The 72,089-nt window shown below is 44.3% G+C and overlaps 2 protein-coding genes and 1 pseudogene across 2 annotated transcripts; all 3 read left to right on the top strand.

The window, feature by feature from the left end:
* Positions 1 to 36,131: 36,131 nt before the first annotated feature.
* On the top strand, positions 36,132 to 40,741 carry LOC123158838 (putative disease resistance protein RGA3; annotated as a pseudogene).
* A 13,293-nt stretch (positions 40,742 to 54,034) lies between these two features.
* LOC123158837 (disease resistance protein RPP13-like) lies at positions 54,035 to 66,392 on the top strand. The gene is made up of 3 exons (XM_044576668.1): positions 54,035 to 55,163; positions 66,106 to 66,110; positions 66,248 to 66,392. The coding sequence occupies exons 1-3, from the start codon at positions 54,066 to 54,068 to the stop codon at positions 66,390 to 66,392; spliced, it is 1,248 nt and encodes a 415-aa protein (XP_044432603.1). The 5' UTR covers positions 54,035 to 54,065.
* LOC123161682 (uncharacterized) lies at positions 56,087 to 71,450 on the top strand. The gene is made up of 4 exons (XM_044579497.1): positions 56,087 to 56,600; positions 56,704 to 57,381; positions 57,602 to 58,207; positions 68,085 to 71,450. Exon 4 carries the CDS (start codon positions 69,066 to 69,068, stop codon positions 71,379 to 71,381), a length of 2,316 nt encoding a protein of 771 aa, XP_044435432.1. The 5' UTR covers positions 56,087 to 56,600; positions 56,704 to 57,381; positions 57,602 to 58,207; positions 68,085 to 69,065; the 3' UTR covers positions 71,382 to 71,450.
* Positions 71,451 to 72,089: the final 639 nt, after the last annotated feature.

Here is a 72,089-nt window from a genome sequence, read left to right as displayed (position 1 = left end):
AAGGAACACATGCACATAGTCTTATTTGAACTTGTAAAGGTATGCACGCTTCTTTTATGCAAAATTAAGACTTACTTGATTAATTTTAATAAATTTTTAAGACCATACTGATCAATTTCTATTGTGCTAATTGTAAATTATTTAGTACATTCGCATGTCATATTTGTTGTAAAAGAAATTTTAAGGTGGACCACCCAGTATCAAAATCCTAGATCCGCCACTGTGTCAAGCATCCTACGATTGTTCGAATCGGACGAATATTGTTTAGAGGCTCAGCCATTCACCGTCTTTTGCACGTACAACACGAACGCGTTAGTGGCTCTCGCTAGTAACCAATAAACATAGGCGAAAGCTTCTCATCCGTTGTTATATCACTAGTACATCGACCTGCTATACGAACGTCTGGTTATAGAGCATCTGAATGCTGGCCTGCCCCTGGGGCCCAGTATAAGGTGTATGGAGTCCTAGGGCAGGCTCTGTAGGTTAGGTATGTTACGCTATCCTTAGTACATGTCCCCATCAACCAGCATGTCACTGGTACCCGGCGAGATCCAATCAGGAGACTCTTGAACTGATGGCGTGTAGACGTGTGGCATAAGTGGCAGAGGAGCTGGACATTCAGCGACTTCACGTGGAAACGGATTGCATGGCTGTAGCTTATCCACTGAATGATCAACACAAGAATTTATCTAAAATGTGGTCTCGATGGGTCTCGAATGATGTTTCTAAAATGTGGCTGCATGTGCCAGCAGATAGTATTCGTCCTCTCCCTAGGGCGACTCGGGCGGCCAGAAACCTAGCCGCCGCCGCCGCAAACTCCCACCTCCCCTTCCTCCGCCGCCGCCGGAAGACGCCGCTGGGCTAAGCCCGGGGGCCAACGGCGGTGGCGGGGGATCTCCTCTCCCGCGCGTCTCCGGGGTAGGCAGACCCCAAGGCGTGTCGTGGCGCGGCGGATGGCGGCAGGCGGCGGGAGGCCGGCCTGTCCTCGGACAGCGACGGCTTGGCGCGACCGAGGCCAGAGCTGTGGGCGCTGTGGATGGCCCTTCGGGCGGCGGCGGCGGCTGCGGTCGACGGCGGCCGGCTTGGCTGCGGTGGCGTGCATGCTGCCTTCAGATCGGCGACGGCGGCGTGGAGGGCCTGGTGGTCTCGTCGGCGGCACCTCCGATCAGATCTGTTCTGACTGGTGTAGCCGGCGGTGGTGGTCATCTCTTCCATGAGAGGTGGTCGGCCGGAGGCTGGGTGTTCGGATCATGGGATCCGTCATCTGGCACCAGCGGCGAGTCGGGGAGATGTAGTTGCCGGTGAAAACCGAGCCGGCGGCGGCGATGGCGGCGTTCCACGTGGTTACCTTGATGAAGGCATCGTCATGTGACTACCGTCGACCCACTCGTATTGCTCCAGGGGAAACCCTAGGATCTGGTGTTCCAGACCGGACGATGACAGCACTGCGGTGTCGTTTCTCTCTTGAGAGCGTCGTTTTGTGGAGCAGCGTTGGAAGTCAGAGGTAGGAGGTGAAGCGGCTTCGTCTTGCACGGAGCTTCGGTGGAGATGTCAAGTCATGCCTGACCGACAGGTGCTACGCTTGGTCATGCCTGGTCGGCAGGTACTACGCACGACAGATCCTCCAAGGGCTTCAAGCCGTGTCGGCTGGTGGTACATGGCAGCATGGCGCTGAGGAGTATCAGTGGCGACCGCGACGTGTCGGCTGATGGTACGTGGCAGTATGCGCGCAGTGAGGAGGTGCCGCTGGGCGCCGTGGTGGCGTCGACGATAGCTGGACCAAGCAAGGTTGATGCATTAATACAGTTCTGAAGAGGGAGCAGTGGCAGTTGGTGCTGGCGGCCTCTGAGAACACGCCGGACCAGTATGTGCCCCAGACCCGGCAAGTGGCTAGGTTGGGGTTTCAGGTCTTAGATGTTAGGCTTGACTGCGATGTCTGTTTGGTATTAGGTCTAGGCTATCTGCGCCCCTTCATCAACGGGATAGGTGTAGCGACAGTTTGTTTTCTAGATGACGGCTTTAGTCTTACTGTTATATGAATCTGTAAGGTCTTGTGAGAATAATTAATAAAGTAGCTTTATGCATCGCCCAGATGCAGAGGCCGGGGATCATCTTCCTTTTTTAAAAAAATAGCTGAACGTCATGATTAAATAGGGTAAGGATCGTTATTCTCGAACGAAAAAAAGACCTGTTTGCCGTTGGCCATCGATCAGGCATAATACGGTTCGGTAGTTTCATGCATGCATGCATTATTAATGCATGCATCTTTTCTTCAGCTTAGGCCTAGTTTGGTTCATAAGTTATAGGACTTTTTTTAGTCCCAATTTATAAGTCTCAAGTCTCTAAAAAGTCCCTATTTGTTTGGTTCCTGGGACTTAACATTGACTAGAAGATAATATTATAACTATAACTCCCTATAAGTCCCTCCTTGAGAGTCTTATTTCATAAGTCTCAAATGCTCACTTTAAGTCCCTATAAGTCTCTCATGTTTGGTTTAGATGAGACTTATAGAGACTTTTTTAAGTCCCTACACCAATAAGTTCCTGAAAACAAACACTCTCTTAGTCAACCTTCAAGTTATTTTAATTAATTATCCGTGCACGGCACAATGCATCAGTCAAACGGAATCGATTTTGTATCGTTTCTCAGGCAAACAAAAACTCGAACTGGATTTGGTTCCTTCTTTGCGTGTTCAAGTCATGCAGCACGATCATGCTGATATGGATTCCCGTGTCCGATCACAGCTGCTAGCGGATTCCCTTGTCCACATCAAGTCGGTTCGCTGCGTCTCTCTCAATATCAACGCCGAGGTTTCTATCTTGAATATTAAAAGCGCTCCTAGCTAGCTAGTTATACCAACCCAAGGCCTCCAACTCAAAATACACAGGATCGAGGGTGCCACAGAATCACCATCGAAATACCATATGTGCGGCGACCCCAGCGCGAGGGACCTTGGCACCATTGTCGCTCCCGGCTGATCTCATGCTCGAGATCACGGCACGCACCGACCTTGTCACCCTTATCCGTTGTGCCGCGGCATGTAAACACCTTCGCCGTGACATCCTAAGCCAGCCGTTCCTCCGTTGCGTCACCAGACTCGGACTGGTAAACCCCCGCATTCTTACCTACCTCTCCATCTTTGAAGAGCGGCCCTTGACCCTGGTCCACCCGGTCACACCCGCAGCCGAATCCTTCTGCCATGAGCACCTCTCACCCTTCATGTCACGCCGCATCGGCGACCTCTTTCGTCAGTACAGTCCAATGACATCAAGCGGTAGCTTCATCGTCCTCTGCCGTCTACATGTAGAAGTAATGCGACCCAAACAGATGCACTATTTTGACCTGTGTGTGTACAATACCATGACAGGTCACCCGACCTTCCTCTCAAAATCACATGATGTCCTAACTAGCGGTTCCTACACCCACGAGTATGTCTTGCTCACAGCCGCTGATGGCATCGACTACTCTTTCATGCTGCTTATCATCTATATTAGCATGTGGAGCATCAAAGTACACACCATCACATCCTCCTCTGGAGGTTGGAGGACCATCACTTGTGCAAGCCATTCTAGCTCCCCATGGAGGTCGGTCGGTCGCTACAGTGATCCTGCCATCCTCCATGGTGGCATTGTTCACTGGCTAGTGGACCAGGGCAACCAAATCCTTGCCTATGACGTGAGAACGGGGATGTCAGGACGGGTGAAGCTCCCACCTACCAACTGCAATGCAAGCCAACTCCACTTGACGACATCGCTGGACGGGAAACTAGTAAAACTCCTCGCCATAGATGGGTTCAAGATATCCGTGTGGCTACAGCTCCCTACAGTCCTGGCCGGTGGTGGTGGCTGGGCACTGGAAACTGTGATTGACATAGAGAAGAAGCTGCAGTCATTGTACCCAAACCTCCCCGTTAGTGGTTGTCATGATGTTCCAGTCGAGTTTAAGGCATCCGGGAAGAAGGGCAGTGACGTGGTCCTGTTGCGGGTACACGGTCGAGGTACCGTAGTTCTTGATTTTGAGACGATGGAGATACATAGGCATATGTGGTGCTCCACGTTGCTGGAGATCGACCTGCCATCTCACCTACAAAGTATGAAAGTGTTTTCGTAACTATTTACCTAGCCAAGTGAGTTGGGCAGGTTACCAATGTACAGTATTTACCACCTTGATATAGTGGTGCTTGGTTTACTCAATAAGTTGGTTTCATCCACTTTGTGAACTTATTTTTTTTCCTCATGACAATGGTGCGGCCGCGGTAAACACGGATACCATTAGACCATTAGAGTCCGAACGCATTTGTAGCCCTGGCCGAGTCGGCTATGTATTAGGTAGACTATAGATACTATATATATGTACATAGCTTCCCCTGTTAATGTAATCACCAGATCAAAGCAATACGAAACATAGGACCGGCACGACCCTATTTTCCATCAATTATGTGTTGCGTGTGTTCCGCCGTGTTGTCTTGTTATAGTCGATCAATCTCCCGGCGGCTGATCGTTAGCTATACGTGCATAGCTAGCTAGCTGCCAATCCATCCTGCTGTCAGTGTGCCTGCCTGGTACATAACAAAATGAGCACATATCCTGCCTCTGCATAATTAAAATGCACCCAACCCATAACACACACACACATACACACGAAAACTCGCCGGCAACTAAGTAAAATCATATAAGACCAAAGCTTTGCGTAGCCGTGGGCAAAAACCTAAAGCGACTAGATACACAATCAGCCACTAGATCTATGAACATATCCGCACCAACCATATCATGGCACCAGACTGATGGTGAGATTCTTCAATAGTGACGTCTATAGGAAGGGAGTGACATTCAAGCTTCGTCATCACTGGATTCAACAACCTAGGTCAGAATCTAGGTTTTCACCCTGAAGAATCAATCCGAGTGTATTCGAACAATGACTTCAACAAGATAATGACCTAAAAAACATTGTCATTGTTAGGTATAACCACCTTCAGTTAGACCTAGGCTTTTGCCCTGAGCTCGAGTCCAGGTGCTCGGGTAGCACCATCGTCAAAGTCACAAGTGTTGTTACCACCACTTTTGCACGATCCCAACGGCTATATGTGATACGACCATCGCTGCTGCACAACCATCCCTCCGATTCAAATCCCGATCCATAATTTGCATCTCACCGCCATAGTCAACAGCTAGATCTTGAGAGAAAGGCACTCCAGAATTCTTTTCGATGACCACCGCCGCGGTGAAGCCGTAGGAGGTCGCCGCAACAAAGTCTACAGACACCCCAGCTGGCCGGCCGGCCGGATCTAGATCACCACCACCAAGCCGTGGACCGTAGCACCGCCAGTCCGAAAGGCCCGCATCATGTCATCGCGGTTCACTTCCCAACAAAGAGCAGATATCTTGGCAGAGAGCCTGCTAGATCTCGCCGCCGGAGCTGGATGTTGCCTCCAAGCGAAGCCGCGACGCCTCTTAGCCCGTGCCCAGCCACGCGCGCAACCCAGTGCGTCGGGTGCAAGGGCATGGCCGCCTGCACCCACTCGGCGCCACACAAGTCCTGACTAGGCGTCATCTGCGCAGCCTAGCGGCACTGTGTCGCTTGCAGGCGCAGCACCACATAATGGCCAGCCACACCAGCACAACATGCCTAGCAACGCAAGCCAAATCGCTCTCTGCAAGTTGACCGTGCAACACCGACCTAAAAAAGTGCCCGCCCTGCGGCTTCCTTCGGCCGGACTGAGCTTCCCAGGGATACTCTCCGGTGACGGCGCGACGAGGAATAGGGGGGAGGGAGGACGCTGCGGTGGCTAGGATTCTCGTCCTGAGCCGCCAGGGAGGCGACGCGGGGTCACATGTCTCCAATGGGCCTACTTAGTACTCCCTCCGTTCTTAAATATAAGTCTTTGTAGAGATTTCACTATGAACCATATACGGATGTATATAGATGCATTTTAAGTGTAGATTCATTCATTTTGCTATATATATAGTCCACCTAGTGGAATCACTAAAAAGACTTATATTTAGGAACGGAGGGAGTACTTGTGTGCGCACCTTCGTTTCCAGCTACGTATAGTTTGTGGACGGCCGGAAGCGGAAAGTACACGACCGGATCGCGAGCTACGTCTCGTCGAACATGAATGGAATGTGCTTTTCACTCATGATATTACACGGGATGTGCATAAAATAATTGCAACATCAAAAGCATAAGTTTATTTGTGAAAGAGAACTATCCGCACACTAGTTATTTTCCTACTTCCACTATATACAGCGCACATCAGAATCTCTTGCTGATACATGTGCTTGGGAAATATACGTGTTCTCAGGATTATTTTTGATATTTAAAATGAAACGCGGTGCAGTTCTCATTCTTTGCTACTGTGCATGTAGAACGTACAGAAAAGAGCTGCCACAGAAGTACGAATTTCTGCTTCAATAGTAACCATTTTCCAAATTTCACTATATATTGCACCCACGGAATCCATAATCTCCATAATCAAAGAAGATGGTTAGACGCCTGTTGCAACTGGTTAACTTAACTCAACTCTATAATTCAGGACCATAACTGTTATCAGAAATTTCAGAATAGACATTGTGTGACCACGTATGAGCCGTGCTGTTCCTCTACCATCTTGATTTTTCAGGAAACTAGATGACCAGTTGCGCCAAATGGCGCAAAGACCCGTTTAAAACCATGTTCGTGTTGAAAATATTTGCATTTTTTCAATAAACGTATATTTGAGTACGTTTGGTAAGAACTTATACCCCTATATATAAAGGAAATTAAATGCAAATATTTTCGTAAGGTAATAATGCCACAAATTAGATCATCGGTAGGTCAAGATAGTTGAATCTGCAATTAGGAATTCCGAGTAGATGTAAACTTGCATTAAAAAAGAGTAAACACAAGTGACACAATAAAATGTACTTAATACATGAACTCGTGAACATTGTGTATAGGAGAAGTTAATAGAAATAGTAGTCAATTACATCAGATAATTTGGTTATATACTCTTTTGTGTATATATCCTGAATGCTACCCCTTTGTGATCAACTCTTTGTCCTTCGAATCAAATGCCACAGCTACTGCCCCTTGTGGAAAAAGAAAGGGCTCTGTAATACTCATAAATGTAAAAGGAAAACATCATCTGATGCATCTCACCTGCGCAAAACAATGTAAAAACCATACATGCTATCTACATAGTCTCATTGTCTAGCAAAGCATAAGTAGCCAAGTGACCATGTACAAAAGAATTGACAATTCGCAGAAAGAAGCATGCCATCATCTCTCTAGACAACCATAAAACAATAAGTGGCAAAAGCCCCGTCAGAATTAGCATTTGCCATCCAGTTTATGAGCTAAAGTTGAGCATTCACCAGTCGATGAAACATATTAAGCATCAGCTATAAAAAAAACTCTATTTTCCTAATAAGACAACATAGATATGAAATGGGCAAACTCTATTTTGCCATCCAGTTTATGAACTAAAGTGGAAAGCTATGGTCACTGAATTTTCACTACAAGAAATATGTCAACTAGTGACCTTCTGTCAGTGACCCTGGAAGAATTGGTCATAGATCTATGACCATTTCAGACCAATTGGTCAAAAGCTGTTCGGGGGGCTCCAAACCCTAAACCATTGCGACCATTTTGGTTAGAAAGGTCGTAATTTCCTTACACGAAATGGTCATAAAGCAAACAGCGCTAGTCCGCTGCCTTATTTCTAGTTGTTAACGACCAATATAGATGGTCATAGCCTTGTAAATTGTGGTGGGTTGCGATGACTAGGCACCATCTCATCAGTTTTGCGTATGTGTCATGTCCAAGTGTCAATTTTTGCCCTAGGTTGTGAAGCAACCTATATTTCTGTTATTCCAAAATTCCCAAACAATTCTCATAAATTGTTTGGATCATATCTTCATCAAATATGTCAAAAACCTTCCTTGCCTAGTTCAAAAATAATTCAACAATATTCATTTTCCTATTCTGTTCAGAGCAGCACTTTGTGAAGGAAGTACCACTTTGGCATGTCCAAATAGTATCCCTTTTCTACAGTGCTTTCCTATGCCCAAATAACCATCCTACACCAAATGCCAGCTCAATCCATTCATTATTTTGAGCCCAGCTTCAACATTCGTATTTATGTCCAGTGTGGTACTTTGCAAAGCAAGTACCACCTAGGCTCCTCCTTTTGAGCTGAAAATTTGTGAAGACGGTCTTCTTAGTAACTGATCATCCTCAGCCAAAACTCACGCCCATTAGCCATGTACATTTCCCGTACCACTAATCAAACACTTGGCTGCTAATTCATGTTTGAGCATAGATCGGTCTCCTCGTGAGAATCTTATGTTGTAGTTTTCTTCCCAGCACCTACCTTGGGAGTGCCCAAGCCACTAGACATGCCTAGGCTGCCCAGAACACATGGCAACGCCACGGTCACGCGGTGACCACGCGGCGGGCATGCGAGTTTACGCGCTCTAGAGTTGGGGCCCTCGGCCACCGCCCAAACCTCGACGTATCGCCACCAAACCATGTATTTATGATTAAATAGGTACTTATGTAACTAGAAATTATTTTTGTAAAAAATAAATAGCAAACTATGAGGCAGCTGCAGTTCAAATTTGACCCGCTTCCAACTGAATCGACGGAAAATTGTCTTTTTCACGAGAGGTGGATCAAAACTTTTTACACCCAACCATTTTGTCAATTGTGCATTAAATATGTCCTAGTATTTTAGAAAATTGATTTGGTCCAATTTTGCAACAAATATATGGTAGGTCCTTCACGAAAAAACCTCATTTCGGGCACTCAGAAAATGGAAAATGAATTTTCCGTGCAAAGAAAATGAAAACTCCCTTAGGCAACATTGTTTGGAATTCCAAGATGCACCCTTGTGCACAATATGAGATCATTTGAACAAACTATGCCATGAATGGGGCCATAAGATTGATCATTTGGCTTGAAAGCCATTGATCTCCATACGTGATAGCTCGTTTCTGAGAACACTTTTTCAAAATAATTGCCGTATTACAAGTTTGTTATATTTCCTGGGAACTTGGCCACATATAATAACACAATGCGAAGGTTTCCCATTTTTTGATTTTTTTTTAAACTTTTTTTGCCCGTTCCAAAATGCGGTCAAAACGGCGGGAATGATCGTTCCTAGCTAGTGGTTGAATCTTGTAATTTTTTTGGTTTTTCTCTGATTAAATAGATACGTATGTACCTAGAAATTATTTTTGGAAAAAATAAAGAGCAAACTACGAGGCAGCTACAGTTCAAATTTGATCCGCTTCCAACTGAATCGGCGGAAATTTATCTTTTTCACGAGAGGTGGATCAAATTTTTTTACACCCAACCATTTTGTCAATTGTGCATTAAATATGGCCTAGTATTTTAAAAATTGATTTGGTCCAATTTTGCAACAATTATTTGGGAGGTGCTTCACAAAAAAACCCTCCTTTTGGGCACTCGAAAAATGGAAAATGGTTTTTTCGTCCAAAGAAAATGAAAACTTCCTTAGGCAACATTGTTTGCCATTCCAATATGCATCCTTGTGCAAAATATGAGATCATTTGAACAAACTACGCCATGAATGTGGCCATAAGATTGATCATTTGGCTTGAAAGCCATTGATCTCCATACGTGATAGCTCGTTTCTGAGAACACTTTTTTAAAATAATTGCCGTATTACAAGTTTGTTATTTTTCCTGTGAACTAGGCCACATATAATGAAACAATACGAAGGTTTCCCAATATTTTTATTTTTTTGAATTTTTTATGCCCGTTTCAAAATGCGGTCAAAACGGTGGGAATGACCGTTCCTAGCTAGTGGTTGAATCTTGGAATTTTTTTGGTGTTTCTCTGATTAAATATATTCTTATGTACCTAGAAATCATTTTTGGAAAAAATAAAGAGCAAACTACGAGGCAGCTACAGTTCAAATTTGACCCGCTTCTAGCTGAATCGGCGGAAATTTGTCTTTTTCATGTGAGGTGTATCAAAACTTTTTACACCCAACCATTTGGTCAATTGTGCATTAAATATGTCCTAGTATTTTATAAAATTGATTTGGTCCAATTTTGCAACAATTATTTGGGAGGTCCTTCACAAAAAAACCTCCTTTTGGGCACTCAAAAAATGGAAAATGGTTTTTTTGTCCAAAGAAAATGAAAACTTCCTTAGGAAACATTGTTTGCTATTTCCCGGTGACTTGGCCACATATAATGACACAATGCGAAGGTTTTTCCATTTTTTTGAATTTTTATGCCCTGTTTTAAAATGCGGTCAAAACGGCGGGCATGACCGCTCGTAGGTAGAAAGATCGAAAATGCAATCAAATTGGTGATCATCCATAAAATATGGTCTAACTTAATTGAAAATTTTAGTGATGGCATTTTGCAAAATATTTTTGGTAGCTGCTTCACACCTCCTTGTTTTTAGCACTAAGAAATAGAGTAATTTTTAGTGGCTCATATTTTGAACTAATCAGGACGCAGCCCATGGATCACCCCATTATAGTCGATCTAAGCCGTCCACCTCCTACGGATCCGGCGCCTCTCCTCCCTCGATCCCCTTCCTTCCCGAGAAACCCTAGGTCTCTACCCCTCCTCCCCCATCCAGATCCAGGTCCCTCCTCCGCCACCTCCCTCTTCCCCGATCCCCGATCTAGGTGCTACAACCATCCCGGCCACCGTCCTCCCCACCACCGTCCCGGCCGCCGCGCCCGCGACCGTCCTCCCCGCCGCCCCAGACGTCGCTGCCACCTCCATCGCCTTCCCGGACCCGGCTGCTACGCGCGCCTTCCTGGGCCGCCTCTATGACTCGGCCAAGCGCTCCCTCTCGGGCGCCCGCCCCTTGCCCGAGCTCCTGGACCGTGCCACGCTCTCGCGCCTGGACTCCCTCTTCGACGCCACCGCCCGCCTCCGCAAGAACCTCGCCTACTTCCGCGTCAACTACGCCGCGCTCGTCGCGCTCTCCCTCCTCGCGCACCCCTTCTCCCTCTTCGCCCTCCTCGCGTTCCTCACCGCCTGGTGCTTCCTCTACCTCCTCTGCCCCGCCGACGCCGCCCCGCTCAACGCCTTCGGCGGCACCTTCTCTGACCCCACCGATGCGGCGACCCCGCCGGAGGAGGCGGCGGCGCTCCCCGCGGCCGGGGCGAAGCTGGAGAGGATGCAGCGTCTGGAGTGGCCCCAGAGGGACGCTCTCTGCGGCGAGCTCGGGGCGGGCGACGCCGGGCGACGGGTCCGGCTCTGCGGCTGGGTCGCCCTCCGCCGCTCCCACGCTGGCCTCACCTTCCTCAGCCTCTGCGACTCCTCCAGCATGGTCCAGGTGACCCACCGATGCACCGCAGCCCGCCTCCCATGGCGCGCCCCTGCCCCGAACCCATCGACCGCGAGAAGGTCAGCCAGGCCTCCGCAACCCTAATGTTTTTACTTGTTATACTAGCGTGCGGGCAGATGCTAGTGTGCAGTTCAATAAGCACTGTATTTAGGCATGTTATTCGGTTTTGCGTTTAGAGGATTGCGAGGACTGATTGACTGAATTCTTCTTGTGCAGACCTGCCCCCTCCTGCTCCGGGGTTTCACCAAGGTAAGGCCCAGTTGTCTCTTTTCTTCTACTCTTTCGTCTTCTTTTTAGCGCACCTGCAGCCGAGAGCGCATTATGATATCCTCAATTCGCTTGGTTTGTGCAATATTTGATTGGATCTTGTGGTCCATGGATGGTCGGTAGCGAAGTAATCGGAAACGTATGGTGCTATCCATGATGCTACTAAAACATGGTCCATTACCACTGTGCTCACACTGTTGCATTTTTAAGGATGTATAAGTTCTGTTCCTGATGGTTCTGTGTAGGTCGGTTCGACTGTATGGCACCTGTAGTTGAGCAGCACTTGATCAGGTGTTTAACTCTAGTTTTGGCTAATAACAAGCATGACTTGGTGATACAACGGAGGATCCCAAAACTTATTTATCATAATGTTGGTTTGTTTGATAGGCCTTATGTACAGTTTTAATTCAACATGAAACCTGGCTAATCAGGGGCCAAAGGGCGTGTAAACATAGCTAGACCCATTTATCCGTAATAAACTCTTAAGGATTTTTTTGACTGTATAAACTCTTAAGGATTGAACATATAAATCACACACTTTGGATGTCACAATCATTAAATCTTAACAAAATTTGGTGAAGGCCATCAGAAGTTCAGCACTAACCTATTTATCATGGCTGACAGACGTGCAGTTTGCAAATTCCATTATTTTGTAGCACTCTTAAGTCACTACATGTCATACAATTTTTCAACCCAACAATTTAAACACCACATATGTTCATTGCTCAAGGAGTATCTGTTGGTGTTGGAACTGTGAGCTCAATTTAAGGGGAAGTACTTAGCTGCCAATGTTGGGTCACCATCTTCGGCTGAAAAAATGGACATTATTTTTTAGGAAGATGGATGCTATTCATGTAGTCACTGGATTCTGCATTTTAATTTTCAAGTCAGCTATGGCTATTATTAATCCTTGCCAGAAAGAATTGCAGTAAGCATGTAGTGCTTAAGAAATCTAAGAATTTTTTGTTGTGGGCGATCTGGAAAATAGACAAGTAGAGATCCTTACACTCTCCAACATTTATCTTCTGTAACAGTTCTGAATGATGTCTTCTCAGCGTAGCCTGCAGATTTGTGAATAAATACACAGTAATACATAAAACTGATCCTGGTTATTTTTTGTCTAGGTTGGTGGCCATCACCTAAATGAAGAATTTTCTGAGAGAGGGAAGGAGCCAAAAGATGAAGTTCAGATTTACACGTGGAAGGATGCCACACTCCGGGAGCTCATTGTAGTTAAGTGACTGCGTGGCTGTTGTGGCCTTGCTATGTTTGTACCTGAAGTCATACCTCTATAATTGTTTTTCCTATGTTGGAACGTTTCTAGTTAATGACCGGTGGTTACTTATGCTTATTGTGTATCACATTGAAAAAGAAAATGCACAATGACTTACCTTTGTATGTCAGGATTTTTTCTTCATCTGTTACTCTTCCTTTTGCTAGTGACTTCACTGTCTTGTGAGATTTTTCTTCTATATTACAGGGTTAAATAGTCCACTGTTTTGTCTGGTCTCTGTGTCTCTCAATGACAGCAATCTGAACTGATGTATTGTGTGCCTTAAAAAGCATGGCTGCAACCATTCCTAATTTTTGTTCGGTTTGGATTTGGATGCAGCAGGTGCTCTGCTCTTGCGCATAGTGTGTGTCACCGGTGCAGCGGTGCTCTGCTCTTGCGCACGGTGACCGGCGTGATGGCGGCTATGTATGGCAGCGACCACAAGCTCATCGGTGAGCAGCTCCCTCTCCTACCCCTAGTTCTCTTTTCTAAGATGTAGTGTTCTATGCAGAAGATCTATTTGCTAGTACTTGGGCTCACTGCTGTTTATATTTGATTATTCTATTATTATGTATACTGAAAATGCTATAACGAATTTACTGCTCATATTCCTGTACAAAAGCCCTCGTGCGAATTAATGACATGCTTCATTTTTGAACAAACAGGGAAGTTGAAGATTTCGCTAGGAGGCTCAATTCTGTTTGGCCTGAAAGAATGCATTTGGGTCAAGAAAGAAGAATTGAGTCGCAACTGATTGGTGGTAATGGTTCTCTGCAGAGATTTTCTGGTAATTTTTTCCATATAGAATAGTTGAAACTGTAGTGAGTAAAGAATTTAGCCCACTCTATTGAATCTTTTGGAAGAACAGAAGGTTTTACATACTAAAGGACAGTGTTTGGTTAGTCCAACGTAAAGTAGGAATTACCTCATTCTTGCACCAGCTCATTCCATAACCGGGTCAAGTGATAATTTGTATGTGCCCGCAGGGTTCAATCACAGGTGAATGCGTGCGGTAGTGAGTAAAGAATTTGCATTGCCCCATTAATTGAGTTTCTTTTATCTATTCAACACACTCCAACATGTTGGTTTAATCAAATCCTCTAGTAATGCCACAGCTTGTCATGGATGTCGCATTTCCTCTGTTTTTTGGGAATTTTGAGATGTATCATTCTCTGTTTTGGGAATTTCTTTGCCGTAAATTATTATAGCCAACTGTTCAGAATTGTTTTTGCGGGGAGCAAATCTGTATATGCAAAGTGTGTGTGTGTATCCAGTGAACAAATCTGTAGTAATTATAGAGTATATTATCTTCTTTCTTTTGTTGGCAATTTTCTGCTCAGTTCTCTTTTGACATATAGTTTGTTCTCTTTGAATGTGCAGATGGTATGATGTGGTGGTTATCTTTTTTCGTTGCTCGAACCTGGATGTCATATGTTATGTGATTTGAGCCAAATGACATATTGTAATCTTTTTATTGCTGGTTTTTATGTACAATGTCATGAAGATGTACGTTTGAAATGTTGCTTTGATAGAAAAATTGTATTCCTGTGTACATGCTGCTTTGACAGCAAAATTATGAAAATTTCTCAACAATATATATGGGCAAAATTGTATTCCTGTGTACTGCGCCTGAAAAGGCTACAACCAACTGATGATGTTACTAGAACCTGACAACTGGGACCCATCTGACTAGTGGACCCTTCTTTTGGGAAAAAAAGAATAACTAAATTCGTTTAGACAAAAAGGCCACAACCCAACAATAAAAAGGCTGCAATATTGGGCTTGGCCCATGAACCCAACCAAAAATTCACAGATAGAAAAAAACACAAATAGGCTGAATTGTTGGGCTAGGCCCATGTAGAAAATCGAATTGGACCGGGCTGATTCTTGTGCCACATCAGATTGCCACGTCGGATGTCTACGTGGCCTGGGGAGGCTGCTAGTGACCAAAACAAAACAATAGGCATATTTTGGTCAAAAACGTCTACGACCTTCTCTGTGAGAAGGTCGTTAATTTCAGTTTACGACCGCCAGCTTTTGACCTTCTGTTTTTGGTCACAAAAAGGTCGCAAATGAAAAACTATGACCTTTCAGTGACCAATAGTGGAGGTCACAAGATAGCATATTTCTTGTAGTGTTTAGGCACTTTTTTTTGAGTAAACACAGTAGGGTAAAAACCCTACTGTAACTTTATTTTTTAGGCACTTCACCAGATAAACAATGGTCATAATACATGTTTATGGCTGACACCTAACGAGCAGCAAGCTTCAGTTTTACACTATTTAGGAATGCATACAAGCAAGTCCTGACAATTGAGATTTTCAATCTGAGACCAATCGATGGGTTGTTTTGGGATAATAACCGCCATAATCAAGGCTCTAAACCTGGTACTATTTGCATGATAATGGGGTGCTTTCACACATCAGCATAAAACTAAAGAGTCATTCTTATCCTATAATAGAGATACTATTCTTTTCATAAGCTCTTATTTTTCTACCCATACTAAGTTGTGCCCCTGTTTACTGCTGACACTACAAACTTTAGTTTATGTGGGTGTATAGACAATATATAAAACATGAACCTGGCAAAAAAATACAAGGGATTACCTGAATACATGATGCGACACATATTTTTCTAACTGGAAAATAAGCCTATTACTTCTTGCTCTCAGATTTGAGTTCATTTCTAAACTCTTGAACCATATGAACCAAAGCTAGCAGCGAGCGTCAAGCCGGCGACCATATGAACTAAAGATAGCAGCGAGCGTCAAGCTGACGACCATATGAACCAGAGATAGCAGCGAGCACCCAGTAGACGAGCATATGAATTAAAGACATTTGCTATATAAGCAGTACACTTTTCAGTATAGCCTGAGATTATTGTAGTAAAGGATGCATCTAGAATCTGGATCATGCATTCATGTTTGCCCGTAGAAAATAGGATAGGGGGCACACTGATAAAAATACATACAACTGAAATAGATACAGAAATCGTGACACTTATCAATAAATATATGGGCTTAGAAGGGAGCGGTAAGGCCTTTTTTGTTTTGAAGAGACCATGTAGATGTAAATATGAGCATGCTCGTAAATATGCGATAAGAGTTCATGTCCAGGAAGCAGAGTAAATCACTGAGGACATGCACCTTCGATCTGGATAGTACCAAATTTACCTTGCCATCACAGGTAGCACATGTAATATCTGATATAAAAAAACAAAGAGAGGAATACCTGGCTCAGGCAAAACTCTATTCAACGATTAATTTTGCCGTGTGTTATACTGCCCCGATACATTTCCAGCAAGGTTATATCTTTCATTGGACTCAGTAGCTTTATCCATCGGAAGAGATCGATCATCTGACAGCTGAAAGAAGTCGGGACAGCACAAATGAGAGCTCACGGATCAGATATTTCATAATCTTGCCTTGAGCGCACACAATCTTAGGAAGCCTGTAATTGTTTCCTTTATATCAGATACTTGCACAAGATCCCTTAGTGCAGATGATTCTATGCTATGTATGATCTGCAATAAGAAATGAGTTCATAAGCAGATGTAGCAGATCAGTTGTACCATAAAGATATGATACAGTAATAGAGCACCGGCAGATTCAGAATTAAAAAACTGCATTCATAATTAAAGGGTCACTCCAGAGGCCTTTGTTAGATCTCAGGCACCCTCCCTGGTTAGAGCATGTGCAAAAACCACCGAAAAACTCGGTTAATTGGTTGCAGATATAATCTGGTAAGCCTTGCACCACACAGTTACCCAGTAGACCATCTTCAGGTAGTGTGAAGCCTGCCTCATATAATAGATCGGACCAACTTATAGCTTAAATTTCAAAAAGAAAATAAGGGATATACTGAAGGGACAAGGTGTGAGCTCGCCTGGCAAGGAACAACATGGCACGACTTTATACAATATCTTTAGTACAGCAACACAACTCGGCAGGCTTGGTTGCAAAATCCGAGGAAGATGTAGCTGTTGGCCGGTGCCGCCATCGTTGTAGGAATCCAGCCCCACCCAAACCTAGATGCCTGACAAAAATTAAATCAGGAGGACATGAATTAGGAGGAGGAGCTCAGCAAGGAAGTGCAACCACAATGGCAAAGAACAAGGTAACTTCAATGAAATGGATAATGGACAGATAATGCTTTTCTAAGAAATTTTGAATACCATCATTGAAGCTTTGTTCTGAACACTGGTCTAAATTTAACTCAGTCAACCAAAGGAAGTAAGATGGTCTAATCATACCTAGCTACATTTTTCTTTCATGAAAGCATGACAGTACATGTCGGTGTCATCTAGGATAGCATGAATAACCTCTTTAAAAGAGGAGCCACACCACTATGATGAACTTGGGCTGTGACTCGGGTTGACTTTGTATATCACATAACTTTTCAAGCCGAGAAATATTTGCAAAAGTCAGTCTTAGAAGTCCCGGACATATAATAAAAGCAATGAAATGAGCAGCGAGTGTCACATGTATTCACATACCTTGCCATTCTACAGATTCTGGAGGTCTCCTAATGCCTTTTGCCTTGACTACATCATGAAGAGAGAAGTGTCAAAGCAACCAGAGTACCATATTACATGTGCTTACTGGTAATGATATAACACGAATATTCCCATCACCCAATCTACACGAAACAGCACCTGAATCAAGCAGTGAGTTGATATCGACATATGAAAGAAAGGAGAAAATTCCTTTCTACACGAAAAAACATTATCATCAGCAATACAATAGTCCATCGACCTATTGCGCCCGTTTTGCAAAGCTAATTAAAACCAAGAATTAGTAGCCGTTTTATATGCATGTAGATCATTTTATTATTCACTGGAGAGAAAACAAATGGTTTGATGCCATATTATTCGAAGCCACTCTCAATAAATTATTGAGATGAACACTTTTGACTAATGTGGAATCGTGGAAACAAAATGTAATAACTAAACGAACAACATCCACCTTGAGGACTGATGCATAAGCACCGACCTCTCATAGAACCGTATCCATGTCAATTAGGTTATAAACATGACACAATTAAATAATATGTAGTAGAGGGCAATAAAGATAAAGACAGATATCTTTGTTCTTCATACATCTGCTACGAAACAATGTGAATTCATGTCTCTCACCAAGGACAAGGAATCTTTTACCCAGTTAGAAAATTAAAAATCATGAAATGGCGGACTTGCGACTGTGTGACTGCATAACTGGAAAGACATAAGCTATAAATAAAAGCTTAAACGTGATGAATGTGAACATTCAAACACATAGAAACATATATATGAGAACTCTGTTGGCAACTATCCATAAACTTTATATCATGCTAGTAACTGAGGTACACTACAAATCAGAAATGTGACATTGTACTGTAAAACTATATAGTAGAGGTAACATGGAAAGTATGTATCATATACATCATTAGAAATATAGATTTATTCAGTACTTTGTGTCATCGACTTATCTTTACTATTATTTTTTCAGAAGGAAATGCTCCTTGTGCCGCCACACATACATGCTACTAATCTGTCCCATAATATAAGAAGTACAGTAGATTATTAGGTCCTTCTATTTGAAAACAAAATTCAACCGATGTATGGTACTAATCAACACAGTAAACCAGGAGCTCCATTTGGAATTGGTAAACAATAGAAAGTTGGAGACCACTCAATGAAGAAGCACAAATATAAGAAATGAAACTGGATCTTGCCTGAACAAAGTTAGGGGATGCATTTTAGTTATCTTGAAGTCTGAACCGTAAAACAAACATATCTGATTTGCGTTCTCTCAAACAAGGAACTCATTTTGCTGCTTCTCTGCAATTTTTTGATTCATTATTTGTATAAACTGTAGCATATATCTGCTCATGTTTATGCATTGGAAGTATATATGAAATATGTTACTGAAAAGCTGTTGCTTGTTAGCTGACTGAAAAATTGCTGCTTATCTTAGTAGTAAAACTGCTGCTGTTTGTACACTGAAAGACCGGTGCTTATCTCAGTAGTAACACTTCTACTGTTTGTTAACTGGTTGAAACACTGCTGTTGTTTGAACCAGTATTATGCACCTTATGTAACTCATTAGTAAAAGAGCTTCTACACTATTGTTTTTTAACTGGAAAACTGCTTGTTAACAAACTAAAAAAATTCAAATCACTTCAGTCAGTTCGGATACAATGCTGATGTTTGTACTTTTTGAACCAAAGTTGGATATAATCCAGACTACAATACATACTCTATTGTGCACGTTATGTTTCAGTAAGCACATATTTTTGTCAGAACCATATGCTAATACCAAGGAATGTGAGCTGTTTATTATGTTGGAAATCTGTTTCTTATTTACTCTAGCAATTTATACCAGATGACTATATAATATGAAGAACATTAGATCTTATGCCCTTGAGCATTCCTTCATGAGTGATATCTCATCAATATATCTTTACATGTTTAGACCTTCATCAATAAATCTCCCAGAAATAACAACTGGATGCAACCTCCCTCTAGGTCAAGTGAAAATATATTTTTATTGAAATACATAAACAAAAAATGTGCATATATTATATTTTTACAATTGGCCAAGCTGCATCTTAAAAATTAAAATGCAGAAACAAACATGAACATGAGAAAGAGATGATTCATCCCTTCCTTTTTCGTCAAGCACTTTCACAAGATCCTTTCTCCCCGTTCCTATCTCAGATCTGAAATTCCACAAGATTATTTCTCTTCTTTTCTAGCTCAGATCTGAAAAAAAACACAAACTGAGAAATCAAAATCATAGAATCAGAGAACTGAGATAATAACTTGGGGAGGAGGGGGGAGCAACCTAGATTGGGGATGGCGATGATGGACAATGAGTCCTCCACTCGATCATGACGCGAGCGCCGCCAGGAAGTCCTGCTACTCTGCTCCCACCCCCCACCGCCATCCTCCTCTGCTCCTCCATGCCCACCACGAAGACCATGTTGGCCCTGCTTTCCCATGGCGGCGTCCCTCCTCTCCATCTCTCTCTCCTGCAGATCAAATCGAGCGACGCCCGCCACCGCCCTTTGCTTGCAGGTTGCCATCGCTGCTGGAGAAATTCGCCTCTGCCTCCGCATGCCTCGGATCCGCTGGATTTGGGATGAGGAGGGATGGACTGGTGAAGGGGACGAGGAGCTAGGGAGGCGGCTGCGGGGTGGAGAGGAGCGGGGGGTGAGGTGGGGAGGCGAAGCAGCTCTTCTCTGACCGCTGCCAGGCGGGGAGGCGGTGCTTCTAGCGGCGGCGGCTGAAGGGAGAGAAGGAGACGAGAGGAGTAGCTGCGCGACGGCTAGGGTTTCTTCATTGCAGCGGGTGAGTTTTATACGCCTGTACATGCCTATATGTGAAATTACTAAAATGCCCTTGGCGGGACACAAAATTTGCAGGCGGTGGCATTCGCGATTTAAAGGCGACGTGGCCACCTTCCTCCTGCCTAGCGGTTCTCCAGGGTTTATAGGTTAAATGTGTGCCTTTGCAGTGTGGTGTTTCAAAACATATGGATTGTAGAGTCTTGACTATTCATATTGCAAGCAGGAACTGGCGGTGGCACAAGTTATTTACCCAAAACCATCATACTTGAGGTTAGGGTAACAACTTGGTACCACATTCAAGCCAGGGCATAAAAACTCACCAAAAATATGCCTAATGCGTAACACGGAGCACTGATGCTGGAATTTGGTCGTGAACAGTGGCGGAGCTTCTCAGGGGCCAACCTGGGCCGTTGCCCCCCCAGCCCATGAATTTTTTCTGAAATACCCCTTAGTATTTGGCCCATATCTCAAGCAAAATCAGCCCAAAATACATATTGTTTGCCCCCCCCAGCCCATTGCCCCCCCTAGATTTCAGCCCAAGCTCCGCCACTGGTCGTGAAAACAACGAAACCGACAGGTGGGGCCCGCCTATCGGTCTGATGTGGCGTGCATATGTGGACAATTTGCTGAGTTGGACGAGGGCCCCACCTGTCAATGACTTAAGTGTTTACCTTTTTCACTTTTTGTTTTTATTTCTCTCTCCATTTTATCATGGGCATTTCATCAAACAGCCTATGGGCTTGTCGTCGGTGGCACCATGACCAGGCGAGGACGCGCGGCGGTGCACCGGGGAGCCGGCCGATGCAGCCGTAGCAAGGAGACGCTCTTGGTGGTGCCCATGGTGGTCTTCTATGGCTGGCAAAGCGACGGTGAGCTCGGGCTCAGAGGACGTTGATGTGGTACCAAGAAACCGATGGTGGACTCGCGGCCGCGGCCGGAGATGTCCTCCGCATCGCGCTCCAGCACAGGCGTGGCCAAAGCCTGTCTGCACACCCCCGCAGTGCCGCCGAACGCTGTAAAACAACTTCGGCGCCGCCATTCGTGCTCCACTGGGCGCCCATGGTGCCCGACGTGCATCTTCCGCCATTAGCTTGAGTAGGATGACCCGCTTAGGAGATGACTCAGGGCGAGACCCGATACTTCTTCCACCGCCAGCCACTGGTCGCGCCGCCGGTTGGCCGCCCGCCCCTGGTCGCTGCCCGGTCGGCCAGGCAGAGTAAGGAGAAGATGGTAGGGTAAGGAGAAGATGAAAATAAGCCTTACTCGAGCGGAGGACTGCATCAACATATACTCTAATTTCCTTGTTTGCACTGTACCCATTGATATAGAAAATGATTGCTAGATGCATAAGTAGGACTGTGTTCCTTGTTAGCTCTGCGGCGAAATTAAAGCATGCCTGAACGTTGGCTGGCATTCGGAAGGTCGGGTACTGATCAGAAGTGCTGATGCATAGTCGATCGAGCAGTCCACTTTACCGGGCAGCACCTCCATCCCGCGTAGCAGTGTTTTGATTACTGTTGTTGATTAATCGTGCTCCTAGGTTACTACTAGTACATGTGTTGTAATCCCGCGTAGCCGTGAGCCATTGAAGTTTCAACGGAGACATTGAGTGAAGGCGAGATGCCAGGCCGTCGTGTGATACTGCGAGTATGATGAGATGCCGAAGGCGGCGTGAGGCTGCGGTGCTGTGCGAGGCGGCAAGTGCGTGGGCGGTTGGAGCCTGAGCGGCTAGGCAATTAGTTGAAGCCAAGCGATTTGGCTTGATCAGTTAGTATGCATGCACGCATTAGTTTGTTAGCTAAACGGCGGGGTGGCGTGGCCGTTGAGGCAATGTTGGCACACGGTCGACTTGGACGTGCATGTGCATGTGTGCTCTTGATTGGGTTTTTTCTTTTTGCCAATAGGCAGTCAAAGACAGTCTTTGCTCAACCTTAAGGACAACCTAACAAATGTAATTTATGTGTAGTGTTCACGGGTTAAGGATAGCTATCAAGGAACCGTATAGTCTTTGATCATTCTGAAGCTTTGGAACCGTAAGTCAATCGAATAGTCCTACTTTTTTGCATAAACGCCAAACAATTACACAACCACCTTCAATACATATCCAATTGGGGAACATATTGGATGAACCTTTTGTTGATAGCCTCAGGTCTGAACATATTTAGTTGCATCCACTGGGTAGTACCATTCTCATGTGGCTGCCCGATGGATCATCTGCAAGCTAAAGTAACATCTTCACCAATGTGTGTCATTGTTGAAAATTTTGGTCAATCATCAACTTACTCTGAAGTTCCTGAGTATGTTAGTGACAACTGCATAATTTTGATTGCAACTTAGATAAAACCTGCAATACGCGATGAGAGCTCTCATAAGAACACATCTTGATTCCTTTTCAGAGAGAAGAAGAATATTTTGAATCTATTAAACAATTATATCATGAGTTAGCTGTCTAATCGTCAAGAGTGCATCTCAGGATTTAGAGACTAGCTGTCAGGAGTTGAGCCAGAGGAGTACCTTACATCAAAAGGATATGGAACAGATAAAAAGCTGGCATCAGATTTTTGGCATATCAAAACGAATCTCGTAGCTATGTTGCTGCCATGTCATCTTCTGCAGTCGTTCACTCTACGTGACCAATTAAGCGAATGCACAACATTTCTTCCGGGCTCCTCGCTCTCACCCACTCATTTTCTCATCAACTCCACAAGCGCGAGCGGTTCCTTATCCGTCCACTACACCGGCAAGATCCCATCCCCACTATCCAGTGATTCTGGCCGAAGTGCGGCAGTGCAGCTGGTCAATCCCGGCGCGTGACCGGTGGAAGGCTCAGCTGGTTGGCCCATTAGAATCGTTACCCAAAAAAGATTGAACATTTATGTGTGAAGTGCGTCCGCTTAAAAATTAGAATACAAAATATTTTTCAAGCGTTAATTCCTAACGTACTGGATCAAAGGTTATGTATCACAAATATTATTCATAATAATAGAGATAACATAAATAACTATAACCATACTGCACAATATTAAGTAATTCTAACTATGTGATGAAACTGCAGGTAGGTATGAACAGGGAGGGGAAATCTACATTTCATCAAGGTCTGATTGAACAGCTTTAGAATCTATACCTATACTAATTAGCGACTTCCAAGAAATTACCACGTTAATTAGAAAATATGAGCCGTTAATCTCTGATGGGACCGAGTTATAACGGCCAGATTTAATCTAGAATTAATCAGACTTGAAAGGCCTGGAAAAAAATAGATTACGTCAAATTCTAAAAGTCACGTTACAAAAGGACACCTCACAACGCAATGAAGTTAAAAAAGATTTCTCACAAATTCTTCTCCTGTTCTTTTTCTGAGTATACGTACACATAATTATATTGGTCTCATTAAAAAGGAGTCCTACTTCTATACGTACGGCTGAAATCACATGATAAAAAAAGAGTCCTACCTATTTTTGATAGAAGAGTCCTACTTCTATACGTACTTGCTGGACAGTCTTCCAACGGCCGAACGTGATCTGAAAGAAAAACAGTCGTATCTAATCTCCAGAAGCTACTCACACGTATGTAATCTCCACAAGCTGCTCCGTCTTTCAACTAAAAAAAGGCTGCTCGGCCTAGGGTTTTCAATTCCATGACCGCCCCATGGAGTCGCCTTTCTCTCCGATTAGGATCTTACTAGCATGGGATTCTTCTCTCTATTCTCCCTCTTTACCTCAAACAAAAAAGATGCAAATCATAGTCTCCCTTTGATCCGTTTTCGCAAGGTGCCGGTGAAAGGTAACAAATACGTTTCTACCACCTTGGCGCCTTTGATGGCAGCGGGATCAATCGCCCGCAGTAACCAGTCCAGACGACTAGACGTCTCACCTCAGTCCCAAACCCTCCTCCCGTTCTCACGTTGCACAAAGAGAAATCGTCGCGAGCACACACCCACGGCAGCAATCCGGGTGTTGGATGGGCTTCAATGGAGATACAATGTTAGAGCCCTCAATTCCTCGGTTTACCCTTGCAATCAAGGCTGAAATCAAGGCTGGTGCGTCCCACAAATCATAGTCACCGTCTGATCCGTTTTCGCAACATGCCGGTGAAGGTAACAAATCCGTTTCTACCTCCTTGGTGGCTTTGATGGCAGCGGGATCGATCGCCCGCAGTAACCAGTCCAGACGACGAGACGTCCCACCTCAGTCCCAAACCCTCCTCTCATTCTCACGTTTCACAACTGCAAATCGTCGCAAGCACGCACCCACGGCAGCAATCCGGGTGCTGGATGGGCTCCAATGGAGATACAATGTTAGAGCCCTCAATTCCTCGGTTTACCCTTGCAATCAAGGCTGGAATCAAGGCTGGTGCATCATTTCTTCTCTCCTCACACAAGTCATAGTGAATCTAAATTAATTAGGACTATTTTATATTAACATAATTCAGCAGTTTCGCTAGGTTCTTTCTCGCTCCGTTGTAGAACGACAAGAACTACCACAACCAACCTGTTTGCTTGGGATGACCCATCCTCTTTTTCTAGAAGTCTGGTGTAAGTTTGTTGGTATACCACCATATGAATCACTGAATCAGATTTGGAAACATCTCCTTTATTCCTTTGCCATATATTACCACACAGGAGGTTATATGGATGGCAAGCTGTTGAGAACTGGTGGCAATCCATTAGTATTTGAGAACAAAGCTCCATTAGTAACTACTTACAATTATTTTTTCTTAAATCTATAGCACATACATGTGAAATGTTAATGGTTTTGAATGGATGGTAAGCTTCATGGATCTGTTTTATGTTTGAGCAGCGCACATACTGTAATTATACAGAATGTATTTGTTAGCTTCTTCTGTAACATGCATGCATATTTCGCATGCTTTTTTGGTCAACGGTATTCAATGGTTATTCGATCAAAAAATGAAAACTATCAACTGAGAGTGGTTTGATCATACCTGGTGCTAATTTGAGTGCGGCAACGAGATTATTTGAGTTTTTCTAATTTGGATAATGTACGTTTGATTCAGTTTAGCTCATGTCCTTGATCTCATTTTGAAGCATGTACCTGCGTGTTAGGTACAGTTTTGTTATCGTCTGAATATGCAAATCAATCGCACTTTAGTATGAGTCATTCATGTATTTTCTATTTCATCGTTGGATCACATAATCCATACATTTTTATATTTTGATCACACAGTATTAGCTGGCCACCGAATAAGGACATTAGCTATTATGAGGTTGTGGAGATATCAAGTTAGTAGGATTAAGCAATTATTATTGTTGTTCAAATAAAACTTACGCCATGAAGTGACTTGGTGAAATCCATGTATTTTGGTGTACTTAGTTCATCCACGTTTTTCTGTCATTAGTTATTATTCTGTTATAATCTTCATATCTTAAACTTTAAAACTCCGCTTGAGGAAATAAGGAAAAAAGAATGCACGCCAAAGAAGGTGTTCCAGAGTGCTGATCAATTCACATATATACATTTCTCGAAGTTAGTCGCAACATACATTTTTTTCCCAAGTAATACATTGAAATACCAAGGATCTATATGACACTTACATGAGTATCCTATGTTGTATTTACTCAAGTATGACAGTTGCATTAACGAACAACGAATTTTATTCAGTTATGATGGATTTGAGAAGAAATATATTTCCCTTTTTGAACCGGATAATCTTTAGTGGTACCTTTATTCAACGATGGATGCACAAGTATGGTTGAATGAATTATTTCTCTGAGTACAACAGGCATTATTGAATGCATTGTTACGGAAGTGCGTTCGGGCATAATTAGTTGTATGCATGGTTTGTTCACTATGGTTGTGATTTTCTTATATGCAGGTAGGTACGTATTTTTAGAGAAGTGGCATCATTAGAAATCTCAGATGCAGAATGGTCACATGACTCGGAGAATGGACCCGATACAACAACACAAAATGTTCATATTTTGCTACCAGGATCACAAGAAGAGTCATGAGATGGACTCATTTATGCAGAGAAGAGTGAATACACATGATTCTTTCAGTATGCTGCCCTAAGTGTGCTTGGTCAATGTTGTTCAAGAATTTTTATATGAAGAAATTCAATGGATAGGATTTGCATAAGATTATGTGATGCATATTTCTAATATATAAAAATCAGTTTCATACAAAATTAGTAAGGTCCCAGTTTCATTAGTACTAAGGATGGAAATCCTGATGATATTGTAATTAAGTCTCCACTTGCATTGCTATCACACTGATTCGTCTCTATACATTTAATCCTTCCATATTTGGTATATCATAGGAAAATTGCATTGTGCTACACATGGCAAATTATATTCGCATAGATCCTTACTAAAACGCTTTTGGGTCGTGCATGTTGTTTGCGCATTAGCTATATGTGGGTTAGAAGTTTGCATAAGATGTCTTACTGCTTCAATCTAATAGATTTGTGCATCTTCATAGTTATACACCAATGTGCGGTCTTGATAATTAATATCGCCAATGTTTTCAGAAGTTTTATTACCTTTCAATCTTCTTTAGTTGTTCATAGAACAAATGTCGTTCAATAACCAATGTGTAGTCTTGATTATTAATATCTTACTAGAGCATTGCCAAGGTTTGCAGAACTTTTTGTAACTACAATGTCTTATAGTTATTCATAAAAAATATGTCATTCAATAAGATTAACTATCATGTTTTTCTAATGATAGCTAGCCCGTGCAGATGCACGGGTTGCCGACTAGTATTCCTAATTAATGAAACACCAAACTTTACAACGTCCTTGCCTTAGGTACATAAATTTCTAAATACAAGAAAACTATGGCAGGATCCAAACCGGTGGGGGCCAATTCAATATTGAAGAATGGGGAGCCAGTATATTCGTGAAACTACAATCTTCCATATTGGAGATGAAAACCTGCCGAAGGCCCTTGTCAATCAAAGCCTGTCTATCTGAAAATCTCTTGGAGAAAGTATTATGATTCAAGTCATCTGTATGGTAGATACTATTGGGTATTAATGTGGGGAAGTCCTTCGCCGGAACTAAAAATGAAGTGTTGAAACCCGTGAACAGTGTGTGATCTTTGAGATTGTGTACTTTGGTGACCTTTTGTTTGACAAAGTCGATTTTGTAGACAACAAAGCGGGCTGTCACACGCTCTTTCTCATCGTCGTCCTCCATGGTCCGCTGCTCCACAAGAACATCTGCATTGTCCACCTCCACTAACACGTCAGCATTCTGCGCCACCTCCTCCTCCTGATCCTCATCCTCCTCCCTTTCCACTAACTCCTCCACACCCTCATCGACATCATTATCGTCGTTGTCCTCCACCACCTCCTCGTCATCCTCAAGATATCGATCCCATCTCCATATCTGAAAGAAATCACCCCATGACGCTTGTACAATATACTTACTGTCGGAATCATAATCCGCCTTGTGCTTGTAGACAATATTCACCAGTGGAGATTGTCCACAAATATCAATGGTATGCACATCACCACAACCTCGAAGAGCATAGAACAAACCATCGCCGTTATTTTAACAAACATCAATGTAGCTCTTGCATTCTTCTTGCGTATCAACCCAAGTCCACTTGGTGTTCCCAACCCTAGCATAGGAGAGCAGGTTTTGAGGCTTGTGTACAGGTAACACGACGCAATTTTTACTGGACGGGTCGCACGACATGGCTACAATCATGTAGAAGCAAAAGCAACCTTGCTGCAGTGAAAGTCCATATGGCTTTTTTTCGGTGTGGCAACGTGTCCACGTAAATAAGATCGTAGCCGTCAAGTTTGCGGCCTTCCTCGCCATAACGGAGCTCGACGTTGTGCATGGTTTTTGGTGCCGGCATGGCGACCTGAGCGCCAGTTATGGGGTTGACAAGGATGAGATGGGAGCGGTCGTCTGCTGTGATGAGCCAGCCGTGGGACGAGCCCATGACATAGCGGGAGAAAGGCAGGGCCCGGGATGGTGACGTGGCAGAGCTTGTCCGTGGTCAGGTGGTGCAGTGTGGCCGTGCTGTCATCATGGTCTGCCGCGGAGTAGACCAGGCAGGGGCCCTGGTGCGGCGAGCACAGCCGGAACCGGCGGGCTTCCACGTGGCTGCGGCGCCATGAACAGCAGACACCGCCGGAGCTCAAGAGATCCGTGATCTGCAGGGTGCCGAAGATACGAACGAGTATGACCGCAGGAAGCTCGGTCCAGTCGCAGTCCGTGCTTGACGGTGGAGCTGGAGCTTCCACGGCGACCACAACAGGAGGTTGCAGGTCAGCTGGGTACGCCCGGAGGAAACCAGAGGAGGTAGGTACTTTAAGGAACGTGCTTCTCAAATTACTCTTTCTGACCAAGCGATCAGCTTGGTAAGCTACCTACAAATTCCTCTTTCTGATCTGTTATATGCCATACATATTACACAATCGTGCTATACCTTGTCTTTTAGCTAGCTGTCCGTAAAGAAATAACTTGACATCATGTTTTTGCTTTTGTTTTGATTTGAGGAAAGGATACACGTCAATAAAGAAAGTGTCCACTGTCCCCAAACATGAGGGATATACCTATGCTTTCACTACCCAAACATCCCCATGTACTGAAAAACCCTGATGATGCACTGTCAACTCGTGAGGCAGGAAAAGATTCCTGAAATAGGTCGAGGAAAGTAAGGTTGGATTCTCTGGTAAAATCTCTCCCATCTCTTCTATTCCTGGAGGTGATTTTTCATTCAGGCACAGATATACGAGTCTGTAGAGGTTCCTTGAAAATCCACAAAGTTCCTGCTGTTCAATTTGATCAGTGTGCCACTGCAGCGTTGACTTCGTGTAAGTACTGCGGGTTGGCATTGCTGTAAAATCGCTGTCAGTTCTACGGGCCGAGCTATCTGACTATTTGAGCTCAAGGCATTAAAGACAGAAGAACAACATTTTTTACGTCCTGAGGGTGACCGTGGCCGGCCAAGGCAGAACAGAAGCTGGTAAAATGTTAGCACTAATCTTGAGCAGTTTTTTTTTTTTTTGCAGGGCTTGAGCAGTTTGGTTAGTCTAGTTAAACTTGTACTAGGATGTCAAAATAAGGCTAGGATTAGCACCTGGTCGTGGTATACGTGTTGTCAGTACTTGTGCGTGTCCTAGTGAAAGTAGGGTTAGGAGTAGTAGTCCGGCTATGTTAGTACGAGGTGTCCGTGTCGTACCTAGTTAGGCTAGGTTTTTTCTTTTTCTGAAATCTAGTTAGGCTAGGTTGATTAGGCAAGTTGTAATCAGGAGGCTAAGTACTAGTAGTCCGTGTAGGCTTTGGAGTCTAAGCTGGAGACCTTGAGTCGGCTTGCTACGTACGGGTGGCTAGCTTGTACTCAATCCGTTCCCAAATACTATAAGTCTTTCTAGAGATGCCGACAAATCACTACATACGGGGTAAAATGAGTGAATCTACAATCTAAAATATGTCTATGTACAACCATATGTTGTTGTCCATTTGAAATGTCTAAAAAGACTTGTATTTAGGAACGGGGGAGTATATATATGTAACATGTTGTGGAAGTTTTGTTACCGTGGGAAAAAGAGAAAAAGGAAATACAAAGAAAAGAGGCACGACACATGTCTTTTGCTATCAATTTTTGCATGTGTGTTTGTATGGAACCCGGACACAGATGGGAACACCACCACGACGTCTTTAAGAAGAGAGTGGCACCCTCAAGCGTCACCATCGTCGGCGCCAGGGCGCACAGCTTTCGCCCGGTAGTCCTTGCGTGTCACCACGAGGTCTTCAGAGGAAGCATGACGAGCTTAAGTCCCCAGATCCGGATCGAGGAGCCCACACAGAGACCGAGAGCGCGCCCGAGCTACCTTGCGCCAAACCTCTCGCCGCCCATACGACCAAGAGACAATGCCACCACCACCGCCATGGTTCCCGCCGAAGAGCCAACCATGCGGACCACCTTCCAGGGCCGCCGCCCCAACATCCATGCGACGAGACAAAGCCGACCGTTCGCTTCACCGTGCACAAACCACTGTTGGAGAAGCCCGGCATCAGCCCCAGGCCAGGGTCAGCAGAACCACCGTAGGGGCACCCATGACTGAAGTCCCCTCCTATCCAGGTGGACCAGAGGGGACATGTCCCAATGGCTACCGACGGCCATCGTCGAGCCATCAACTCAAATGACGCCACATCTGCAGCCCACGACACATATCCGACTGTGGGCACAACACTAGTAGAAAAGGGGCCAATCGTCCAGGCCGGTCCAGCCCATTAGTCCCGGTTCAATCCAGAACCGGGACCAACGGTGGCATTGGACCCGGTTCGTGAGCCCCAGGGGCCGGCCGGGCCACGTGGGCCATTGGTCCCGGTTCGTCTGGACCTATTGGTCCCGGTTGGTGGGACGAACCGGGACCAATGGGCCTCGCTCCTGGCCCCCCACCATTGGAGCCGGTTGGTGGCTTGAACCGGGACCAAAGGCTGCCCATTAGTCCCCGTCCATGCCACCAACCGGGGCTAAAGGGTTGGTCCTCGTTGCGGCCAGAGTTTAGTCCCACCTCGCCAACTGAAGGGGAATCAGACCGGTTTATAAGCCCCTCCCTCTCTGCCTTATTGAGCTCCTCTGAAAATGAAAATAGATGCCCTTATATAGGGAATTTAGCCTAAATTCATACGAATTTCTCTTGAAATTTGTTATGAATTTAAGTTGAATTTCCTCTATAAGCGCATCTATGCTCATTTCTGAGTAGTGTTTTATATAGTAGTTTTTTCTTTTCTGCTATATTTTTTTATTTCTAAGTTGTAGTAAGTCATTAAAAATAAGCATCTATGCTCATTTTTTAGTAAAGTTAATCATAACTATTTTTTCTTCTTTTTATTTCTGAGTTGTAGTAAGTCATTAAAAATAAGCATCTATGCTCATTTTTTAGTAAAGTTAATCATAACTATTTTTTCTTCTTTTTATTTCTGAATTGTAGTAAGTCATTAAAAATAAGCATCTATGCTCATTTTTTAGTACAGTTAATCACAACTTTTTTTCTTCTATTTATTATTTAATTGTAATAAGTCATTAAAAATAAGCATCTATGCTCATTTTTTAGTAAAGTTAATCACAACTATTTTTTCTTCTATTTATTTTTGAATTGTAATAAGTCATGAAAAATAAGCATCGATGCTCATTTTTTAGTAAAGTTAATCACAACTATTTTTTCTTCTATTTATTTTTGAATTGTAATAAGTCATTAAAAATAAGCATCTATGCTCATTTTTTAGTAAAGTTAATCACAACTATTTCTTCTTCTATTTATTTTTGATTTGTAATAAGTCATTAAAAATAAGCATTTATGCTCATTTTTTAGTAAAGTTAATCACAACTATTTCTTCTTCTATTTATTTTTGATTTGTAATAAGTCATTAAAAATAAGCATTTATGCTCATTTTTTAGTAAAGTTAATCACAACTATTTTTTCTTCTATTTATTTATGAATAGTTTTTTATATAGTTTCTTATTTTCTGCTATATTTATTTTTTTCTATTTATTTCTGAGTTGTAATAAGTCATTAAAAATTAAAAAGATTTTAGTAAAGTTAATCACAACTATTTTTTCTTCTATTTATTTCTGAGTAGTTTCTTATATAGTTTTTTTTCTTTTCTGCTATATTTATTTTTCTATTTATTTCTGTGTGGTAATAAGTCATTAAAAATAAAAAAGAGGCGCAATGCTAGTTAATTCGCTTCAAGTCTTTCGGAATAGTGTAAACTGCACTGCACATAGCTCCGTGCAGTATACCCTATTCCTCAAGGCTTGAAGCGAACCAACGTGCAGGTGAGCATTGAGCCTCTTCTTCATTGTCTCTGCACTCAGGGCTTATAAACAGCTGCGAGTGCCTCTCCCTTGGCGAGGTGGGACTAAAAAAATAGCTGCAATAAAATAAATAAGTAAAGAAAAAAAGTGCCTCCTACTCAGCCCCCACTGCCTGGATACGACTAGAAACACACCATGGGCCAGGATCCAGGCCCGCAGGTGGCCCAGTAGGACCATCAGGCAAAGCAGTAGTAAGTAGGCCCGTAAGCCTGCAGCGCAGAGAAGCTTGAGAGGGGAGCGGCAGTGGGGCTTATAAACCACTGCGCGCCCCTCTCAGCTAGCGAGGTGGGACTAAACTTTCGTGCCGCACCGTGGCAGCACAAGGCCATTCGTCCCGGTTCGTGGCTCCAATCGGGACCAATGCCCACCCTTTAGTCCCGGTTGGAGGCATCAACCGGGACCAAAGCCCTCTGCTTCCCGCCCTTTCCGCTGCTGAAAAGAGGCCTTTGGTCCCGGTTTGAGCCTCCAACCGGGACTAAAGGGTGCATTTGTCCCGGTTGTTGCCATGAACCGGGACCAATGCTTTGCCTATATAAGCGGCACTCGCGAAAATTTGGTTCAGTTCCTTCTTCCCCACCGCCCGACGCGCCCAGGCTGCCCGTCCGTCTCCGCCTCGTCGTCGCCCCACGCCGTCCCACGCCGCCCCGACGCCGTCGCCGCCCCCCGCCCCGCGCCCCGTGCCCCGCCGGCCCCTGCCCGTCGCCGCCCCGCCCCGGACCGCAACGCACCGCCGCCTCACCGTCGACCGTCACCGCGCCGCCCCGCCCCGCGCCGCACCTCGCTGTCGCCGTCGCCGTCCCCGACACGCCGTCGCCGTGAGCAAGTAATTGTTTTGTTAGATTTTTTTGTAGTTTCATAGATTTTTTTGTTAGATGTGTAGTAATTTAGATGTGTAGTTCATAGATTTTTCTGTCAGATATTTTTTTCATATTGTGTAATTAATATTTTCATATTTTGTTAGATTTTTTCTCTGTTAATAGATTTTTTATGAAAAGATGTTTGTATGTTCATATATATGCATGTTTGTATATGTGTTCATATATATGCAAAGATCGAATTTTGTTCATATAGAATTTTTATGATTTTTTCCTGTTGTAATTTTGTTCATAGAATTTTAATGATTTTTTTGTTCATAGTATTTTCTTTGTCAATTTATTGTGTATGTATAGAAAAAATGTGAATGATAGAAGTCATTTATGAATATGTTCGTATTTAGAATAGAGGAAAAAGGGAAAAAATAAGAAGAGAAAGTAGTTTATTTTTAGTTAGCAAAATAATAGAACTATAGTTAAACTACTTTATTTTACTATATATAGAAGTAGTTTGTTTTTAGTAAGTACTACTTTATTTATTTGTAGTAAGTGCTTAGTAGTTGAACTAGTTGATTTAATTAATAAAACTACTTTATTTAACTATATATAGAAGTAGTTCCCGCATCGACATCGGCGATGCCTATCCCGCATCCTCGTCGTCGTCGACTCGGCGGTGGAGGCTTGCTTGATCAGGGCCATGTTCGGGACTGGGCTCCGCCGGGCTGGTATTGGGAGGTGCTACCTTCCGGGGGACGTAGGTTGGTGAGGAGGCAACCCGTTGTTGACCCGATCCTTGTTTGGTGGCGGTCGCGTGGGCCAGTCACGGTGCCGAGGCTTCCGGACACCGCGGAGGTGGTACGTCACCGTGTCAGCGAGGAGGACGAGCACGTCCGTCGCTACATGGTTGCATTGGAGGGCAGGATTCGACAATACCTGGCACGTTCTTCAGGGATCTCACTGGAGCTATGATCCTGTGATGGTTCCTTATCTTTGGGTGTCCACCGCCCGCGTCGATACCCGTCGGGCGCTACGGTTCTAGTTGTATTAGTGATGCTATATTAGTGATAATATTCGACGATGTACGAACACCAAGAGATGATGTGTACTTTTGCTTATAATTATTGAATCATGCTAATTTGAATACTACTTTATTTTATGATTTGGTTTTGCTTATTTTATGATTTGGTTTTGCTTATAATTGAATGCTCATATTGGATAAGTTCTCCTTCATTTGAATTATGAACATAGGCCGGAAATGTCGTACTCGGACGACGAAAACCGCCCGGGGCTGTGCGACTGGTGCCACGACGACCGAGGTATCTGCAACAGGTTCATTGAGCTGGACGAAGATCAGCGCTTTAGCATTAAGCTCGACGAGACCTTCGATGTTCATACGGTACGCAACGACGACAATAGTTTTTTTCGTAATTAATCATGACTTCAACTATTTTAATTATGACAATATTTTTCATCTTTTCCAATTCGACTAGCTTATCCCATGCTTTGCAAGACGCTATGTCTTGGAGAGGATGGGTTTTGAAGACCATGAAAGTTTCGAAACCAAAAAAATTATCCTAAATACCCATCATGGTGTGGATTTTCAAGTAAAGATGTACAATGCTCAGAGTGTAACCCATTTTGGTTGCAAAAATTGGGAAGCACTTTGCAAGATGTATGGTCTTGATGAGGGTATGCTTGTCACCATGGATCTTGATGATCCTGCAATCAAGCAAAAGAGACCTTCGATTTGGGTCCTTGTGGATACACCTCCAATTCTTCCCCCATGTGAGCTTAACATAGTTATTAAGTAATTTATATTGTTTATTTCAAAATAGTTGACAGCTTATTTCCATTGATAGCTTATTTTGATTGTTCAAAGAATGTGTGGAAGATGGTAGACAAAACCCACTACACCGATGGCTCCGAATTAACTTATAAGGAAAAAAATCATCTGATAGCATTTTGTAGAGATCTTGAGAATTACAATATCTACAATCGAACTCCTCAACATTATGATCAATATGTGCCACTAGTGCACGTGTTGAACTACGGTAACTACAATGGAGATACCCTGGTAAGATTTTTTACTATTACGACACTCGTGCATCTTTTTGCATACTTCTAAAACTAGTACATCATTGCTAACTAAGAAGTTATTACTATGTTTTTCAACAGAGAATCCCAGAGGATTGTGTGCCTCATTTGATGTATGAGAATGGCAGCCTTCATGTTTTGAACATATATTCAGGTTATCCTACGAACCTCAACTGTCCATACCGAATTTCTAAAAGAAGTGGAGACATGACAAACAAAGAATGGAAAAAATGTATGGACAGTCGCAAGGAGCTTCTTGGAAGCAAAAAGCAGCAAAGGGCAAGAATTGGAGACAGGATGATCGCCATTCTTCATAATGGAGAGTCAGGGTCTATATTGTTTTATGCTATTTTACCTTAAGGGTGTTTAGGTCCTACCTGATACTGATGATCATGTGCTAAGAACAATTATGTAGGGTTGGGTTCGATGACTATGAGGATGATGATCGTATGACTTATTATTAATAACGAGTAGAAGTTGTATGATGATGCATGATTAGTAGGACTTGTTATTATATATGATGATGTATGATGCGAGCATGCATGAGCATGTTATATCATCGGGTGAAATGAACATAGCAGCAACATTGATAAACCAAGGACGAAGATATAAGAGAGGACACTTGTTTCTATTAGCTAGCTAATAACAACCTAAAAATAACCCCCAAAACCCCTAAAACAGCCGCTTTTCTAAAAAAACATGGACTTTTGGTCCCGGTTGGAGCCACCAACCGGGACCAAAGGCCCCCCTGACTGGGCTCGGCGGACCGGCCACGTGAAGGCACATCTGTCCCGGTTCGTGTTCGAACCGGGACTAATTGGTGGAGGTATTAGTAACGACCCATTAGTCCCGGTTCATGAACCGGGACTAAAGGCCCTTACGAACCGGGACTAATAGGTGTTTTTCTACTAGTGCAACGTTGTCTCGACCACCACCTCCACGGTCCTTCATCAATGCCATAATGAGAAGACACCCCCAATCGAACTGCAAGCTCCTACATTGACCGGAACGGAGGCAGGCCAAAGCCGTGCACCGACTCCAGGGCGACTGAACACCGGATGCTGCGCGAGGAACGACGAGCCGTGGGTAGGAGGACCACGTCAAACTCCCGCATCGGAGGCTAGTCCGTGTTGCTGGCCAACTACTAGCCAACGCACTGGGGGGGGGGGATGCCGCCCCATCCGATCTAGGCATCTCGGATCCAGATGGGAGGCCGCCGAGCATTCACATCCATGGTACTAGCCCCGCGCACCCTCGGCTTTGCACGCATTGTCCCGTCACTGCCGCCCGGGGCCAAGGCGTCCACCATCCACCCGCCCTTGAGAAGAGCTACCGGCTACCTTGCTGCTAGCAGCCGCCTTCCGACGCCCAGGAAACGCTAGGCTGCGCCGTACACAACCCTCGTTGCAGAAGCACCCCATGCTACAGATCCACGCCAGCAGAGCTCGCCCCGCACGATACGCCACCGTCCACGTCGCCCGCCACGCCAACGGCCTCCAGCGCGCTCCCGCGGCGTTGCGCCGTGGCGCTCTGCTCCCGTGCTTGAGACCGGAGATAAAATAATGATAAAACTAAAGGGATCCCCATTGGCAGCAAAAACAGTTGGTAGATTGCTGAGAAAGGATCTTAATTTGCGTCACTGGACAAGGGTCCTAGAAAGTAAAGAGTGGGAGAGGCAGACCAATGTTAATGACATTATGCCTGCCTTGAAGGTTACCTATGACTATCTTCCTTTTCATCTTCAACGATGCTCTTCCTATTCTGCATTGTTTCCAGAAGATTACCATTTCAATGGCACCCAACTAGTCAACTTGTGGATAGGACTGAATATCTTACAACCTGGTGATCGAACCCAAACATTTGAAGATATAGGTTTGAGCAACTTAACTGATTTGGTCACGTATATGGCTTTTTTAGAGAAGATAAAACTAATGGTCGTCTATGTTATGTCATGCATGACCTGCTGCATGGTTTAGCATTGCAAGTTGTATCTCATGAATGTATTAGTTTACACCGCTCCAATGTGGGATTGGTAAAAATTCAGCCATTCATCCGTCACTTGTCTATAATCATAGATGATGATGATGATTCAGTGTCTTGTGAAAATTTCAAGAGTCAATTCAGAAAACTGAATGCAAGTTTGAAGGTTAAACAATTGCATTTTTCCGATAAAGGGTGGATTTTATTTTCTCAAAATGAAGCATCAAGAAGATACATAACACAATGAGTACACACCCGGCCTCTGCATAGTTAGGATGCACACAGCCAACACAAACGTGAAAACACGCTGACAAATAGCAAAGTCATATAAGACCAAAGCTATGTGTAGGCGAGAAAAAGGAAAATAAAGGCCCAAAAGCGATCAGATATGTGGTCGGCAAACTACAACAATGACCATATCCGCACCAACTATCTCAGGACATTACATGGACGACGAGGTTCTTCAACAGGAACGCCTTCAAGAAGGGAGCGACACTCAAGCGCCGCCGTCACCGGATCCAAGCACATGGCCAGAATCTAGGTTTTCACCCTGAAAAATCGGTTCAAACATATCTGAGCAATGCCTTCAACAAGGTAACGACATAGGAAAAATATCGCCATTGCCAGGTAAAACCGCTCGGTTCAGACCTAGGCTTTCACCCCGGAGCTCGAGACCGGGTGCTAAGTAGCACCACCATCGAAGTCACTTATGTTTTGTCGCCACCACTTTTTCGCGATCCCAGCAGCTACGTGTGATGCCCGCCACCGCCGCACAACCATCCCTCTGCGTCAAGTCATCGTCCATAATATGCATCTCACCACCAAATCAACCACTGAATCTTGAGAGATGACGCTCTCGAAGATCATGTGGTGGCCACCGCCGTCGTGGAGCCGTGGGAGGTCACTGTAGCACTCTACAGTAACCCCCACCCGGCCGACCAGATCTGAATCACCACCACCAGACCGTGGACCGTAGCGTCGTTGGCCGACCAACACCTGCGTGGAAGTCCATCACCTCGCCGCCACAGTCCGCCACCAAGCAGATAGCCTGATGTGCCCAAGCTTCCGCCACCGCCGCAAGAAGGACATGGCAGCCACCTGGCGCGGCTCCTCGGTAGGGCCATCTAGGCAGCACCGCCCCACCGGAAAGGACCCCACGGCCTGCCTGGCCATGGATTCCAAGGAGGCCAGTATTCTGTCGCACCAAGCTGGAGCCAGCCGATGCTCACCACGCATCCCCTTGTCTTCCACGGCTTCATCGGCGAGCCATCCAATGGCGGCGTGAGGCCGCTGCTCCCTTCCACCGGCCATACGCATGGCGATTGTGCCGGGTCGATTGCACCATGGGAGCATCACACGAACAACAGGCTTGCCACAAGTCCAGCCAGACAGAGCATCTATGTACGATTGGAACGATTTTCGTCCAGCCGTAGGAGCCGCTCCCGGTGTGACGTACGGGACGTAGCACGACCACGTGCGTCATCTACAGCCAGGGCGTCCACCTGCAGCAGATCGCGAGCATCCGGCACACTCGCACGGCGGCGCGTCCAGATCAGGCCGGCCATGGAGGGGACTAGATGGGAAAGAGATGGAAAGAGAAGGCATGCGTTATGGGGAGGCCCGCCGCCACCGGCAATCCGGCCGGGGAGGCCACTGCCGGCGGCGGCGAGGAGGGCTCAAGAACGAGGGGGTCGAGGTAGGTGCGGCGGGGGTGCCTCTTATTTGGAGAAGTGGATGAAATCTTTGTCAGCATTCTGGGTGATTTATTTAGGGAAGCAAATGCTCTTCGTGTTCTCCGTTTGGATGAAATCTTATTTTCTGTGGAGTCCATATTACAAAACTTTTCAGCACTTGTTCATCTACGGTACCTATATCTGGGGACTAAGTGTCAGAGGGAGATGCATTTACTGCTTACCATTTCTAGATTTTATCATTTAAGGATTTTGCGTCTAGGTTCATGGTGCCAAAACTGTTATTTTCCCAAAGAGTTGAGCAACCTTGTAAACATGTGTCGTCTTTATACTCCAAGGGATGAGTTGCATTCTGATATTATCAATGTTGGAAAACTAAGACTCTTAGAAGAGTTGAAGATATTTCGAGTCAATAAAAAAAGTGAAGGATTTGAACCAAGTCAACTAGAGCATTTGACGGAACTAAGGAAGCTTGGCATTTATAACCTTGAGAATATACATACTAAACAAGAAGCAGCCAAAACAAATCTGGGAGAGAAAATCCACTTGGAGAGGTTAACATTAGATTGGGATAGTGAGCGGTCTAATCCAGAGCCTGGTGCGGAAGCAATTGTCCTTGAGAGCCTTCAACCACACAGATATCTTCAGGAGTTGTGCATTAGAGGGCACAAAGGCTCTTCATGTCCAACATGGCTGGGTGATAAGGTCATTGTTGAATCACTTCATCTCTCTGGTGTTTCTTGGCAATGTCTCCCACCTATGGGGAAGATGTGGGGCCTTGGTACATTAATATTGGAACATATTGCGGCATTGGAGGAGTTTGTTATAGAGCAAAGCTTGTGTAGGCTCATAAGGCTTGAGCTTGCTGGATTGGGAAGTCTTGGAAAATGGGTAGCATCACAGGATGCTAATCATATGTTTCCTGTTTTGCAAGTATTGATTATAAAAGACTGCCCTAAACTGTTGGAGCTGCCATTTGCAAGCCAGATTGTTAACCCATCAGATCAAGACCTGAATATTGATTGGTTTCCCAAACTGCAAGGGCTTTGTATAGAGCAGTGTCCAGAATTGTTGTTACTGGCTCATATCCCATGGACTGAAACTCTCCATAGTGTGTACATAAGTGATGTAAAGCTACTAGACACGCTTCTATACTCAACATCATCCTTCATGGGAGGATTTGAAATTGTTGGAAAGGATGGTTTGCAGAGCTTAGATGAGATGGTAGCATTCAATAACCTGACATGTCTTGAGCGTCTGGTACTCCAAAAGTGCCCAGCTCTGCAGTCAAAGCACCTTCTGCTGCTGACCTCACTGAAGAAGTTGATTGTACTGGATTCAGAATTGGTGTGATTGTAGAGGGTTCAGAGGGTGACGTGGAATGGCAGCACACCCTTGAGCATCTTGTGGTCCAGGGCGAAGAATCAAGTGGGAAGGAATTGACAGAGCTCCTCACCCACCTCCCAAGGCTCTCCAGTCTGACTATCAGTAGGTGTAGAAAGCTTACACAACTGGCATTGGGGGTGGATGTGCAGCAAACAATTCTAGCAAAAACAGCTACAGAGGTGGAGCAGGCGAAAGAAGAAGATGATTCATGGCTGCTGCTCTTGCCTGCCCATCTTTCTGACTCACTGCAGGTATTGAGGATCATAGACTTAACCATTGTTGGCTGCCCTGGATTCTTTGTTGGATGGAATCAGGAGTTACAACCGCTGAGGAATGGAGGAAATGAGCAGGAACTGCAGCAGCTTGTTTCTCCCCAAAATGGATGCAAACTGCAGGTGCTCCAGACGGATGATGCCAGGGGACTCCTATCTGTGCCCATGTGCAACCTCCTGTCTTCCTCCCTCACCCTCCTGAGCTTTTCTGACAACCAAGAGATGGAGCGCTTTACTAAGGAGCAAGAGTATGCCCTTCACTTCCTCGTCTCCCTCCAGCAAATATTGTTTCTCAACTTGAGCAAGCTTCAGAGCCTCCCCGAAGGGCTTCAAAAGCACACCAACCTCAAGCAATTAGTGGTCGTCTCATGCCCGGTTGTCCGGTCGCTGCCAGAAGATGGCCTCCCCAAATCACTTCAAGAATTAAATGTCTGCCACTGTGGCAATGCAGAGCTAAAACAACAGTGCGAGGGGTTAGTGGGAACCATCCCAAAAATCATCCTGGAACTGTGAGACTGATCCAAGGTAACAAAAGCTACTTCCTTGTTTGCCCCCATCACTTCCCAGATCCCGCAATTACCCTTGCTTTTCCCCCCTGCAACATAATCTAATTAGTGCTTGTTTTCATCTGCTATGCAGGTCGCTGCCTTGGAGTTCCCGTGTACATTCTTCTAGCCTTGTACACTTGTCACATAGATGAAGGTCTTGTGGTCAGGTTCTTGTACATAAATCTGGTAAGTACATCTAATAACTTAAAACATTGCTCCTGCTGTTTCATATCAATTATTAAGACGTGTTCTCCACTCCCCTTGTCTTCTCACTCACATGTTAAGAAAACAGGTCTCATTATCAGTTAGCGCTTTATGATGCTTCTTTGTTTTTCTTCCTGGACAAATAACGTGAAATTGGTCATGTATTAACGTTTTTTTCTGGTTTTCTGTGTAGGTGTTGTTCTCATAGGGTTCTCCGTGCTTTTGCATGTATATTTGGATTTTCTTTACTCCTGAAAGATTCGATGGTCGACTAAGTAGTTCCGGTGTGACAACCAAAATATTACCACAGCATAATTCAGAAATGAATTAGACTTCGATGCTGCATTATAGATATCACAAGAAACCTCAATTCCTGTACATAAATCTGTTGGCTTTTGATCTCTAGATTAGATCACCCAGGAGCACCACGTGTATGTGCTAAGCTAGCACACAGCCAGGGAGCTGGATTGATCTTTGCTCCTGTACACGTGAAACTATAGCTTAGCGATAATCTGGTACGTACATCTAACTGGATTTAACTCCTGATCTACCATATACCAGTTATAACAACTTCCACTTGTACTATATATCAGATTGCCATTTTTCTTCCCATAGCAGTGAAAATGGTTCTCCTATTAAAAAATTGTTTAACAATTGATTCTCCATGTGCCTTGTCTTCGTACATACAAGTTGATAAAATCACTATATGTTAAGTTAATGCCTTATGGGAGTTTATTTGTTTTATTTCCTGGACGAAAATCATAAAACCTTTTATGTGCTCACCATTTGTTTCTGTTTTCTGTGCAGGTGTTCTTATGTTTGTACTCGTAGACTTCTACATATTTTGCGTTCAAAATTTCGGTAGCCATCACTCAACAGGACATGGTGTGCACGACTAATTTCAGTGTCGAGATCAAGATATTAACACGAAATGATTGTAGAATAAGTGTCAGCCTTCATTGTTCTGCGATTGATATAGGGTTTGCAATATTCTCATCACTGCTACATGCTATCATCACAGGACATGGTGTTCAACATTTTGCTTGACTTGTTGTGCAGGTGTTCTTATGTTTGGTCTTCTACATACTTTGCATTTAAATTTGGTCTGGCATCAATCATCAAGACTTGGTGGGTGTAAATGGCAACTTTGTGTGTAAGGATCAAAATATCACCACATAATAAGCAAGACTCCTGTGCTTCTGTGCTCTCGATTCCAGGTGTTCTAGCATTCACCATTTCTCTTGGATTGTTAGGTATTCATCACCTTTACAATTGGTCCCTTCTCACAAAGAAATGGCGGTGTGCCTATAAAGTTCAGGTTTGAGGATCAAAAGAATGGTATAACAGTTTTCAGTTGTTCACTTTTTGCAATCCTTATTTCAAATAACATATACTATCAGAAGCTTACACCAGTTATGATATTAATTTAGTTCATACTGTCAGAAGCTCAGCCACATGAGAATGGTACTACCCATTGAATCTAACTTCATATATTCAGATCTTAGGCTATCACTGAAAGGTTTGTCTAGTAGCCCTTTGCATCTGTATGGAAGGTGGTTCTGTTATAGTTCACGTTTCTGAAAAAAAGTAGGAATGTCAATTGACTTGTGCTTCCAAATTTTCAGACGCAACAAACATTCTTCCTTTGCTTCATAGCCGTGGCATGTGGTATAACTCTGTAACTACACAACACAGTAGTTGAAGTACTGAATGGTTGAAGCTATAGTGGAGGTAATAAGCTATGTGCATATTTCAGGACCAATTAGTAATAATCAAAACAAGCTTATTATGTTGACATCTGCATCTTGGCTTTATATTACATAGAAATTTGTTGGCCTCTCCATCTTGGGAAAACATTACAGAGAAAATAGAGTTGGAAAATACTTTTGTTCCACAATCCATGGCAGTCTCTCTTAAGGCTTACAGAGGATCTCCATTTTGTCAGCATTAGTTTTGTTAATATTTAGACTGACTGTAATGATCATTATTTTGTTTGCAATTGTATCCATGACAAAATAGTGCGATTTTGATCTGGTCAGTCAACACTTGATCAGGATGCTTGCTGTGACAAGAATTTAGTTGCTGCTGGGTTGCTTACATGTGAATCTTGCCTAACTAGTGACTGATTTGTGAGTGCCTAACTCTCATTGCCATTTTCCCTACCGCAGTCAGATCCATGCTGTCAGTTGATCAATCTCATTTGAAGGAACGGATTGAATTGGCTAAAAATTGTGGATGAGCCAGCCAGATTCTGCTACTGTAACTCCCACAAAAAAGAAAAAAAGGTTTTCAAGTTGTACTGTACCGACTTCTTTCGTATACTTATTAAATTGTGGTGTATCTATGTTAAATAGTACTTATTGACTTATTCCTCATCCTATATTTTTCCTTGGTGGCAGTGAACCAAACACACGTTCATTCTTGAGCCCACAACACTGGTGGCTCCTGGATCGAAAGCCGGTGCGATGAGAAAACTCCAACCAGGCCAATCATTTTTAACTTTGCATGTATGGTTTGTACTATACTGTCCTCTAGCGTTTTGTTCATTCTGCATTTTCCCCTGCTAGACCGGTGACAAGTGCTTAACTACGTTTTCTTTTGTGGGTTGCTTCTCTTTGCCGGCATATACAAGATTGAAGGCAGTGGGGAAATGATGAGCGTTTGATTCACAACGACAGAGGATGCTGCTCGTCTGGCTTGCCTTAAGTGTTCCGGCTTACTATTGGATACGGGCACTGTTGAAACAAGGTGCAGGGGAGGGAGGCGGGATTGGCAGTTGCAAAAAGTGACGGTGGAAGAGGAGTGCGCCGCAGGTGCAGGAGGAGAATGACGGCTATCATATCATTAGGAGTGCGCCGCATTTACTCCACTTTGGCATTTCTTGCAAGGGGAGAGTTTGTATTTCTCTCTCTCTCTCTCTCTCTTTCTCTGAATCCTCTGTTTCTTCCAGAACAGAAACAGAGTAAGAAAGAAATGGGTCTGAGACTTCTCCTTCCAGCAACGGTGGGATGTGTTAGTAGTAGAAGTTTGGTTCCGGTGTGGAATAGTAGTAGTAGACTAGATTACTCGCTGCCCGTGGAAAGACTTGACTTGCTGTCAGAGAAGGATCCCTCCCTTGATGAACAATCAATGTTTGGCTTTTTCTGTTGACGAATTTGCTCCTGAGACAGATGACCAAAAGCCATATGGAAACACGATAATACTGTAGGCTATAGCAGATTCAGTTTTCTTGTATGCATCAAGGGGTTCTGTCTTCATTCTGATTGAATTTCTTTTATTCCTTCCACACATGGATGTAGATTCATTGGGTTGTTTGGATTACGGCATACTCCCTCCGTCCCATAATATAAGAAGGTTTTTGACACTACTCCTTATATTATGGGAGAGAGGGAGTATTTATCATCTACACTTACATCTGAAACAGTATACTACTACTTTTCATTTGGATAGAGTAGATCACTGAAAACACCAGCACGCATACTGCTTGCTATACATAACACTGTAGGTTCAACTAGAATTCAGCCAAGGCAATGCACTTGCCTTGGCTTGTGCATCCTGCCATGGCAGTGGTTCGCTACTCTGGCATGCTTCGTCACCGCCTTGGTATGTTGGCGTCGGAGATTGTATGGCTTCAGAGTCCAGCAGCTTCTACTCGTCTGTCGACGGCCCGGCACCCGTCCTGAGCTCGTAGAGCAGCACGCCGAAGCTCCTGATGTCTACTAAATGGTTTCTACTAAATGTATAGAAAAAAAAACGGTACTTCCTCCGTCCCATAATGTAAGACGTTTTTTGACACTAATGTAGCGTCAAAAAACGTCTTACATTATGGGACGGAGGAAGTAGTTATAAAATGCTTGAAACGACACAGTGTATAGCTAACAACACAGTGTATGGCTAACGACACAGTGTATAGCTCGCCACAGCCCTTATCCACTGAAAAGCAACCAAAGTATCAGCAAATAAAGGAGTAAATTGTACAAAACCACCACTTTAAAAGCTAGGTTTGCGACAAACACTACAATACATTTTTTTTTGCAGAAAACAGCACGTCTACTGTAATCTTTTTGCAAATAACACTAATCGGCGGCTTTGGCTCGGTTGACCGCGTTTATGACAGATGGGCCCCGCTAATTAGGTTGACGTGACATCTCTAAACAGCTGGCATGTAACGGCGGACGCTGGGTAACGTTGTGAACATGTGTCGAGCCCTGTGGGTCCACCTGTCATTGAAATAAAATAAAAATGAATGGTTTTTCTTTTGTTTTGCTTGCCTTCGTCTTCACCATCGAGCCGCTCGTCCCGCCCCGGTCGAGGCAGAGGCAGCCGCCGGTGTCACCGTACTGAGACGGAGCTAAGTTGCAGCCATTCCTCAGGAGGTGAGGTGCACCTGCTTCGGCGCCGGCCAGCCCCGCATGCCAGATGGTGCCTCGCGAAGTGTGTGCGGACGTAGGTCCCGGAGACGACGTCGAACCAGGCCTCCATGGGCGCCGCCGCCCACCAACGATGAGATTCCGACCGTCGTTATATGTGCGACCTGCAGCTGGTCTCGACCATCCCGAGCTTCGTGGGCAGGAGTCGGCATCTCCCAGGCCGCGCACGCGAGCTCCAGGTAATGTCGGGAATCGGGAGCCACGCGAGGCCTCCACTGGCGAGGCCTCCACCTGCGAGGGAGGTGCGGCTAGGTGCACCAGGTAAAGCTCCACACCTCAAATCTTCAAATCCGCCACCGCCCGACCTGCCCCCGGCCGAGACAGAGCCCGCCATCGCCATTGCCGCACCGAGGCAGAGCTCGCCGTTCGTCCGCCCTCCGCGGAGGCAGAGGCCTCGCCAACGCCATTGCTCCCCCTGCGGATGCCATCCTTGAGCACGGCCGCCTCATCCCGGCGCCACTGTCCTCACCGTCAGGCTCGCGACGGCAGCCTTTGTCCGCCGGCCTGTGCACTGCATGCAAAGTGTTCGATGGAATGCCAAAAAGAGGCTTGTTAGGCTGACAAACGGGCCCCACGTCTAGCAAACGATTTCATGTAACGGTGTGAGAAATTGGTGCCACGTCAGCCTGACTAGCGGGCCTCATCTGTCATAAACTCACTTAACCGAGTCAAAGCCGCCAATTAGTGCTATTTGCAAAAAGATTACCGTAGACGTGGTGTTTTCTGCAAAAAAAAATGTATTGTAGTGTTTTTCGCAGACCTAGCCTTCAAAGTGGTGGTTTTGTGCAATTTACTCGCAAATAAAGTAATAAGTAAATACATGTCGCCTTAAACCTGGGTAGGATGAAAGCCTGGCTTCCAAACAGTTATGACAACCAAATTCATAACAGAAATTCTTACCTCCAACATTTGATAGCACCTGGCTATCATCAGTTCGATTTCAGCTGATGATAGCCAGGTGAAACATCCTTTCTTGGTGCTGATTGCTGCGATTCTTTTTCCAAGGTTGATTGCCTGCAATTCTGAATACTACATATATTCCTTATAGCTACTAGACTCTGTTCTTCTTACATCACTTGAGATGATGCTGGCGTTCTGATATTGGAATGACTACAGCTTCTAACAATCACAAGGCCTGCCAATACAATCTGCACTGTATGTTGCTAGGTGAACGAATATGTTTTACTTTAGAAAAAGGGTGAACAAATAAATTAACAATTTAAGAATGAAATGAATCGAATTCCACATATGTACAAAGCAGCCAATTCTTACTTATAGCTAGGGTAGTAGCATGTATTTCAGTCACCGAATCCTTTCCTGGACTCAGCTTGGTAACTAACCACACAACGTGCTGTCTAAGTTCAGGAAGACATGGTGAGAACATTTAATAATCCCATTAATGAATGACGGCAGCGCACAAACAAAAGGACAGCAAGGAACGTGTGGTTCTGTAGCTACTTTGTCTGTTTCCTTCAATAAAAAGACCACAAGATACCATGTCCATTCTAGTTTTTTTATAATGCATCTACAAAATAAGAGTGAACTGAACAATTGATGGATGGCAACACCACCGCAAAAAGAAAATAAAAAGGAAGAACAGACAGTCGTCAAGAAGTATAGCTTGAACTCATCATGGTGATTTCAGTAACTACTCTGTTTTCTTCAGAAAATATATATTTCTAACCACAAGATTCTATGCCCATTCTATTTATATACTGCATATCTAATCAAAATAAGAAGGAAGTGAACAATTGATGAACCGCAACAAAAGTAGCTTAATCAACCTAGACATTCAACACCCTGTAAGTACTTTCTGGCTTTTTATTACAGACGAAATTATCTTGTACTCCCTCCGTTCCCTAATATAAGACAATTAAGCTTTTTCTTCATTCATATGTATCAAGACACATTTTAGTATATATGTTCATTCATTTTAGTTTGTAATATGTAGTCAATGTTTTGAAATGCCTATAAGGTCTTATATTAGCGAACGAAGGGAGTACATGTAGAAAGAAAACAGATCACCTATAATGGCTCGACAGGGCACGATGTTTAACGAACCAAACTGAAAGCAAAAGTACAAAATAAATAAATACATCGCCTGAAGCCTGGGTATTGCCAAAGTCATGGCCTACAAATAGTTATGACCACTAAATTCATAATAAAAGTTTTTCCCTCATAATACTCAATAAGCACCACCTATCGTCGGCCCGATATTGGATTTCAGCTGCTGATGTGTAGCATCATTCTTCCTGCTGATTGCTGCGATTCTGTGTCTTGCAGCCCTTGAGATGATGCTGGGTTCTAAAAGTGAACAGCTGCAGCTTCTGACAATCACATGGCCTGCCAATACAGTCAGGGAAGTAAGAAACAAGGCATTCTATATATGTGCATTTTACTTTTCTAGGTGAACAAATACGATGTACTTTTGATAAAGGGTAAACACATACATGAACAATGTAAAATGAAAATGAATCTAATACATCACTTACATCCTATTTAGTTGTACAGAACAGCCAACCCTTACCTGTAGCTATAGCTAGGGCAGTAGCAAGTTTTCCAGTCACCGAATCCTTTCCCATATGCTTTTCTTGGTTAGTTTAACAGTAACTCTTTTGATGTGTGTAATTTTTCTAAGATCACCATTGCATTCATTTAGTTCTCTCTTTTGCCGAAGCTTCTTTATGAGCTCCTCTGAAGTATCATGCAGATATAATTCTTCAAGGGATGTAAGATGCTCAACAATTAGATCGATCAAATCAACTTGCATGAATGAAGTGCAGGCCTTGACAATAGAGATATGACCAAAGTGAAGTGGTGCTGCAACCTGAATCTATCTATTATATATTAAAGGTAATATACGGTGAACCAGAGTCAAGAGAAATAGGCTATAAATTCCACGTTAATCAGAAAATACTAGACCTTGATTTTGTGGATCTCTTAAAGTTAATATTTCTTGACCGTTCAATCTGTGTAACATATATGGAATCGTGGGTCTAACGGTCTAACAGGACTTACGTGACACATATACACATGTACATATGTTCAAGGAAAAAATAAATTGTGTCCATCCTCCAACGCATAGCATTACATGCTTTCAGATCCAACACATCTACGCATCTACATTTTTTTTAGCATAATCTACGCATCTACATATGTTCAAGGCAAAAAGGAAAAAAAAGGTACAATGCCGACGTATCGCACTAGAAAAGAAGAAAAAAAAAGGATAGAGTGAGCGGCTATCATTACATACCCCAAGTCTTGTAGTTTAATGTGGTTAGTTTGTCATGGCTACGCCTATTCTGGGCTCTGGTGGTGGTATACGATGCCGCACAGCCAGAATTCAAACCGGATTTCTTGGCTGATCTGGTTAGAGTGAGCGGCTCTGAGCAACTTCCTATCCTGGTGGGGGGGGGGGGGGGGGATTTTAACATCATTAGGAGGCGTGATGAGAAGAATAATGACAATTTTGACGGGAGATGGTCGTTCTTGTTTAACACTATCATTGAAAGCTTGGATCTGAGAGAGATTGAGCTTTCGGGTAGGAATTTCACTTGGGCTAACGCGATGCCAAATCCTACGTTTGAAAAGCTGGATCATGTTCTGGCAAGTGTCGAATGGGAACAGAAGTTTCCCTTTGTTACTGTTCAGGCATTCTTGCGTGGTATTTCTGACCACACGACTCTATTTCTTGACTCTGGTGAGGCCTCCCACCTGGCCAACAAAAACGTGTTCTCGTTCGAGCTTGCTTGGTTTGAAAGAGAAGGCTTCCTTGATCTCGTAGCGAGAGAGTGGGCTAAGGATGCTGGAGGTCGGACTACTCTTGAGCGCTGGCAGAATAAGATTAGGCACCTGAGAAGTTTTCTACGTGGGTGGACTAAGCATCTTAGCGGGATTTATAAGGTTGAAAGGGAACGAGTCCTTACCCTTATTCAGTCCTTAGATGTAAAAGCAGAAACCACGATTCTGCCAGCTGTTGAACTTCATGCCAAGCTCGACGCGGAGATGAGGTTGAAAGAACTTCTTCGTGAAGAAGAATTAAAGTGGGCGTTGCGGGCCAAGGTCCGAAGAGTTGTCCAGGGGGACGCGAACACTCAAGTCTTCCACATGATTGACAATGGCAAACACAGGACGAAGAGGATCTTTCAGCTTGAGCAAGATGAAGGAACGATTATCGGTCAGGAGAACTTAAAGTTATACATTACTGAGTATTACAAGCAGTTGTTTGGACCCCTAGAGGATAACTGTGTGTCTCTGGATGAGTCTAGGGTTGAGGATGTGCCTCAACTTACTACCGTTGAGAATGATATCTTGGCAGCTCTGTTTTCTGAAAAGGAGGTATTTGAAGCCATCTCGCAGATGAAAAATAATAAAGCTCCTGGCCCAGATGGATTCCCCGCAGAGTTTTATAAGAAGTGCTGGCATATTATTAAAGGGGACCTGTTGCCGATGTTCCATGATTTGTTCTCGGGGCAGCTTCAGCTCTTCCAGCTAAATTTTGGTACGATAACCCTCCTTCCTGAGAAAACTGAGGCTGTCAGAATCGAGCAATTCAGGCCCATCTGTCTTCTCAATGTTAGCTTCAAAATTTTTACAAAAGGTCAGAACGATTAGGCTCACACAAATAGTGCATGTTGTAGTGCTGCCCACTGAAACTGCTTTCATGCTGGACAGGAACATCCTTGAAGGGGTTGTGGTCCTTCATGAAACGCTGCATGAGATACACACGAAAAAACTTGATGGAGTTATTTTCATGGTGGATTTCGAGAAGGCGTACGATAAAGTCAAATGGTCGTCCCTTCAACAGGCCTTACGCATGAAGGGTTTTGATGAAGCTTTGCGACGCTAGGTAGATTCTTTCACGCAAAAAGGAAGTGTTGGAATTAAAGTGAATGACGATATCGGTCATTATTTCCAGACACACAAGGGCCTGAGACAAGGGGATCCCATGTCTCCTATCTTGTTCAATATTTTCATTGATATGTTGGCAATCCTGATAGGGAGGGCAAAGGAGGCCGGTCAAGTGGGTGGCTTGGTGCCGCATCTAGTTGATGGTGGTGTGTCCATCCTGCAGTACGCTGATGATACAATCATCTTCATGGAGCACGACTTGGCAAAAGCGAGAAATATGAAGTTGGTGTTATGCTTATTTGAACAATTGTCGGGATTGAAGATTAATTTTCATAAAAGCGAGTTGTTCTTCTTTGGTAGAGCCAAGCATGAACAAGAGGCTTATAGGCAATTGTTTGGATGTGAATTGGGCTCTTTACCTTTTACGTACCTAGGTATACCGATTCACCATCGTAAGCTAACAAACAGAGAGTGGAAGTGTATCGAGGATCAGCTTGAGAAGAAACTGAGTTGCTGGAAAGGAAAACTCATGTCATATGGAGGCTGATTGATTCTTATTAATTCGGTGCTCACGAGTATGCCTATGTTTCTCTTATCCTTCTTTGAAGTCCCAGTTGGGGTTAGGAAAAGGCTGGACTTCTATCGATCTCGATTCTTCTAGAAGAGTGACGAGCTTAAGAGAAAATACCGACTCGCCAAATGGGATATCATCTGTCGACCAAAGGACCAGGGAGGCCTTGGTATCGATAATCTTGATGTCAAGAACAGATGTCTTCTTAGTAAGTGGCTGTACAAGCTGTCAGTTGAGACTGACGCAACTTGGGAGCAAATTCTCCGTAGTAAGTATCTGCAGTCCAAGACTTTGTCCCAGGTGACAGTCAGACCAACCGACTCATCATTTTGGAAGGGGCTTATGAGAGTCAAAGCTGCCTTCTTTAATAGAACAAAGTTTATTGTCGGTAATGGCACCACCACTCGCTTCTGGGAGGATACCTGGCTTGGTGATACACCGTTGGCGCTCCAGTATCCGTCCCTTTATCGTATTGTTCAGCGTCGTGATTCTCTTCTTGCAACGATTATGCAGTCCAGTCCCCTCAATATTGAGTTTCAGAGAGTGCTTGTTGGTGACCGGTGGGAAGCTTGGCTTCATTTGGTGAGTAGACTGATGGAGGTTCAGCTAGCTCATCAGCCCGACCAGTTGTGTTGGAAGCTTACTAGGTCTCGAGAGTTTACTGTCAAGTCGATGTATATCGATCTCATTAACGCTAGAATTATTCCTAGTTCCAAACATGTTTGGAAAGTCAAAGTTCCTTTGAAGATTAAAGTGTTTATGTGGTTTGTGCATAAACAAGTAATTATGACAAAGGACAATTTGGTAAAGCGCAACTGGACAGGATCTACTAGGTGCAGTATTTGTGATCAGGATGAGACTATCAAGCACCTCTTCTTTGATTGCCCGTTGGCAAGAGTTTTGTGGCACTCCGTGCAAATTACCTTTAACATTACTCCTCCGAATTCGGTCAGTGCGTTATTTGGAACGTGGCTTGCTGGGATAGAGTCTGAAACAGCTAGAAACATTTGTGTAGGAGTTTGTGCATTGTTATGGGCAATTTGGAACTGCCGAAATGATTTGGTTTTTAACAGGTCAACAACTATTCATTTTTGCAGGTTTTATTCCGGGCTACCGCGCTGATCCGTACGTGGTCCTTACTCACTCCGACGGAGGCCAGGGAGCGTTTGGTTACTGGATCTGTCCGGTGGGAGATGGTAGCGCGGTATATCTTCAACCGGTTTGGATGGCGGTCATGTAATAGGATAGGCGATTAGTTTACCCATCTTTTGTTTTGCCTGCCGGTTGTGGCTTTTGGGCCTTCAGTTCTTGGCGTTGTGGCTCTGTGTGAGCCTGCCATTTTTTTCTTTTTTGCAAGACATTAAGACCTTGTTGAACCTGTTTTGATCTATAAATGTGGCCGTATGCATCGTTCTGATGCAGAGGCCAGGGAGTCCCCCCTTTTTGAAAAAAAACCCGCCCATTCTTGTCCATATATGCATATGGATCGGGACTGGGTAAGGGTACACACGCAAAACAAAGTCTACTTTGATGATCCGTTCAAGCTTAATTAATTTTGGATTTAGCCATCACATTCGAATCAAATTTATATACGTGTCGACTAATTAATGGTGGCTGAGTCAGAGGTGCAGGAATTGAGTTTTTTTAAGCCATATATACATATAGTTTCTGTTAAGCCGTCCGGGTCAGTTGATTTTTTTAATTGTGAAGCTATGATTCTGCTAATTCTAAATTTACTCTCTGTTTCAACAACATTATCGTTTCTCAGTTAACTCCAGCGATTATGCTAATTCAATTCGTGAAGCCATGATTGTCTTAAAAGCAACTAGTATTACATTTACCCTGATTTAGCTGCTAGACTATTGTGTACTAACTTGTAAAATACACCTATCTCAACCAGCTACAACGTACCCCATGTGACAACACATGCCAGTACCCAGCTCGATGTTTGGTTAACGTGAAGGGAGGCTCCACCAACTGATGAGTATTCTCGTTTTCACAATGTAAGTCTGACAAGGCTACGCCTACTCTTCTCCATATATACGCATATAGATTGAGACTGCGTGGGTACGCACGCAAAACAAAGTCTACTTTGATGATGCATGCTAGCTTAATTTCAGAATTCGCCATCACTCTCAGATTGAGCTGGCCGGTAGTTAACAACTCTCAAGCATATGTATAGACTTATGAGTTATGACCGGCGGGTCAGTCAGTGGGTGTGTGCGTTGAGTTGTTCAAGGTGGCCAGCCAAGGACTAATCACACGTCCTTCTAGATAATCCCATGTCCTTCTAGGTAATCGCAGGCATTTACCAGTTAATGGACGAATCATTTGGTTAATGAATTAACATCTCTTACGTTGGTAACAGAAAGACTTAATGATTGTCTGCCTTACAAGTCTTGTTCGCTAGTAATATACTTCTTCCGTCCTAAGAGCATCTCCAACATGCGCACAAAAAGAGCTGCGCGCACTAAAAGTTTGTTTTTTTGGGCGCCGGACTACTCCAGCAGAAGCTGTAGCGCTAAAAAAATTTAGGCGCGCGCTGAAAAACGCTATCGCGCGCAGCATATTTGGAGAGCCGGATTGCGCGCGCTTCACAATTTGCACTGTCTGTTTTTAAGCGCATGTTTTTGAGCGCCTGCTAAACCAAAGTTGGTCCCGTCGCATTAAAAGCGCTACAGTGGTGCGCTATAACGTTTATTGGACGCTGACTTTTTGTGCGACTGTTGGAGATGCTGTAAAATAAGTGACTCCAGTGTGTACTAGCTTAGTACTAAACTTAGTACAAAGTTGAGTCACTTATTTTGGGATGGAGCGAGTACTTTGTTGGTTCGTGACACCTTCATTTATGAATTAATCAACCTGTCCCACCGCCGGCTGAGGTAATACAATTAAAAGTCTTGGCTAAACGTGAAGTCTCCGTCAATCGGCTACATCATTGAGTTTCTGAGTCAGGACCTCGAACCGGCAGGCTGGCAGCTAATTTAATGGATGTGCCTAATTGTCCAAAATGGCCAGTTAGCTTAATTCATTAGATTAGCTGGCTAATCGCGTCGTTCTTATCTGTCCACCGCAATGGGTACATGTGGCAACTTGATAGCTTTATAATCCCGTCCCCAACTACTGCTGCTGCTGCTGCACAAATCATTTGCTAGCTTTTATTCAGCGGCAAGAGCTACACAACAGCGGCACAAGTGAGCCACTTATTCAGCGGCACAAGCAAGCAATTAGCCATGGCGGAGTTTGCGCTTGGGCTGACCAAGACGGCAGTGGAGGGGACGCTGAGCCGGGTGAAGTCGGCCATTGAGGAGGAGACAACGCTAATGGTGCGGGTGCAGGATGACCTGGTGTTCATCACCGGGGAGTTTCAAATGATGCAATCTTTCCTCAAAGTCGCCAATGTTGAGCGCGTCAAGAATGAAGTGGTGCGGACATGGGTGAGGCAGCTCCGCGACCTAGCCTTCGACATCGAGGACTGTGTAGAGTTTGTCGTCCACCTCGACAAGGCCTCACACTGGGACTGGTTGCGGCGCTTGACCTCATCCCTCATGTGCATGTCAAGGCCACCGCTCCCCCTGGACAAGGCGGTTGCAGACATAAAGCGGCTCAAGACCAGGGTGGAGGTCATAAGCCAGAGGAACACCCGCTACAACCTCATTAGTGACTCTGGCTCCGGCTCTGGCTCTGGCTCTGATTCCAAGACTACTATTTTCTCTCTAGCAGTAGTGGCACCTGGCAACCCCGCCAGTGCAAGCGCAACATCAGCATTCAACATCCTAAGCAAGGTGTGGGATGATCTAGGGAAGAAGCGACATGGCATGAGCGACCTCAAAAGGTTGATCCAATGTGAAGGGAATGACCTTCAAGTGATTTCATTGTTGAGAAGAGGAGGAGGAGCTGCTACTGCTGCTCCTCATATTATCAGGGAGGCATACAATGACCTAGAGATCCGCCAAGAATTCAGCATCCGGGCTTGGGTAAAGTTGATACGTCCTTTTAACCCTGACGAGTTCCTCAAGAGCTTGATCACTCAGTTCTACGCCGCCTCCTCTCACCAATTTCGGGCAGTGGAAGACCACCGTCTCATCAAGACTGATGAGGTCATGCAGCAGGTGAGAGAGCATAGGTATCTTGTCATCTTGGAAAATGTATCCACACCGGCGGAGTGGGACGTCATCCGAGTGTATCTTCCGGGCACGAGCAATGGTAGTCGGATCATCGTGTTGACAGAACACTTGGGGCTTGCAATTTCCTGCACCGGGAAGCCATACCAAGTATCAGAGCTTAGACGGTTCTCTCAAGACCAACCACTTTGTGCTTTTTTCAGCAAGGTATGTACTTGAGCCCAAAGCAAAATTAACTGTTTCCATCGGAAAAACCTATTATGCATTACTTTCTCTTATTTGTTAGAAATATTAGAATTATATACCGATGTCATCAATTTCGTCTGTTCCCTACGTGGCCATAGCAATTTCATTTGAGATTTCTGTGTGCGTACCTAGCAAATTTATTTTGCATGATGACCGACCGGACGCGTCAACCTTATGTTTGCGCACCACAAAATTCAAATTATACTACCGTAATACTAATATTTAGCATACAAAAGATATATACTTTAGTTTTTGCTGTCAATATTTTTAGGTAATATTTCCAAATCACACACTTTTTGTACCTACAGTATTGCTTTGGCTCTTTCCCTCCAAATAAAATTCGGCCTCTCTTAACCCTCCAAACAAAGCTATGATATATGAAGATGGTCACTGGCGGAGCTATGTCTATTTCTGCAGGGGCCATGGCCCCCCTAGCCCATGAACTTTTTGTGAAGAAACTCTATGTCGGGTGGCACAAATTCAGAGAAATACAGTTTTTGACCCCTTCAGAAAATTATATTTCGTCATTTGCCCCCTCAGCTCTTCCTCGCAAGCTCCGCCACTGAAGATGGTTATGCTTCAAATATCATAGATTGGGTGATGAAGTGAGCCTAAATATTATGAGAAAAATCTGGGCCAATCTAATAGGTTGGAGAGGGAATTTAAATCAATCCATTTGAATATTGCGAGTTGTATCATGTGAAGTGCGAGTCCCGGTTTATCAGTAGTAGTAATTTTTGCGCACATGAAAAACCCAAACATGTGTGCGCAAATTAATTAGCTGCTGGTGTTGACTTCATGCAGGTTCCTGGGCGTCGCAGTGATATGAGTGAGCTTTGTTGGCAATTGAGACGTGGTGATGTCATATCAGTGTGGGGCTTTAGCAAAACAACGACCGAAGATGATAGAGAATCAATGACTCGCTCTGAGACCATATCAACTAGTCTGCTTGATAGCGTATACACCAGCATAACACGTAAGTCGAAGGGATTCATTGCTGATGGAGTAGAATTTGAAAAACACAGCTGGGTCGACGTACCTTATCCATTTGATATTAATGTCTTCTGCAAACACCTTCTTCTGAGTTTCTATTCTGACGATTTTGGAGCCGAGGATATCACAGCATTGGGAGACCGAGGTATAAATGAACAGTGCCGTAGGTTTCTATGTGAATACAGCTGCCTTGTTGTTATTAATTGCCTGAGATACCCGGCAGAATGGCAAGAGATAAAAACGATCTTATGTTTGGAGCCTACTAAGAGTTGTGTCCTTGTCGTTGTACATCCTACTGCAAGATATGCAAATCAACTGGCCAGATATTGTGTAGATCACGAGGAAGAGCGTGTGATCAACTTCCAAGATTTGGAATCCGACATGGTGCTCCATCACTTGATAAAGGTATGTACTGCAATCAATGCGTGTTCAGTTAATTAATTGTTACTCTAGTAAGCTAGATCGTGGTTCTTGTTAATACTCAAGAAACTTGCATGTGCGTATGCAGGGTTGCGAATACTATGGAATCGGAGTCAAGGAGGCTTGGGGTCGCCTTTTCTCCAATAGAATAGAAGAGGCATGTAACTGGACCAAAAAATTTGGACATGTGGTGCGTAAGGATCAAGCAAATGGGCTTGTTGATCTTTTAAAGGATCCTGGTGTGATATCCGTATGTGGGACTGCTGGAGCTGGAAAATTGCCTCTCGTCAGAAGAATTTTCTACCACCAACTTCTAATCACGTGCCAAGATGAGAACATAATGACTGAGAATTATCGTAAAGAGTTTTGTGACTTGGGATTTACATTGTTCAGCTGGGTCGATGTACCACATCCCTTTAGTCTTAAAGACTTTGGTTGGCGTTTGGTTTTGGGTTTTTCTTCAAATGACCTCAAAGAGAAGGAAACTATGGCAGTACTAATGATGGAAGGCCAACTTGACTCAATTCAAGACTTCTGTCGAGAATTCATGCATAAACAAAGATGTTTCGTTGTTATCAACGGTCTGCGTTCTATGCATGATTGGAACTTGATAAGTGATGCCTTCATATCGTCAGAGCATAGTAAATGTTGTACCGTTGTCATTACAAATGAAGCAAGTGTTGCCAGGCATTGTGCAGATAAAAACAGTCGAATCTTAAATATCAAAGGTGTTGAAGCTGAAACAAGACTGCGTCCCTTGATAAAGGTGAGTGTACTGTTGTTTATATTGGCACCCTCCTAGTTATTTCATTTTAACTACTACTCCCCCCGTCCCAAAATTCTTGTCTTAGATTTATCTAGATATGGATGTATCTAACACTAAAATACGAATAGATATATCCGTATATAGACAAATTTAAGACAATTATTTCGGGACGGAGGGAGTACTATACTTTATTAATGCGTACTGAACTCTTGACTTGCAGGATTGTGGATACTATGGCAATGAATGCGGGGAGACTTCTCGCTTTTTTTCCAACCGAAGGGAAGAGACACGTCACTGGGCCAACACATTTGAACCCCTTGTTGGCCGTCAGCGTATAGTGACTTATCAGCTTGCAGCCGACTGTTTAGAAAAAACTGATGTTGGTGTTGGAAAATCTGCTCTCGTCAGATGTGTCTACAGCAAGGCCATGCTCGACAGTGAAGGGAGATTTACATCCTTTGGTTGGGTCAATGTGCCACATCCATTCGATCTAATAGACTTCTGTTGGCACTTACTTGCGGACATTCATTCAGATGATCATCAGGCAAAAGAAACCGCAGTAGTTGCTATCATTGACGGGGCCCAAGATCCAATTCAAGAGTGCCGCAAGTTTCTACATACAGAATCCTTCGTTGTTATTGATGGTCTGCACTCTACACATGACTGGGACGTGATAAGAGAAGCCCTCTTACCTGAGACTACCAAAGGCTGCATTATTGTCATTTCGAATGAAATAAATGTGGCCACACACTGTGTGCCAGGAGAAGGTCGGGTCATCAACGTTAAAAACCTAGAACCCGATGCGGCGCTTCACCTATTGTCAAAGGTATGATTAATTTCATGCATCGTGTTTTTCTCCTCGGTATGTCAATGCACTATTCCTAAGATATCCGGGAGCAAGCTACATGGAGAATTGCTCGCCAGTTATTTTTAGACGAACTATAAGCTCACTTGCAATTTTTATTAGGTTCGGCCTCGTCTGAGGAATTTTTTACTTGTCACTAGAGCATGAGATGACGTTGGGATTGGCCGCATCCCTTTAGCGCCACTGCGAGTAGGTCCTCCTACCAATAAGTAGACACGATTTTCCGATGGTGAGGGCACGCTGGGACAGGATCCATCCCAGCCAATGCACTCAAAACCGGCGTAAAAAAATTGATCCTGTTGTCCATTCTGCACCACACCCTTAGTTAGTACGCCCTCCCTTCCAAAATGGAATGCTTCCTCTATTTTCGTGTTTCAATTTTGACCATAAATTTAACCAACAAGACCGACTGCGGCGGGAGTTAAAATTATACCAATGAATTTATATTCAAAAAAAGTTTTCAATTATATAATTTTTTTCTCCCGCCGCAGTCGGCCTCGTTGATTAAATTTATGATCAAAGTTAGACCTCGGAAAGCGCGGGCGCACTATATTTTGAAATGGAGGGAGTATGGGAAGATACTCGTCTCCAAGTCGTGGTTGCCAAGGTCAACTCACTCTGTCTTGGATAGACAAGGCTCTGATGCGAATTGTTGGAACAGCCCAGGAGGAGGAAGGAGACTCACGCACACAAGCTCAAGGAAGATGGAAGATACACACACTTTGGCACACTCAAATAGTGCCTTTTCTCTTGTATTCTCTTCTCAATCACGGCTAAAACGCAGCCACTAACCCATTACTAACTACCATGCAGGCACACACAACGGTCCAGCACACACATCGGCTTAGATCCGATTACTACTCCACTCAGCTAGCTACCCACGTACATGTTTCAGTCACTCGCAAGTCTATGTAGATACAAACTAGGAGTTTACTTTGCGCATGCCACAACTACCATGCCCATTTCTTTCTCCATATCTATCTGCTACGCGACTTGGCCGCTTGGACTCCGCCGAACATAATGCATGCAGCTAACTAATACTACAACCTAATTAGCTTTGCCTTGTGCACGTGAAGGCAACTCTACGTGCACCACCGCAGCTTTGACTACATGCAGTAGTGCAGTACTCATGGAACAAAAATTATCTAATCCTATGAACTTAATACTAACAACAAGATGAGTTCCAACAATCACCTCCCTAATCTTGTTATGCTTCTAGAAGCCCATTGGCATGCCCACTATCTCAACTAACCCACGCAATTAAATGCACTAACCACCTACTGCATGCATGTCCACATCCAGTGTGTGGGCACTATATCGTCAACGGCGACGCCATTGACCATGCAGCTAACTAACTAATGCGATGAAATAAACATGATGATACATGAATCATGATTGAAGCTAACAGTCTCACAATCTCACCTTCTTTTAACACCTTCTAAGATTAGTTATTATTGATTATGTGTGTTCGAGTGACTGAATCTAGACCTAGAAAAGTAATTTTCAGAGACAAATGATGCCAAATGAGCTACGTACATAGCTATTGGTGGCGTTTGTAATTCCACATATTCATACTTCGATGACTGTCTCAGCCACATCCGTGAATTTGGAATTGTACTGTTTGCTAATTAATTAGCACTACAACAGTTGTGTCATCGACTCCAAATAAAGCATAAAGAGAATACAAACACAATAAGCACACTCGGCCTCTACGAAGATAGGATGCACACAGCCAACTTGAAGACATGCGCGCGCGCACGCACACACACAAAACGCTGGCAAATTGCAAGGTCATATAAGACCAAAAGTATACCTATGTGAGGTAAAAGAAAAACCCCGAGAAGATCGAAGTTGCGGTCAACAAACTACATCAATGACCATACACCAAACATGTCATGACACCACAAGGACAACGATGTTCTTCAATGACAAAACCTTCATGAAGAGAGCAACGCTAGAAAACCAACCGCCACCGCTGCACAACCATACCCTGTCCGTCAAGTCGTTGTCTATAGATTGCAAAACACCGTCGAAAGCAACCACCGAATCTAGAGAGATGAACACTCACGAAGATATTGTAGTGGCCACTACAAAACGGTGTGGTCACCGTTGCTATCACAGCCGCCGGAGATGGAGAAGCCAAATCCTGAAAAACATAGCTTTCAAATGGCCATGCCGATCTTGCTTCATAACTGCGTCTCTTCAAACGGTCGATATTGTTGCCATTGCACTCGCGAGCCGCTGCCAATAGGAGCAGCCCGTCACTAGCAGGCATAGTAGCTGACCAGTGTTGTTAGGTAGCTTTGCTGCCGTGCGGTCGAGCAGCCGATCAGGAACGGAAGTAGTGGAGAAGCCAGCATATCAAAGGGTTCATCTCATCTTCCTGTACGAGTCTAGGCGCGGCCGGAACACATCTTCTAGAGCACGCACAGGGGCATGGAGCTATGGAGACGTCCGAAGATCCGATTGCTTTGCCAACAGCCCCCATGGGGTGTTTCCAATCACCATCAGGTCACCAGAATAAGGAGGGAGAAAGGCCCCGCCGCCACCACCACCACCGCACAGGCTTCACCTGGGCATGGACTCTAGCGACTGCAAGGGGAAGGAGCAGACGGCAGGGGCAGGAAGTGATGAAGATCGAGTTGCCTCCTGTGTCTACTATATTAGCCAGGCGGGGCTTGCAGTTATCACCAACACATTATATGGTAGTTACCTAGCTAGACTATAGCTTTCACCATGCAAACAATACATTTATCCACACCAAACCACCATAGCACAGATACAATTACCTGGCTCTTTGTGCTATAGATACGATAGCCATCACATCACCTCCATAATTACCATGACATTAGGCAACCCCTATCCCATGCCAAAAATGAGCCCGACTACTCCACAATGCCCACCACCGTCGCCATAGGACCACCACCATAGGAGGCCTTCCAAACATGATAGTCCCGACTCTCGAGGCCCGTCCTGACCACATCAGGGTCGGGCACGCGTAAGATCAGCACCACCAAGCAACTGCACATGGATTGCATAGCCTACACATTATACTGGTTGGATCTGACGACCCCGGGGATGGGCCACGCCACGAGATATCGCTAGTCGCGGGTAACACCAGGTCAGGTTCCCTTTTTGAAATTGGGGGAGAATCTCACTCCTGGTCTCTACAACAACTAGGGTTTGCACAACCATTTTTAGTATGAGTACAACGATATTTGTGTCGATATGTAGTCCCAGAACGCAAAGCCTGGTCCTCAAGGATTTTTCTCAAACACGTGCACCAATTTTTTATCTTCATGGGTTATACCACCATGCAACAAGCTTGGTACTTAAGGAAATAAAGTGTGAAAAAAACCATCAAGCCTGGTCAAGGACTTTTTTCCTGTGATTACCAAGATTTTTATCTTGATTTGTGATCCCACCAATCTCAGTCCTCAAGGAAATAAAATGGGGTAAAAATACCATCATGCCTCCTTCTCAAGGACTTTTTAAATTTGAGTAGCAAGACTTTTATCTTGATGGGCGACCCCACAAAGCACCAAACACTACTAGGAAAAGGGCTACTAATGGCGCACCAGTTTTGCCTACTAATGGCGCATCACTGGTGCGCCATTAGTATCACGCCACTAGAATTTTTTTCTAATGGCGCATCACTGGTGCGCCATTAGTATCTGGTATACTAATGGCGCACCAGGTAGTGCGCCATTAGTTTTGCCCACGGTGACTAATGGCGCACCACACTGTAATGCGCCATTAGTAACAATTTTTTTAATTTTTTTTCTTAATCTCAGGTCACTATTTCACCTATGAGATATCCAACACATATATATACAACAAGCATCCATATAACAATCATAGCCAACACACAAGTTTCATCATATATACATACATAGCCAACACACAAGTTTCATCATATATACATACATAGCCAACACACAAGTTCCATCGTTACATATTACAAAAGTTTCACATTGTTCATCCAACACCATTATCCATCAATTCACAAAAGTTTCACATTGATACAAAATAAAAACACAAATGGAAAAGAAGCACTCCATCCATGCAAGCTTCCGTGAATTAAATCAAATCTGCAAAATGATAAACAAGAAGTTAGAAGAAGAAAAAGAAGAAGACTAGAAGAATACTAGAAGAAGAAGAACACTACAAGAAGAATAAGAAGAATTTTGGAAAAGAAATAAGAAGAAGACTATAAGCTTATTATGTAAACTTGATCATTTTGTGCTAACATAAGTTATTTTGGAGCTAACCTATAGGAAACTAAGCATATAAGCTCTAAGTTAGTATATTAGAGCCAACTTAGGTAAAATGAAGCTAACCTATGTCATTTTGGAAAAGAAGAAGAAGAAGAAAAAGATTATAAGCTTATTATGTAAACTTGATCATTTTGTGCTAACATAAGTTATTTTGGAGCTAACCTATAGGAAACTAAGCATATAAGCTCTAAGTTAGCATATTAGAGCCAACTTAGGTAAAATGAAGCTAACCTATAGAAAACTAAGCATATTAGAGATAACATAGGTAACTAAGTATATATATATATATCATTTTGGAGATCTGACATACCTGACAAAGTTCAGTTCTTACGCATTGTTCTTCTCCTTCTCCTTCCTCAGTCTGATGCGCCAAGAGCGGCGAGGCGGTGGAGGCGGTGGAGGCAGTGGGATGTAGTCTTCTACCTCAATTGGCGTGGTCATGTCGCCCAGCTGTGGGATCGCCGGCGCCACCACCGGTGCGTGGTCATTGTCAGGCACCACCACCATCGCGAGGCCACCTTCAGGCACGACCATCACTAGGTTATCCTCAGCCACCTCCATCTCTTGCCCATGGTCAGCCACCACCATCTCTTGCCCTTGGTCAGCCACCACCAGCGCTAGGTCATCCTCAGCCTGATGCCCATCGTCATCCTGCAGCTCCTCATCCCCACTCTGCTCCTCTTCTCCCGCACTCCAGTCTGGATCATCCTTCTTGTTGTCTATGCTGCTGCCAGAATCGCTGCTGCTTTCGCTACAGCCAGAATCGCTGCTGCTTTCGCTACAGCCATGGTCGCTGCTGCTTTCGCTACAGCCATGGTCGCTGCTGCTTTGGCTGTAGCCATTGTCGCTGCTGCTGCTCCCATTACCTGTCCAAATGCAACAATGACCATTAACAATCGATGTGAGACAAAGCCAAATGTAGAGGAATAAGAAGAGGCAGAACGTACCGGCATCATAATCTTCAGCGTAGCGCATGCGACACATAGTCGCGTTGAACACCTTCACGATGAGCATGGTGGCGTCGTCGTCGTACGTGAAGAGAAGGAAGTACCCCAGCCGCAGGTCGTAGGCACGGTAGAACTTCTCCCACCCACGAGACGAGTACATGTGGCCCTCCTTGATCACCAACTCCACATCCCACAGCCTGCGAAACGCGCTGCCGGCCTGTCGCACCTTCACATTATTTGGCGGATCTTCACCCATCAGCATGTTCTTAAAACTGTCAGGAAGCCTCTGCAGTTTGGGACAATGAGTGATGTAGGCAAACAACAGATATCATAATGAGATGGGTGAAGCTAGGGGAGATCTCTCATTCTATATACCTGCGTCATGGATGATACTGAAGTCCCAAGTATGATAGTGAAGAACTCGGAAGCATCCAACTCGTACTGCGGTGTCGCAGAGCGGCGGTGGCTGCTTCCCGCCATCTCTGATAATTAAGCAGCAGAAGAGACCAATTAGTACCCTTACAACAGATCATAAAACATGCATGATAACAGGCATTAGTCGCAAGTACCCCATATGTCCTAACTTTAGCAAAGTAATGCTAAAATTCACGGAAAATTTCAGCATTACCTTTGCTGAAAATAGGACATATGGAGTACCCGAATTTGCCGGAACGGAAGTTAATCGACATTCCGGCAAACTCAAGGGCCTCTCGGGGTACCTACAACATCATCACAAGTACAGCAGCAGCAGCAGTGAATACAGGCATAACAACAGCAAAACTATATATTTTTATGCAGTAAACAAACGAACACTAAGAGTAGAATGTTCTTGCAACAAACATTATTGTGTGACATCGAGAGGCATCACTCTGCTTAAAGGGAAGGATGACTTAAGTGGCAGATGTATATGATTGCACCACTTGACCTGCACTTCTCTATATTATATGATGTACTGAAGAACTTGAGCAAAAAAAGATAAATAGGAACATATTTCTCACCTTGGAGGTGTTGCTGCTGCTGCACTGTCTGAACTTCACTTCCTTTACCTCCTCGGAAACCTGAAATATGCAGATGTTAGAAAGGTTAATGAACCAACAGATGCCCTAATTGAAGTAATAACAACATGACAGCAAACAACCAACAAACATGATGGGCTTAAGATTAATGAACCAACATCGAAAAAAAGCTAGGCCAAATATTCATGTCACTTCCATTAGGGCATCATCTTCCTACAACTACTCATCTTCAGTAGCACATGATACTACTACTGTATCTAATACAACAACATGACACTTGTTACTGTATCTAATGTTCCTACAACTACAACTACAACAACAACATAAAACTACTATGCATCATCTTCCTACTATAATTGCTACTCATCTTTAGAACCAAACACCAGCAAAAACAGAACCAAACTACTATAATTTCTACTTAATTTCACTATAATTTATAGTTCCCAAGCTATGCATGCAAATCAAAATACTAACATATCCAAACCTGATGAGCATCTAATAATGCTTATCTTAGTAACAGCAGTACCAGCGAAGCGATGCAAAAGCTTGTATGATCCCACAGGCAATACACGATTGAGCAAACTACATAAACTAGAAGGAAGCACAGTTGGAGACTGAAAGTCAGATTGTGTCCTCAAATTAACAACCCATTAACTTTCTAGAGACGCACATTGGTCATTGCTAGCCTTTGACTGGCCCATTGACATGATTCACAACAAATATGAGGGAAATATATCGTATGTATATGTATATCAATCTATCTAGTGCATGGATGCATGACCGATCCATTGACGTGATTCACAACAAATACGACCATTGACTGGCCCATTGACATGATTCACAAAAAATACGTTGGGCCTCCCAGTGACTTTGGCTCAAATAAATACGTTTGAAAAACAGAAGAGAAACACTGTTGGCCTACTACTTGTCCTTGCAATTATGTTCTCCTACAATGTCTTGGAGGGCGTTGCACACCAGAGGCAAGTTCTATTCTCTCGCAAAGTGATTAATGCAGAGCAGAAGGCATCCTTTAGTGGGATGAGTTCATCCCTTGGCGGGCATGTTTCTGGTGCGACCAATGCAGGATGTGTGAGAAATAGTGCTGAAATAGCAAATGTTGAAACTACCACTACCATAGAGTCCCACCGTGATGTCTCCGTGGGAGATTTTCGTGGTATTAATCACAAACCACCAACTTATAACATGCCATAATGATGAAACTAAGACAAAAGGACCATGGGCACCAACTCGATATCCGTGGATGAACTAATTATCAAGTTGGCGATTTCTGAATTAAAGATGTAGTTCTTCATTACATGCGTGTGTAGTGTAACTGCTTGTAAGACCTGGATGGTGTGCTGGAGTGTTATGCTATTTACTGATGTACTACTATTAATATTGTACAAGGTAGTATTATACAACACTGCAGAATAAAATGCCTGTGGTCCATGGTATTTATATGTTCCATGCTATTCTTTGTTGTTCTACAAATAGACAAACTTAGACTATAAAGAGGTAGCAAGGAAAATGATTTTAGCCCAGATGCAAACAATACTAAAACAGAAAAGTCCCATCTTAGACTATATGTTTCAGTGAACCACTCTGATAATCGACATCAGGTACGGTTGAGCTAAATATGGCGTCTTTATACCATGACACAGTTTTACACAGTATATCTTCACCATATAAGAAAATATCATCATCGTCTTAGCTTCACAACACAGTTTTACCTGGCTGTTTACTGCTGCTGCTGCGCTGCAGGGGCGGAGGAAGGGACGCCGCCGGTGGAGAGGGCGAGGCCGAGGACGGCGTGGGGCTTGAGGGCCTGCGGCCTGGTGAGGCCGACGAGGTGGTCGTCCCCGACGCCGGCGGAGCTAGGGTTCGGGGAGACGGCGGGCGGCGCTGAGGGGACGGGGCGGTGCAGAGGGGGTAGGGGGGAGGTCGCGGGAGAAGAAAGGAGGAGGCGGACGGGGGCGCAGCTTCGGGGCTGGAGGGGCCTGTACCGGAGGCGGGGCAGCGGAGGGTTCGGCCGGCTGGGCGCGCCCGCGGCGGCGGGCCGGCAGCGGGGCGTGGGGGCGTGGGGGCGCGGGGGCGGGGGTCGGGGCGGCGGCGCCAGGGGACGGAGGGGGCGTGGGGGCGCGGGGGCGCGGCGGCGGCGTACGGTTGGGGCGGGGGGCGTACTGAGTGGGGAGGAAGGGAGGGAGGGAATAAGTTTGTTCGCCAAAAAGTAAAAAAAAAATTACTGGCGCACTCTGTCTCCAGTGCGCCATTAGTAGTTCTAACTACTAATGGCGCACTTTGCCCGGATGCGCCATTAGAATGTTTGAAAAAATGAAATAAAATTGTTTTACTAGTGGCGCACCTTCTGCCTGGTGCGCCATTAGTGTATTCCACACTAATGGCGTATCTCCACCAGGTGCGCCATTAGTATATAGTAGTGGCGCACCACTTCTCTGGTGCGCCATTAGTGTCAATCCTATCTTTAGCCCTTTTCCTAGTAGTGAAAGTTAGTCCTCAAGTTAATAAAATGGGGAAAAGGCCATGCACCTCAAGTTAAAGACCCATGATGTCCGTTTACTATTAGGCTCGGACTAGATTGGAGTAGCGACATATGTTGCTAAGATGGTTGCTTCAGACTAGCCGGTGTACTATGTTGTAAGGTCTTTGTGAATAATTAATAAAATGGCTGCATGCATCTCCTAGATGCAGAGGCCGGGGGTCATCCTCCTTTTAAAAAAACATCATGGTTCAATTATAGGTATTGAACCTGGGTGGTAAGGCTTGCAACCACATGCCTAACCGCTGAGCTAAGGCTCCTTTTGAAATTGTAGGTGATCTAAGCCTCAATCATGTATAGTTGATATCAGCAACATAACCACATAATTAGGTTTCCATTGACGCTTCTGATCATGCAATTCTTATTGATGACCCACCAATTCATTCCCAACAGGAGCCCTACTTATGAGAGTACTATTGTTCCTATTCACCATCACTGTGTAGTGGTCCATATCAGCATGAATGGATCATTTGGTTTCCCATATGGTTACTCAAATTTTGAAGGATCACATTACTATATTTTCGGAGCAACCCCTGCATCATCTAATGCAGGATTACCACCACCTCAAGGGATGTTCGTTCCTCTCACTAAGATTGTCTAAGTGGGGAAAACAACATGATCTGACGCACTATTGATGCGGTTATTTACTAATTTAGAGAACTTCTTGAAACATAAAATATGAAGACAAATAGGACAATATTGTTGTGTAATCGGTTAGCATCATGTTCCTCTGGAAGATGTGTTATTCTCAAAAATCTAAGCGATGCAATTGACGTTTAACAGAATGAAATTCATAAAATGAAGACATCAAATTAATCCGCGTGACATACCAAAAGGTATCTAAAATGGCCAAATTACGTCTTTTGAGAATACTCTACACTTTAATTCTCATTTGAGACTCAAACATAGAATTTGATTTTGCTAACTTCATTTGGCAATCTAAAAGTAACTTTACGTATACTGCATATGTACTTAAGTTGATATTGTCTCCAAATAAATTTGTGTATATGCTGTTGAATTTAATTGACTTCTGCATTTTAGGTAGCTTGGGGCGGCAATGAACTGAGTCCTAGGGAGATTCAGGTTTCCAATATTGCCATGTCTAAGTGTGGCAGACTTCCTAAAGTGATACTTGCTATAGGAGAAGAGTGTCGCACATGCCGAAAGAATGTAGATTTTCTGGAATACATCAATGATGACTTCATGGGAATTTTGGAGACCAGGCCAGAATTCTCTGGTTTAAAGAGTATATTTAGTTGGATGCAGTCCTACTTTGATGCGTGCTCAGATGCACTGAAGCCATGTATCTTTTATCTCTCAGTCTTCCATGCGGACTACAATATCAGACGTAGGCGATTGTTGAGGCGGTGGATAGCTGAGGGCGGAAAGTTTCAGCCTAGGCCGAGCTCCACATGACCCACTATCCATACCATCGGCTCACGTCGTGATATGTGCTACACAAGCTGTCCTTCTGACATGGGCAGAGTAATTAGCAGGAGCTGTCTGTGCAAGCTGTGGGGAAGCTGCAGGCCACTGTTCTGTTTTTTAATCGCTGGCAAACTGTAACGCATGGGCCAAACCACTGTACACATTTTCTCACCGCCTGCACACCTCTGACCAATCTAGAGAAGAGTGTGCAGAGAGTGCTCCTTTTTTCCTAGAGAGAGATGTTGTCAGATATGAGATTCAAAGGGAGCGAGGTATTGTTTGTGAGAGAGAATAGGAAGAGAGAGAGAGGAGCTACGTGACTGTGTGAGAGAGGAAAAAAGAAGAGAGAGGACGTGAGGAGAGTGGAAAGCTGCATGCATGTGGGACATAGTAGGGTGAAGGAAGAGAGATGCGCATGCATGCAGTAGACCAACCTATCATAAAAATTATACTACAGTACTCACCTAGGAGATAGGCCCTTTTTTTACACAGCGCAGCGTCTGGCCTGGGTGAGGGCGTCGCACTGTTCCTGCGCTGTTAACTACTGACAAGGCCTGTTTACATGGCACATATCTCTATGCAAAGTATTGTAGAATGAACGGAAGGGATAGTAGGTCCTGTGTAGCTCGAGCTACAAAAAACTGCTCTCGAGCTGAGGGTTACTCCAGAGAGAAGTTTGGTACTAGCATGGAGGGTAACAGAAAATTTAGTTTGCGCTCAGGGGGTTACTCTAGTGATAAATATCTTATCAACCGTCAGGGCTACTCCAGGGAAAATTTTGGTATAAGTGCAGAGGGTTACTACAAGGATAGGTTTGGCATTAGTGCAGATGAGGATGGGGAAATGTTGTTCTCTGAACTGATCAAGTTGAGCATAATCCAGTATCCACCAAACACGAATGCATCAAATAGCAAGGTGAAAGACATGTTCCAAGTTAACGGTTTCTTCCATGGATATATCATGTCACGGAGAATGGATCATAACCTTGTGTTTGCACTGGAGGGCCGTTGCAGCCCCAGCTTGCAATGTGCTGGACAACACCTCACCATTAGCACCACTTGGGACAGAGACGAGAGTGTATTCAAGAGCATGGACCTATCACGACTACGTTCTTTCACAGTATTTGGGAAGTGGAGGTCATTCTTCGTCTCTAAGGGTATCAATATGGCACTTCTTAGGGTGCTGGATCTGGAGGATACATCAAGTGTATCAGATGGTGACCTCGAGAAGATAGTGAAGCTACTGCCTTGTCTCAAGTTTCTATCCTTGCGGGGATGCGAAGATATCACTTGTCTGCCAGATTCAGTGGGTGGACTGAGGCAGTTGCAAACTCTGAATGTCAGACACACATGTATAGTAGAGTTACCAGCCTCCATCAGCAAGCTACAAAATCTACAATATATTCGTGCAGGCACCACTTATGAATCATTGGGTCAAGGCCATGATGTGCAACAGGAAGCATCAGAGCATGATGGTACAAGCACCAGCCAAACATCAGTAGTGGTTGCAGCAGCAGCAGCAACAACAACAACAACTACTACTACTACTACAACAACAACATCAGTGGACCCTCATGGCGCGAACATAAGTCAACCATCAGAAACACCACAAACTGACATTGATGATGAAGATGGGACATTAACTAAATCAGTAGCGGCAGGCCATGCTAGCACAAGCATGATCCGCAGAGCAGTGGCGGTAGCAGCAACAAGCAAGTCGAGCACAAGTCAACTATCAGAAACATTGCCACCAGCTGACATTGACAATGAATACGGGGGATTAACTAAAGCAGCAGAAGCAGACAATGATGGCACAAGGACAGTCCAAACAGCAGGAGCAGTAGCAGTAGCAGCAACAGCAACAACAACACCGGTAGACCGTCATGGCGTGAGCACAAGTCAACCATCAGAAACACCAGCACCAGCTGCTATTGACGGTGATGATGGGGCATCACCTATACTAGCGCTACTGAGAAGGAGGGCACACGATCTGGATAACTGGTTTTCCAATAAGAAGAAGTTGCGCAGACGCCAACGACTTAATGATAATGGTGGTGGTGTTAAGGTTCAGGCTCACGGGATTGGGAATATGGCGGCCTTGCGTACACTCGGTGTCGTGAATGTGAGTGGTGCAGGTGGGAAGGCCATCCTCAAGGAGGTAAATAAGCTTACCCAGTTGCGCAAGCTCGGCGTGTCTGGTATCAACCGCAAAAACTGGCACGACTTGTACTCTGCCATTTCAGGACATGGTCATCTCGAGTCATTGTCAGTATATTTTGACAAGGGGGAACCTGCAACAAGTTTTTTTTCTCGTTCGAGTGACATGTTCTCCGGCCTACCCAAGAGTCTGAAGAGCCTTAAGCTGTATTCGACGGGTGGGGAAGTACAAGTACCGCCGGTCTTGGTGAAGCATCTTTACTGTCTCAGAAAGTCTCGTTTTGACCTCATAGTGTCGACGCAAGAAGATATATACAGCATTACGGAATTTCCTCATCGACGTGCATTTCGTAATATTTATGTCAAGCCGGTTCAAGATGGCCAGCTCCATTATGGTCAGCGGGATGAGACGTTGTATTGTGATGGTTTCACTGACGCCCCAATCCTCAAGATTGACTGTGGCAGCTACAAGCTGGCGATATGTTTTGGATATTGGATACCAGAATACATTGAGGTGCTGGTGGTTGACTGCTCTACTGCTGAGGCTTCTTTGGAGGTGTCTGGATTAAAGGAATTATCTAGACTCAAGGAGGTGTGGCTCAAGGGTTCCTACAGCGAGGCAATCAAGCAACATTTGCAGCAGAAACTTGATGAGCTACACAGCTCACGCTTGGAGGAGGCAGTTAAGTACGGCAGGGAGTCCAGGTACACAAGAGCTGTCCTGAGGCTGGAGGACCAAGCACATCCGTCCTGATTCATTTCCATTTCTTCTTCTCTTTATTCTCTAGTTATGTGCATCCAATGTAATAGGCACCCAACAATCTTCCAGATCACAAGGCCTTGGTTATATCGTGCCAATTGAACATTGAAATACGTCCTGCTTCCTTTTGCCATGGGTTCTTCTTTTTCTTCTTTGAAGCCTGATTACGTCCGAACAAATGTCTGACATAACGATACACGAGCATATAACATGAGTGAATGTGTCCACAACTCCACATTCCTTGCAGCAATTAGACTATAGACTCGAGATAATGTCGCAGGAGAACATCCGTGCCTTGTAGCAGAACAGCTGGTTCTATAGCCTTATAGGCATTCTGCATTTAACCACACCACACTACCCTCAAGAACTAGAGGAACAAGCTGGAACGGCGTGACTGATACAAGGCGAAACCGAGCAAGAGCTCATATACTAACCAGGACCGACACACTATCTTGTAATTTTAATTTGATTCTCTATTTACCAGGTTGTATAGTGACATGTATATATGTATGTGCAGCTAGCTACTTTAATCATAAGTATAGAAAACTTAAACAAGTTTTTCTCACAAATACTGGGCCATATAATAGCAAAACATAATTCAGAAGTTGGTTGAACCAATGTTGAACATATGTATGTGCATGCCCATAATTCAAAAGTAAGGCTAAACAAATGTTTGGCAGCGCAATGCAAAAGATATATATG

The sequence above is a fragment of the Triticum aestivum genome, chromosome 7B, assembly GCF_018294505.1.
Source record: "Triticum aestivum cultivar Chinese Spring chromosome 7B, IWGSC CS RefSeq v2.1, whole genome shotgun sequence".
Lineage (NCBI taxonomy): Eukaryota > Viridiplantae > Streptophyta > Magnoliopsida > Poales > Poaceae > Triticum > Triticum aestivum.
The sequence above is the reverse complement of the archived record's forward strand: the minus strand, read 5'-3'. Positions and strand labels throughout refer to the sequence as shown.

What these genes read in the sequence shown, in the direction of transcription:
- LOC123161682 (XM_044579497.1), top strand. Translation starts at nt 69,066, where the DNA reads ATGAACGGAAGGGATAGTAGGTCCTGTGTAGCTCGAGCTACAAAAAAC.
- LOC123158837 (XM_044576668.1), top strand. Translation starts at nt 54,066, where the DNA reads ATGGCGGAGTTTGCGCTTGGGCTGACCAAGACGGCAGTGGAGGGGACG.